This window comes from Nelumbo lutea, chromosome 2 (genome assembly GCF_056320005.1).
Source record: "Nelumbo lutea isolate HS-2025 chromosome 2, American lotus-T2T, whole genome shotgun sequence".
In the NCBI taxonomy this organism is placed as follows: Eukaryota; Viridiplantae; Streptophyta; class Magnoliopsida; order Proteales; family Nelumbonaceae; genus Nelumbo; species Nelumbo lutea.
This window is the reverse complement of record NC_142685.1, coordinates 36,240,361-36,311,939: the sequence shown is the minus strand read 5'-3', so window position 1 is coordinate 36,311,939 and position 71,579 is coordinate 36,240,361. Positions and strand designations below refer to the sequence as shown.

The following is a 71,579-nucleotide window of genomic DNA, read 5'->3' as shown; positions in this document are numbered from 1 at the left end:
TTTATCCCCATCCCTGTCCCCACAGGCATCCCCATTCCCTATGATTTTTTATAATGCTAACCATTTTTTTTATTTTTTATTTTATTTATAAGAATAAAAATAAAATATTAAAATTTACAATCCTATTACAGAAGATTCAAACATATTTAATCATATTTTTAAAAATATTAATACATAGATGTATGTATATATATTAGTGGGGATCCCATGGGGCAGGGATCGAGGTCCCTACGGGGAGGGGAGTGCTCTCCTTGTCCCCGCAAGGGTAAAATCATCCCCATTCCCACCCTATTTGGAATGGATCCCCATGGGGATTGAGGAAATAGGGAAAATTGCCATTCCTAATAAATTCTCAAATCAACTAGACCCAAGGTTGCCTCCCCTAATAGTAGCTAGAGAATTGGGATTAGCTGAACACTATGGCTATTCAGTTGGTTGTGAAATCAATGATAATGATCCACACCAGCAATAAATTCATGGGCCTCACTATGAAAGGTGTGGGTCCCAAGTATTTTATTACTGGCATGGAACATTATTATTGGTTCCATAGCCCACTAAACAGTCATTACGTTCAACTAGTCCTTGCTCAATAGTAGAGGCCTGTCAAATTTAAAATCTAAATTGATGGTCACTATCTGTTTTAACATCTCACGTAATTTTTCCTTTATTTATATTTATATTATTGATGTATGTTTTTTTCTTTATGTTATTAAGATTAAGACGATAAAGAATTGGTTTATTGCAAATTGAAGAGGCTAGAAGAATTAGGGCAGGCCATAAAGACATAGGTTGAAGTAGCTAGTGAATAATGATGTAAGGGCCCATAATTTAACAATAGATATGGTGTAAAAGATCACAAAGTTAACCAGTATAGTTTGCAGGATAATTTAGGACATTTAAACTATTTAAAGTAATGTACTTCAAACTTCAAGTATGGTGATTTATGAATTATACTTTTAATTATGATTTGATGTTGACTTTTTTCTTGTTAAAAGTTATGGCTACTATTCGTGGGTATATGAAGCTATTAATGGGAAAGACTAAAAAAAATTATAAAAGCTCTTCTAATTAATTACAAATCTAGTACTTAAAGCACCTTATTTGTGTTTAGGATGATTACATGATTTATATCGGTAGACAATTACAATCGAGAAGAACCTGAAGCTCACATTGTAACATCATTCATGACAATGCAGATTATAAGGAGTGAGTTGCTGCAATTGGGACATGTGCCTATTTCTATATTATGATGTGTTTGATCTTGTTTTCACTTGATTGATTATCATGGAAATGGGGTAGATACCACTAAAAACAAGGATACTATGCTACTAATATTAGTACTAGATGTGTATAAATCATGATTTCTTAGATTAGAAATACGGATGTTGTGTTTTACTATTATTAGTAATTGATCTGCATCTAACCATGGTATTAAACATGCTTTTGATATATTTTTTGTGGGGCTAATTCATTCAGTTCTTGATCTACTATTGTAAGGTGGATCCAGTTTTTCTATTTGCACATGTATATCTGTTAATAGACCCACATGTTACATTATTGTTTGTAGGAGTGTAAGTAGGTCTCACTTATGTAATGTTTGTAAACATACATGGGGAATATTGACGTACTTTATATTACTAATATTCTTGATGTACAATTAGATGAATATATATGACAAGCAATGTATTGTGATCAGTAGATTTGGACTCTGTGTTAGTAGGGCCATATTGTGATATTTATACAAGGTGCTATTGTATAAGTGTAGGTAGCACCCACAAGTGCTATTTATACAAGCCAAGGTATAGGTGGAGCCTACAAATGCTATTTTGTACAATTAATTTGTGGTCTTTTACCAAACGGTCTTTCAATATTTTTAGCTTTTGAAAGTATCTATGAAAGTTATTGCAATCAAATAACCTGTGGTCTTTTAAGATCTATCTATAAAAAAAGTTCATCACGTCTTTTGACTTGTAGATTATTTGGAAAATCCTCCTAAAAAAGACATAAAATGTCTTTATTGAAATGTCAATAATCAAATAATTTATAAAAGTGTTGAAATTTTTCCTTATTGAAATGTCCATTCTCTTGAATTTAGTTCATCTTCATTGAAATGACATAAAATGTAATTAAAAGAATACCATTAAGCACATTCAATTACCTCTCATTAAGTCTCACATTTAAGTCATTAAATAAATCACATTCTCTCTCACTGAATCCAACATTTATACTTTTATATATCATCATTATAATAATATAGTTCTACATACGTTTTTTGACTTGTAGATTATTTGGAAAATCCTCCTAAAAAAGACTTGTCAAACAATACTTAATTACAACAATATATTAAACATCACATGATACAATATCATCAACATCCATTGATCTCCTCCTGGTTGTTGGAAAGGTATGTAGAACTAGTGAGCACGGGAGCTATATCAAAGTCATACCTTACCACTTTTTGTTGCAAGGGGATATATCGAGTTAGAACTTGAAGCACTTGTTTCATAGAAGGCCTACTGGAGGGCAAGGAGCTTGTACAATGGATGCCCAACTGGAACACAACACTCGTCTCAGCCAAGTAACAAGGCTCCTTGATTTGCTCGTCCAAAGCATCTACTATGGGTTTTCCATCTTTCAAGTGTTGCCATGCCCACTCTGCCAGGCTTGTATTATCACCCCCATCGTTGGCTTCCCTTCCAGTTACCAGCTCTAGCAGCACTACCCCAAAGCTATAGATGTCAACCTTATCATTCACTTTGGTTGTGTAGCCATATTCTGTGCATTAAATCACATGAATGTAAATTCAATTGGCCATTGGGTGTGTGGAGACCTGTAAAGTGGCTGGTTCCATCCGTAGGCTGGTATAATAATAATAATAATAATATCTACATAGATATATTAATTTATTTTAACATTTCCATTATTATTATTTTTTTAAATATGCCTCATGACTCGACCCATGGCCTCGATGCTTGGGCTTGTGCCTTGGGCCATGCTGGGCCTAACATTTAAAGAGTTTCGAGCTAGGCAGGCACGGCCCACCCAAACTCACATGCCAGTACAACATGATCCACTAAAGCACGAACAACCCACAAAATCATGTCGTAGCGTCCATATTAATTTGAAGCGTCCATAAAACATAAGACTTTGTGCTTAAATTAATTAATTATAAGGATAAAATATAAAAATCTCCCCTAAGGTTTTTGACAATCATAAAAGTATCCCTTGAAGTTTGATTTTAACAAAAACTTTCTCTGTAATTTTGAAAAATCCTACGGTTACCTTCCTTCCATCATTGTCCCAACCAACATTGGTCTAATGCATTAGGATTTTTAAATACCCATTTTACCCTTATGCCTACAAATTTTGATGGATCCCAAAAAAACTTTTAATTTTTAATTAAAAAATTCTTTATGTCAAATTAATAAAGTAAAGTAATTTCATTTTGTAAACTCGTTATAATTGAGTAAAGTAAGAAAGGGCAGATCTAATAGTCTTTTGGCTATATTGAAAGATGCCCCAACATGTGGTAAGGGCAGTTTTGTAACTTCAAAGTCTCTGTTATTGAGATAACAACGTTTATATTTGTAACAAGACAACGATAGAAGAGAGGTAACAAAAGGTTTTTTCAAAACGACATGCGAGGTTTTTGTTAAAATAAAATCTCAGGGGTGGGTTTTATGATTGTCAAAAATCTAATGGGGAGGTCTTTATATTTTACCCTAATTTTAACACGGCCACAATTCAATTTGAAGAAAGATTGGGAGATCACATCAGGGCTTCACAGGGCTCCTTACAGCACATCCCAACCGTGTATTAGGAACATGTGGGGCGCTGATGTAATATCACCACTTAGTCAAATAGACTCTTATTTGTAACACTTGCCTGGAGCCAAGTAGCCGTAAGAGCCTGCTACAGCTGAGATGCTTTCAGCAACCCCTCGTTTGATCAACATCCTGGCCAGCCCAAAATCTGCAATCCTTGCATTGAAGTCTGAATCCAACAGGATGTTACTCGACTTCACGTCACGGTGAATGATGGCAGGACAACAGTCTTGGTGCATGTAGCACAGTCCCTGGGCTGCTCCAATTGCAATATGCAGCCTTCTAGGCCAATCCAATACGGCATCTTGGCCTGAGTCAGATGGTAGCAATAATCCTCTCTTCTTCCGGTGAAGCCACCGATCCAAGCTCTGGTTCTCCATGAACTCATAAACCAAGAGCCTTGATTTCTCACTGCAAAAATAGCACATCAGCTTCACAATGTTTGAGTGCCGAATTGTCCCCAATATCTGAACCTCTGCCAGGAATTCCTTCTCCAACTTCTCGTCTAATTTCTCGTTATCCCAAATCTTTTTAACGGCAACGACCCCACCCAATTGATTATAAGGGACTCGATAAACTTTCCCCGACCCACCATCTCCGATCAGGTTTCTATGGGTCAAATTAGACAAGATTCTCGACTCTGCGAAAGGCAAGCTCTGGAAAGCAGTGAGCTTCCACTTTGCACGGTCTTGTTCATGTCTTCTCCTTCGAAGGTTTCTGACAAACATAACCAGAAACGGAAGCCCAGAAAAGGTTAGGATTATAGCCAGAAGTCGGGGGGACAATTTGAGCGATTCTTGAGGTTCAGAAATGCAGACACATAGGTTTAATAAAGCATTATCCGCACACAGTCCTGGGTTAATCAAGAAGCTGTTTTTATAGGCCATGTTTTCAAACTCATCAGGGATCTTCCCCATGAATTGGTTTGAGGATAGGTTTAAAAAGGTTAGTCTAAGTCGGCCGATTTCAGAAGGAATATTGCCTGAAAGTTGGTTCTCTGACAGGTCCAGGTCAATTAGGTCCGGAAGTAATCCAATGGCACCAGGAATCTGACCTGATAGTTGATTTCTACTGAGGTTCAGAGAGGTTAGTGACTTCCATGAAACTATATTTGAAGGGATCTCACCCGAAAGACGATTCTGGGCTAGCGATAGAGTAGTAAGATAGGGGAGGGTCGTTAGCTTTGAGGGAATTTTGCCGGAAAATTGGTTATTACTTGCCTCGAGGACCACCAGGTTGGCTGAAAACGCGATATCTGAAGGAATTTCACCGGAAAACCTGTTGTTATCGATCTTCAATTGTGTTAAACTCCTGGACAATTTGCTGGGAAGCTTGCCAGAAAATGAATTGTCGCTTATCATCAAATACGTTAGGTTGACCGCTGACCAGAGATTGGTGGGAAACTTGCCAGAAAATCCATTATTGGAAAGCTGAACGATGGTCAGACTACTGCAATTTCCAAGGGTTGCTCGCACATCTCCACCGAGATTGTTCGAGAAAACCACCACTCCCGTTAGCACACCGCCGGCGCATAAGTGATCTGGCAACTTGCCGGTTAACCGATTGTTCGATATTTCGATATTTTCGAGCTTCATATTAAGGCCTAATTCGGGAGGTAGGACGCCGGTGAAGCTGTTGTTGAATAGCCGGATATTTTTTAGAGCCGGAAGGCGACCGATACTTGCTGGTATGTCTCCCGATAATTGGTTATCAATCATAAGTAAAACCGTTAAGTTATTCAACTTTCCAAAATCTTCCGGTATCGTACCCGTCAAGTTGTTTCTCGAAAGATCAATGGCTTTCAAACTCAAACTTTCAATCCTTCTAGGAATCTCACCCGAAAATTTGTTATCGTAAAGAAACAGATTTTCTAGCTTGTTCAAAAGAAATATACTGTTAGGGATCGATCCACATAAATTGTTGAATCCGAGGTTCAAGTGACGAAGTTCCAAGATGTTACCAATTGATTCGGGAAGTTCTCCAATCAAATTTGTCCTCGTCATCCACAAATATGTCAGTTTCTTCAACCGACCGAATTCGTCCGGAAACTTGGAAGGGATGAAATTATTATAAGCCATTTCTAGGGATTCAAGGTTCGATAAATTACCGATAGTCGGAGTGAAGGTCCCATTAAACAAATTCATAAAAAGACGGAGGGTCTTCAAATCCGATAAACGTCCGATTGCATCCGGGATATCACCAGTGAAGTTGTTTGCACCAAGATTTAGGTGGTTAAGGCGAGAAAGGTGGTGGATATCGCCAGGTATCCGGCCAACGAAGTAATTCTGAGAAAGGTCAAGATATGCGAGTTTGGAACAGTTGTAGAGAAAAGTGGGGAACCCTCCAGTAACGTAGTTGTATGCGAGGTCGAGGTGGTTGAGGTTGTTGAGATTGCAGATGATCGGAGGGATTTTTCCTGTGATGTTCCAGCTGTAAAATGAAATGGCAGTGATGGAACCACCATTGTTGCAGGTGATTCCTGTCCACTTGCAAAAAGGAAGGGATGAGTTCCATGAGTCCATAGGAGGTTGACTTTGCCAGTCTTGCTTTAGTTTGAGTAGGATGGACTGTTCATCATTTATGGTTTGGGAGTTAGCTTGCAACTGCCAGGAGAAGAAGAAGAGTAGGGTACAGAGAAAGAGTGAAATTCCAACAGAGGTCAAGGGTATTGCACTCATAATTAACGAAGGAAAGGGAGTGGTGAATGAATATGATGACGAAGAAGTTGAAAGAGCTTAGTTTTGCAAAAGCAGTTACCCACGCCGCCACGCGTATCGGCAAGTGAAGAAAACGCAACGGTTAGTATCAAAATAATAAAATTCAAAAGACTACCTGAAAACGAAGTCGAGTTGTTTATTACCTTGGGATGCGTGCACTGAACTGAACTCAACGGCAGTCAGGATTCAATTCGAGACAACTCAGTCAACACAAGATGATCCGCAGTCAACTAAGGTCAGGCGCTGCGCTTGGGTTGCTCGAGTTCCCATCCTTCATCATCAGTTTTATAACCAAATTATTTCCCTTTTTTTTTTTTTTTTAAGTGCTGACCTTGACTTGGAAACACCACGAACATCATCTCTCATAATAAGATTTTATTATGTGCCCCACAACGTCCCACAGCAATACACGGCGGGAACGTGCTGTGGTACATTGTGTGGCGCGCCACAAGATGTGAACGTGGGTAAATATAAGGTGATTTGGCCCAACCTAATAATAGAGGGACACATGGACACGATTTAACTGACAAAACGTAATTCATCCTGTCCTACTCAAGTTTGAGACAAATCCAGCTTGGATAACCAAACCATCTTGGGGCAAGCCCACCTCAGAGGCGCATCTACCTCGGGACAAGTTTACTTCGGGCCACGATTGCGTCAAGATCACTTCGGTTACCAGGCACCTCGGCATGAGTAACAGATCGGACCCAGGGGCATTAGTTCGGGTACTATTGACCGACCTCCACTTGATGACCCCGAAGATTTCGTCACCAGATTCCACATTTCACACGCCTCGTAACAGCTGGCCTTATCTCCTTCGACCGATTCTAATAGCAGTGATATGCCTTATCGGCTGGCGTCGTTATCTCCTATTTATTCGGTAATGGGCCTCATCACAACAAGAATCCCGGAACTACTCCGAAAAACCCATGAGGACTTCAGCATATAAAGACCCCAACCCTTCGTGCTTCATTAGATAGATCCCGAGATCCGAGAACGCTGAGGTCGATGCCTTGTCCCGGTTAGCCAGCACAAGCGACAACACCATGAGGACAGCGTACATTGAGAACCTGCCTCTGCCTAGCATTCTCGGGGGGGGGGGGTGGGTGCAGAAGAGGTCGCTCCTGTTGCATAAGCACAGCCGAGCTGGATTGATCTACTTGCGAGCTACTTGCTTAACGGGACCCTCCTTGTAGATCGTAACGCAGTTAAAAGGGTAGAGGCAGGCGGCCAAATACGTCATAATAGACAATCAACATTTATACTTTTATATATCATCATTATAATAATATAGTTCTACATACGTTTTTTGACTTGTAGATTATTTGGAAAATCCTCCTAAAAAATACTTGTCAAACAATACTTAATTACAACAATATATTAAACATCACATGATACAATATCATCAACATCCATTGATCTTTTCTTACTCCTCTGGTTGCTGGAAAGGTATGTAGAACTAGTGAGCACGGGAGCTATATCAAAGTCATACCTTACCACTTTTTGTTGCAAGGGGATATATCGAGTTAGAACTTGAAGCACTTGTTTCATAGAAGGCCTACTGGAGGGCAAGGAGCTTGTACAATGGATGCCCAACTGGAACACAACACTCGTCTCAGCCAAGTAACAAGGCTCCTTGATTTGCTCGTCCAAAGCATCTACTATGGGTTTTCCATCTTTCAAGTGTTGCCATGCCCACTCTGCCAGGCTTGTATTATCACCCCCATCGTTGGCTTCCCTTCCAGTTACCAGCTCTAGCAGCACTACCCCAAAGCTATAGATGTCAACCTTATCATTCACTTTGGTTGTGTAGCCATATTCTGTGCATTAAATCACATGAATGTAAATTCAATTGGCCATTGGGTGTGTGGAGACCTGTAAAGTGGCTGGTTCCATCCGTAGGCTGGTATAATAATAATAATAATAATATCTACATAGATATATTAATTTATTTTAACATTTCCATTATTATTATTTTTTTAAATATGCCTCATGACTCGACCCATGGCCTCGATGCTTGGGCTTGTGCCTTGGGCCATGCTGGGCCTAACATTTAAAGAGTTTCGAGCTAGGCAGGCACGGCCCACCCAAACTCACATGCCAGTACAACAGCACGAACAACCCACAAAATCATGTCGTAGCGTCCATATTAATTTGAAGCGTCCATAAAACATAAGACTTTGTGCTTAAATTAATTAATTATAAGGATAAAATATAAAAATCTCCCCTAAGGTTTTTGACAATCATAAAAGTATCCCTTGAAGTTTGATTTTAACAAAAACTTTCTCTGTAATTTTGAAAAATCCTACGGTTACCTTCCTTCCATCATTGTCCCAACCAACATTGGTCTAATGCATTAGGATTTTTAAATACCCATTTTACCCTTATGCCTACAAATTTTGATGGATCCCAAAAAAACTTTTAATTTTTAATTAAAAAATTCTTTATGTCAAATTAATAAAGTAAAGTAATTTCATTTTGTAAACTCGTTATAATTGAGTAAAGTAAGAAAGGGCAGATCTAATAGTCTTTTGGCTATATTGAAAGATGCCCCAACATGTGGTAAGGGCAGTTTTGTAACTTCAAAGTCTCTGTTATTGAGATAACAACGTTTATATTTGTAACAAGACAACGATAGAAGAGAGGTAACAAAAGGTTTTTTCAAAACGACATGCGAGGTTTTTGTTAAAATAAAATCTCAGGGGTGGGTTTTATGATTGTCAAAAATCTAATGGGGAGGTCTTTATATTTTACCCTAATTTTAACACGGCCACAATTCAATTTGAAGAAAGATTGGGAGATCACATCAGGGCTTCACAGGGCTCCTTACAGCACATCCCAACCGTGTATTAGGAACATGTGGGGCGCTGATGTAATATCACCACTTAGTCAAATAGACTCTTATTTGTAACACTTGCCTGGAGCCAAGTAGCCGTAAGAGCCTGCTACAGCTGAGATGCTTTCAGCAACCCCTCGTTTGATCAACATCCTGGCCAGCCCAAAATCTGCAATCCTTGCATTGAAGTCTGAATCCAACAGGATGTTACTCGACTTCACGTCACGGTGAATGATGGCAGGACAACAGTCTTGGTGCATGTAGCACAGTCCCTGGGCTGCTCCAATTGCAATATGCAGCCTTCTAGGCCAATCCAATACGGCATCTTGGCCTGAGTCAGATGGTAGCAATAATCCTCTCTTCTTCCGGTGAAGCCACCGATCCAAGCTCTGGTTCTCCATGAACTCATAAACCAAGAGCCTTGATTTCTCACTGCAAAAATAGCACATCAGCTTCACAATGTTTGAGTGCCGAATTGTCCCCAATATCTGAACCTCTGCCAGGAATTCCTTCTCCAACTTCTCGTCTAATTTCTCGTTATCCCAAATCTTTTTAACGGCAACGACCCCACCCAATTGATTATAAGGGACTCGATAAACTTTCCCCGACCCACCATCTCCGATCAGGTTTCTATGGGTCAAATTAGACAAGATTCTCGACTCTGCGAAAGGCAAGCTCTGGAAAGCAGTGAGCTTCCACTTTGCACGGTCTTGTTCATGTCTTCTCCTTCGAAGGTTTCTGACAAACATAACCAGAAACGGAAGCCCAGAAAAGGTTAGGATTATAGCCAGAAGTCGGGGGGACAATTTGAGCGATTCTTGAGGTTCAGAAATGCAGACACATAGGTTTAATAAAGCATTATCCGCACACAGTCCTGGGTTAATCAAGAAGCTGTTTTTATAGGCCATGTTTTCAAACTCATCAGGGATCTTCCCCATGAATTGGTTTGAGGATAGGTTTAAAAAGGTTAGTCTAAGTCGGCCGATTTCAGAAGGAATATTGCCTGAAAGTTGGTTCTCTGACAGGTCCAGGTCAATTAGGTCCGGAAGTAATCCAATGGCACCAGGAATCTGACCTGATAGTTGATTTCTACTGAGGTTCAGAGAGGTTAGTGACTTCCATGAAACTATATTTGAAGGGATCTCACCCGAAAGACGATTCTGGGCTAGCGATAGAGTAGTAAGATAGGGGAGGGTCGTTAGCTTTGAGGGAATTTTGCCGGAAAATTGGTTATTACTTGCCTCGAGGACCACCAGGTTGGCTGAAAACGCGATATCTGAAGGAATTTCACCGGAAAACCTGTTGTTATCGATCTTCAATTGTGTTAAACTCCTGGACAATTTGCTGGGAAGCTTGCCAGAAAATGAATTGTCGCTTATCATCAAATACGTTAGGTTGACCGCTGACCAGAGATTGGTGGGAAACTTGCCAGAAAATCCATTATTGGAAAGCTGAACGATGGTCAGACTACTGCAATTTCCAAGGGTTGCTCGCACATCTCCACCGAGATTGTTCGAGAAAACCACCACTCCCGTTAGCACACCGCCGGCGCATAAGTGATCTGGCAACTTGCCGGTTAACCGATTGTTCGATATTTCGATATTTTCGAGCTTCATATTAAGGCCTAATTCGGGAGGTAGGACGCCGGTGAAGCTGTTGTTGAATAGCCGGATATTTTTTAGAGCCGGAAGGCGACCGATACTTGCTGGTATGTCTCCCGATAATTGGTTATCAATCATAAGTAAAACCGTTAAGTTATTCAACTTTCCAAAATCTTCCGGTATCGTACCCGTCAAGTTGTTTCTCGAAAGATCAATGGCTTTCAAACTCAAACTTTCAATCCTTCTAGGAATCTCACCCGAAAATTTGTTATCGTAAAGAAACAGATTTTCTAGCTTGTTCAAAAGAAATATACTGTTAGGGATCGATCCACATAAATTGTTGAATCCGAGGTTCAAGTGACGAAGTTCCAAGATGTTACCAATTGATTCGGGAAGTTCTCCAATCAAATTTGTCCTCGTCATCCACAAATATGTCAGTTTCTTCAACCGACCGAATTCGTCCGGAAACTTGGAAGGGATGAAATTATTATAAGCCATTTCTAGGGATTCAAGGTTCGATAAATTACCGATAGTCGGAGTGAAGGTCCCATTAAACAAATTCATAAAAAGACGGAGGGTCTTCAAATCCGATAAACGTCCGATTGCATCCGGGATATCACCAGTGAAGTTGTTTGCACCAAGATTTAGGTGGTTAAGGCGAGAAAGGTGGTGGGTATCGCCAGGTATCCGGCCAACGAAGTAATTCTGAGAAAGGTCAAGATATGCGAGTTTGGAACAGTTGTAGAGAAAAGTGGGGAACCCTCCAGTAACGTAGTTGTATGCGAGGTCGAGGTGGTTGAGGTTGTTGAGATTGCAGATGATCGGAGGGATTTTTCCTGTGATGTTCCAGCTGTAAAATGAAATGGCAGTGATGGAACCACCATTGTTGCAGGTGATTCCTGTCCACTTGCAAAAAGGAAGGGATGAGTTCCATGAGTCCATAGGAGGTTGACTTTGCCAGTCTTGCTTTAGTTTGAGTAGGATGGACTGTTCATCATTTATGGTTTGGGAGTTAGCTTGCAACTGCCAGGAGAAGAAGAAGAGTAGGGTACAGAGAAAGAGTGAAATTCCAACAGAGGTCAAGGGTATTGCACTCATAATTAACGAAGGAAAGGGAGTGGTGAATGAATATGATGATGAAGAAGTTGAAAGAGCTTAGTTTTGCAAAAGCAGTTACCCACGCCGCCACGCGTATCGGCAAGTGAAGAAAACGCAACGGTTAGTATCAAAATAATAAAATTCAAAAGACTACCTGAAATCGAAGTCGAGTTGTTTGTTACCTTGGGATGCGTGCACTGAACTGAACTCAACGGCAGTCAGGATTCAATTCGAGACAACTCAGTCAACACAAGATGATCCGCAGTCAACTAAGGTCAGGCGCTGCGCTTGGGTTGCTCGAGTTCCCATCCTTCATCATCAGTTTTATAACCAAATTATTTCCCTTTTTTTTTTTTTTTTAAGTGCTGACCTTGACTTGGAAACACCACGAACATCGTTCTCCGCGACACTCATGAAAGTCTATGCGGTGGACACTTTGGGGACAGGACTCTCGCCAGAAAGCGCTACAATAGGGTTACTACTGGCCAACGATGAAGGCGGATGTGCTCGAGCTCGTTAAAAGATGCGACAAGTGTCAAAGGCATGCCAACGTCAACCACCAGCCTGCTGCTAACCTGAAGTATCTCACTAGCACATGGCCCTTTGCATAGTGGGGAATCGACATTCTTGGACCATTCCCACTAGTGACAGGACAGAGGAGATTCTTAGTGGTAGCAATGGACTACTTCACAAAGTGGGTGGAGCCCAAACCTCTTGCGACAATCATAGACGAAGCATCCAAAACTTCTTCTGGAAAAGCATAGTGTGCCGCTTCGGACTCTCCCGAGTACTTATTTTCGACAATGGTAAACAACTTGAAGACATTAAGTTTCAAAATTGGTGCAGTCAGATGGGGATACAGCAGAATTTCACCTCGGTGGCACATCTCCAAGCAAATGGTCAAGCTGAAGTCACGAACAAGGCCATCCTCCGTGGACTGAAAGCACGCCTAGCCCAAGCTAAAGGTCTATGGGTAGACGAGCTGCCCAGCGTACCATGGGCTTATTGAACCACTGTGAAGACTGCCACGGGTGAAACACCCTTAAACCTCACCTATGGCACGAAGGCAGTGATCCCAGTCGAGATCGAGGTGCCTAAATTACACCTGAAAGCATACGACGAAGAGGCAAATGATGATGAGCTACGCAGCAACCTCGACCTAGTTGAAGAGGTACGAGACCTCACATACATCCGGACTGCGGCCTACTAGTAGAGAGTGGCTCGGTACTATAATGCTAGAGTCAAGAAGCGGAACTTCCGCATTGGAGACCTGGTACTTCGTCAAGTCATGGTGCCTAAGCCTGGCGTTGGTAAGCTCGGACCAAATTGGGAAGGCCCCTACCGAGTAAAGCGGGTGCTCGGGGAAGGTACGTACGAGCTCGAAACCCTAGAAGGAAAACAGGTGCCTCGGGCATGGAACGTCAGTAACCTGAGGCAATACAATTTATAATCGCCTAACTGGAGAGCGAACTGTAAGTCACTCCTAGAAGTCTAAGGAATAAAAGTGTCGAGTTGGTTAAAGACCTCGGCATTGTATAAGCCCCAGTCGCCTCTTCGGCATGGGTAGAATCAAGAAGGGTGGACAACAAGTCACCCCAAGGCCTAAGAGCTAAGGTACCCAATATACGAACTCGTCATTATATAAGTCCCAGTCGCCTCCTCGGCATGGGCACCCAAGACCCAATAGCCTCTTTGGCATGGGCATATAAGTCCTAGTCGCCTCTTTGGCATAGGCAAAAAACCTCTAAATGCCTAAGGCATAGATAGCTCGGGTGTAAGCCGTACGATGTCTAGCCCACTTCAGCATATAACAATAGATTGGACCTGCTATGGGCAGTCGACATTCAAATGAGTAGCACGGGTGCGAGTTACTCCTACTAGTAGCCTGGGCAGATAGTCCGGGGTAATCTACCGTTAGAAAATTTTTATGGTAGGTTATCCTTACTTATTGTCCAGCTCGGTAGCTCAGCAATTCGGGTAACCTATACATTTGCTGCCCAGATCGGAAGTTACTCACACTTAGAATATTTTTATGCAGAGATTAAACAAAAAAGATGTATTTCATTGATAGAATGATTGTAAATACAAAAAACTTTCTAAGTGACCCGAGCTCGATAGCTTCGGGGCGTACATTCATGATTTGAAAAAACACAAAAAAGAAGAGAAGATTCTTATGTAGGAGGACTGCCAGCCACGTCTGAGGGGTCCAGTACTTCAACCTCGTCATCGCTTTCCTCCTCTGACGAGTCAGGATCCTCATTCGCCACATTTGCCACCTCTGGAGCAAAGCCCGCCATTGTGATGGCACAGAGGTCGAGACCAGGGAACTTCTGTCGGACTAGATATTTGTAGAGCTTGAACCCAGAGCGGTAGGAGCTTGAACCGTATTCGACTTGGAGAGCATGGAATTCCGAGGACTCCTTGAAGCTTTCAATGGCCTTAGCTCTTTCCTCTGACCGTGCCTCCTCAATGGCGGTCTCAAGGATCTGAGTTCTCTCTTGGACCAGGGCTTCAAGGTTCTCGATGTCTCGTTGAAACTGTGCCTTCTCCATGGTTGTCTTCGCAATCAACTCCTCTTCCTTCGCAGCCAACACGGAAATATGCTCCTTGAGCTTGGCATTCTCCTCGGTCAATGAGGAGATCTGCCCCTCCTGGTCCAGAATTAGCTGTTTCTATCCCTCAGCTCCCTTCTTTGCCCGAAGTACCTCACCTCGGACTAAGTCCAGCTTGCGATGGAGCCTCCGTGTCTCCACCTTGGCATCCCGAGCTTGCTTCTGCTGGATCGTAGATTGACAAGCCAATGCGTGAAGGGCGGAGTTGACCTATTAAAAGAAAATCAAGGCAAGTAAAAAAAAAAAGAAAGGAGAAGGAAGAGAAAGCAAAGCCGAAGGTAGAATACTTACCACCATGCAGTGACTAGAGGCCAGTCCCAGAAGCCTCCTCGGGAGCATCTCAACCCAGCGCGCGACCTCGTTTGGAAAGATAGCATCCCGACTCTTCTGCACCGCGAACACATGGTTTGCAGTACTCTCCTCCTCCTTAGCAAGAGTGAGCTCCGGCTCGGCAACGGGCTCTTCTGGCACAGATGCATCCTCCGGTTCCCGAGGATGGACTTCCTCCTCACAACCCTCCATTGCAACCACCTCGAGGTCCGCAGGTTGGGCCTCCTCCCTTGGGAGTCCGGTGGAGATCGACTCAGCAACCAGGGCCTCGGTTGCCCCAGACGTCGAAGTCTCCTCTTGATGGGGTCTCTTCGCCGCCTTTGGCTTTTTCCCCTTCTGGGAGCTCATTAGAAGGCTTCCTGCATCAACCTCTAGCATCGTAGCTACAAAAAACAGACAATTAGTTCGAAAGCTTGAAGGGAGCTTTAAGCAAGTATCTGAAAGGAAACCTACCAGGAGGGCTCAAACCAGCTCACACCAGTGCCTCCTCAGCCATGAAGCTCTTCATCTCGAGGTTGAGGTCTTTCCAGGAATTAATCACCGCCCTGGTCTTCGTGTTCAAGATCACCCTAGCGTCCTGAGTAGCCACCCTCCAGTGGGTTGGGAAAGACCACTCTTCCGGGTTACGGACGATGAGGTACCGTCTTTTCCAGGCCAGAACCTTGTTCGGGCAACCAAACATAATTTTGAATCCAGGCCTGGGGGAGATGTAATAGCTCTGTCGTACGTCCCCGTGCAGACATGCTGAGTTTCGCTTGATCGCGTAGATCGAGCTAAAGACATCAAGGGTCAAGGGTCGGTTATAGGCATGGAACAGAGAGATGATACCAACTATGTTCCGAATAGAGTTCGGATGAAGCTAGTCGTTGGTGATGTTGTAGAACTTAACGACCTCTATCAAAAAGGGGTGAAGAGGGAAGCGTAGGCTTGCTGCGAGCTGCTCCTCAAAAACAGCGAGCTCGCTGTGGTCGTGATCCCAAGGGTTCTGGCCTAGTGGAAGACTGAAGGTTAAGTTGTCAGGAAAGCGATACTGGGATGCCAGGTACAACAACCTATCCGAGGACAATTTGGAAGGCCTAAAGTCATCAGGATTCTAACCTCGAGAAGAAGTCGGGACCTCAGACATGGAGGACGGACCCTCTTCCTGGGCTTCGGTCTCCCCGAGCCAAGGTAACCCAGCTTCGGGATCAAAGGTTCCCTTTGTAGACTGATAAGGGAAGGCACCCTGCCACGGGCTGGTTTCCCTGGCAAGAACAACAACGCCCTCCTTGCTAACGCTATCTATAAGCCTATCTGTGCTAGAACTCGACATAACTAGAAAACAGGAAAAGGCTAGGGAAGGAAGACTCACCGAAAACAAGGAACGAAGTGGAAAGCAGAAAGGAAGCCAAGCTGGAAGACTCTGACGCGATCTCGGGAGAGCTCAATCGCAGAATTTGTGGCGAGGATTGAGTCGCAGACCCTTCTATTTATAGCCACTATGTTCGAAAACTAACGATCAAGATTAAAGCAATCCTACGACTCCTAGGAAAACCGGCTACGCGACCCCCGAGGGTAAATTCGGTTTATAATTCGTGTGACGTCCGCACGTAAACCAGACGCGACTTGCGTTTTCCTGGTTGAGCCAGGTGGCCGAACAGGTCTGACCCGTGAGTCATCTGACTAGCTGCCCGATCCTCAGGCCAAATCCACTTGGCTTGTCATGAACTCCCGCACCAGGTCAGGACCCCTGGCCCGGGGAGGTGGAGGCAATTGATGTAAAGTGATTTGGTCCGACCTAATAATAGAGGGACACGTGGACACGACCTAACTGATAGAACGAAAGCTCATCCCGATGTACCCAAGTCTAAGACGGATCCAGCTCGGATAACCAAACCACCTCGAGATAAGCCCACCTCGGAGGCGAATCCACCTCAGGACAAGTTCACTACGGGGCACAATTGCGTCAAGATCACTTTGGTTATCAAGCACCTCGGCGTGCGTAATAAATCGGACCCAAGGGGCATTAGTTCGGGTACTATTGACCGACCTCCACTTGATGATCCCGAAGATTTCGTCACCGGATTCCACGTTTCACGGGAACACGTCTCGTAACAGCTGGCCTTATCTCCTCCGATCGATTTTGACGGCAGTGATATGCCTTATCGGCTAGCGCTATTATCTCCTGTTAATTTGGTAATGGGCCTCATCATAGCAAGAATCCCGAAACCACTCTGAAAAATCCGCGAGGATTCCAGTATATAAAGACCCTAACCCTTCAGGGGCAAATGTACGCACAATTATAAATTATTAGCTCTCTTGTATTCTAATTACTCTCAGTTAAACATCGGAACGACCTCGCCGGATAAGCACCCTCAGGTTCTCTAATTCTCTCTGTAAAGATCTCCATGTCTGTCGTCATCTACCGGAAGCCAAATCACCTCCAAGTAGCAAGAGTCAAATTGCGCACCGTCAAATAGCAATCCTGAAGTAAAAGATTTGAGTGTTGGAATTTGGAAACGTCATCGTGCATTCGTGCATGACACGTTAGCATGTGAAAAACAACACTTAACCCATCATACACGTCTTGGTTTTGGACCGTTCTAATTATTCCCACTCTAAAGATGTTGCGAATTGCCCACTTTGAATTGTAAATGTAATGAATGGATTGGTGCTGTCATACAGATTATCAGTGGTGTTACATTAAAAATAAAAAATTGGGGCATCAATTCCTATATCAAACACAATACTTCTCTCTTTTTTTTTTTTTTTCCTGAACGCCAAACGTTATCTCAATGGAGGGACAGCCACCAAGGAATTTTATTAATTCAAATAAAACTCATGAGGACTTACTTTGCATGGAGGCAGGCTAATCCTAATTTAATGCAATGCCAAAACTATAGATGCGAGTAAACCAAGAGCTCGCATCTTATGGACATATTGGTCCACCATTTTCATTAGTAAGTAAATCTCTTCCCCCTCCCTCTCTTAGTCCTCTTGTTTTCTTTCTTTCTTTTTATTGAATCTATAAGGCTATGTTTGGTTTGAAGGGAAAGGTAGGAAAAGGAAGGATAAGTAGGAATGGCTACGGGGCGGGGCACCCCCTCTCCATCCCCGCCCCAAATTCGAGATACTTTGCCCCATACCAATTCTATCCCCGGTGGTGGGGTGGATTCGGGGCGGGGCACCCATTCCCTATTGGGGACGGGGAAACCCTGAATTTTCTATGCTCCAAGGCAACTACTTAAAAATTATCTATTTTATGGACAATTTATACATATGATATAGGAATTTGTGGGTATTTTAGAAATGAATTATAATACTTTAGGGGTGATTCAAAAATAAAATTATGGGATCTTAGAATTTTAAGAATTTAGGGAAAACTTAGAGATATTTTAAATATCAATATTAAACCTAGAGATATTTTATTAATTTACCTTCGAGTTTGGGGTGGATTCGGGGAATTATATATAAAACCTATCCCTGCCCTGCCCCTGATTCAAAGAAAAAATATTTTCCCTGACCCTATTTAGGGGCGAGAAAGGGTGGGGCCCCAGTTTTATGGGGGAAATTGTCTTCCTTAAGGATAAGACAGAAAAACCTATACAAGGTTTGTAAGAGTTTTCTTACATTTCCCTTCCTTTTCTTACCTTTTTCTACTTTTTCCTTCAAACCAAATATAGCTTAATTGAAAAGAGAAATAATTTGGTTATCCCCTCCCTTTTTTTCATCCAGTTTCTCCATTGTTTCCTGTAGTCTCATGATTGGAAAGAAAAATCAGGAAGTTGTCACTAAATGATAGATTAACAAAATTTTAATTATGATTTGGTAGATCCTATTTAAAAGGCAACTAGGATTTGATATGCGTTTAATTGATCGAATATGAAAGGAAATAAGGGTAGTTAATGGGCTGAATGATGTGTAGACCCAACCCCTTTGCCAAATGGCATTTGATTCCCGGTGTTGGGATTTTAGTCAAACCACTTTATCTTAATAAGGCATGTTAGTGATTGGTAAATTGATTATCGAATCATCAAATTTGTAGGTCCATGTCAATCAGTAATAAATGGTGATTAATTAAATTGCAATAATGATGGGCGGATTCAGATCAATTCAAATCCTTAGACCAACTCATCACCTAATGGTGAACCTTTATAAATTGACCAGAAAATAAGAGGAAAGCGCTAGCCCACTTTCGGTTTTCTCCCTTGGAGTTCCCCTTGGGCTATCGAGTTCCTCTCCTATATTTCCATTGCTTTGATAAAGAAGAAGAAGAGAAGCTACACCAAGATCAAGGGAAGAAGAATCAGAATTTTGGCTCCTCAACCATTGAAATTTTGAAATCGTTACAGCTCTGTACAATGTCGGTTGAAGGATTCCAGCCTTTGAGTTGTTGCAATCAAAAGTTTCATCAAATTATTACAAAAAAAAATTCTCCTACCTTGTGTGTATATAATTGATCGTTGCAAGATCTTTCTATAACTACAAATTATCAAGCTTTTCAGATCGTGTCTGTAACAAGCTATAAGTACAAGTTCGGATTGTATTTGTGACAAGAGAATTAAAGGTTTTTTATTTTTGCCAAAAGAAAAAAAAGTTTGTATCCCACTTACATTTAAAAAAAAATCAAATTTCTTTAAATTTATCCACATTTTTTTTTTTGCTCCAAACTTAACACGAAATTTATATTGACAAACTGAATTCATCCGCATTAATGAAGGTCTTGTAGTACCATTCAGATGTTTTGGATGTTGTAACGTCCTTTAACTTATATAATACTCATTGAAATAAGTTCTTTTCAAGGTCATGGATCCATGATACTATGATAGAGAATTGATATGAAAGGAGAACTAGCTACCATTGTTTCCACCATTTGGTAAGGCCATTATTTTTATGGACGAGAATAATCGCTAATTCAAATATACTATGAATGAACTACTCGAAACTCGATATATACTGGAGTTGTAACTTACACAACAATTATCTAAAACTATTTTCTTTCCGAGGGTGGTTCTTTGGACAAGTATTTGTAACCGATTTTTCTAGTGAGAAAGGGAAAGACCCAAAATAATGGTAGCACTTTGCCCATTTCCCAAACTTGAGTTTGACATCATAGCACACAAGTAGAGGGGACACCTTTGGTAGAAAATCAATTCCCGTCAAATGGAAGAAAGGACTAGTTTGGTGTGCATTCTAGGAGGAAGGCAATGAATAGTAACCTTCCAACTAGAAACCCATTGGTAATCGATGCTAATTCTTAATTGTATTCAACGATTTTAAATGATGAGGTAAAGTATGATTGATTAGTCGACATAAAAGTGGGCCAACGAGTCCATAGGATGCAAGTTCGTCAATCATTTGTATTATATATATATATATATATATATATATATACTAGCGGGGACCTGTGCAATGCACGCTATTTATCAAGGAAAGTGAAATAATCAAACCTTATAATTAAGGAAAGAATGCAATGTTGTTCAAAATAATTAAACCTTTATTTTAATAATTTATTACAATTTTTATTTTTTAATTTAGTAACTTGGATTCATTATATTAATATTTATTAACAAAAATTATAAATTATTGCTAATTACTTAATAAAATAATTATTTTTTCATATGATTTGTTTTCTATTTTATTTGTTTTACTTTATTAATGAATAAACGTTTCAATTATTTGTATATATCACTTGAATATTTAAAATACTTAAAGATCAATAAATATATAAAATTAGGCTATAGTCATAATTAAATTAATCTATAGTTAACTTTTTTTAGTCATAATTAAATTAACCTAAGCCTAAACTTAAGGTTTAAGGCTTGGGATTAGATTTGGATTGATCCTCATCCTAACCCGATCCACCCAAGTTGCATGCATCATAACATTCGTAATTGGATTGAACCAAATTGAGTGCAACATATGCATGCATTATTTTTGGGGCTTTTTAACCATATTAGATTGAAACAAAAGGAGATATGTAGGATGGTCTACCCTTATTGTGTAGCCCAATGAAAATTTTGATAGTGTATTAATAGTTTTTAAGGTAGTCTGGCATATTAGTGCACACCTTAAGTGTAATAATATTTGTTTGGGCCTACAGACTTGTTGTGTTAATTATAAAACAATGATTTTTTTATAAATTAAAATTTTATTTATTTCTAGTCTTGTATAAAAATACATATATAGCGCACATATATATATATATATATAATTTGTTATTTACCATACATGCATATAACTTCTAAGCTGAGCTTACTAGGGGTTGCTTAGCTTGGGCCCTATCTGCTAGAACCGTCATTGAAATCTGGGAGTTTGATACCCAATTAGATTTCGAATTAATCTAGATTTGGATGTTAGGATTTACATTTGCTTAATAATTCTATTGGATGCGTATTTAACCCCATCCAATTTAGCACATAGATAATGTGTAATTATACATATATGCATTTATATCTTAAAATTCAAGATCCAACATAATAATAATTAGATGTGTATGTTGATCTAAAAATTTTATAATCAGATATTGATGGGGATGTAGCTGATTTGATTTATTCACATCCCTACTACCTACATTATGTTGGTGTAAATCTGGTTGGGTAAGACTAAGTTATAAAAATTTGTTACTTTTTATTATTAATTTTAGTTATTCAATCAATATTAATTTTTATTAGTTTCTTAACTCTTAATAGTAACTAGATAAAAACTTGCAACTTTATTATATATAGATTATTATTATTATTGTTATTATAGTTGTTGTTGTTGTTGTTGTTGTATATCATGTGTCACACATTATGGGTTTCTAGATGAACTGGACTGTTTTCAAAAATGGATCCATACATGTGATAAAATGGGTTCTACATTTTAAACTTTCATTTTTATTGGGTTTTCTATTTTATATAAGCCTCTTGTGTAGTATGGACACTATGCACAATAAAGGTCTAAACTCATAAAAATTATTAATTTTAACAATATCATTAATTAATTAATTAAAAATGCATTAAGATAAAGTTATCTAATAAAAAAATAAACAAAATAAAATACAACATTATAACATGGGTTCTATTTGCAATTTATCAAACCCATGTTTAAATTATAATATTTCTTATATTTATTAGTGTTTATTAAGTTTGATTTTTAAGTAGAACTGAAATGTTTTTAATTTTTACTAAGTTTTGTTAATATTTATTAGTTTTAAGTGGAAGTTTAGTGGATTTTTAAATTAATAATTTTTAAAATAATATTTTTATTTTTGTTGTTTTGTGCTTGATTGTTAAACCCAATGTTTTCAAAATGTGCTTAACTAGTTCCATTTTACCCAAAAACCACTTTTTGGAAAAAAATTTGTTGATTTGGTCAGCGAACTGTTGACCCGGGTGGTTGAATCATCAAACCGTTCAACCTACAAACGTTTTTTTGCCAGTTTTTTGGGTTTTAATTCTTTTTTGTTAAAGCAGGCCATCCATTTGGATTGGACATTCTGGCCATTCGACCCAATGTTTTCAAAATGTGCTTAACTAGTTCCATTCAAGAAGACCAGTCTCTCTTAAATATATTTATTCTATTCTCATTGTTTTTAGTATTGCTCTTATAAAAATCTTTACCTTTTTTCTTGCCAAACCCTCTTTTGGTGGGGAAAATTTAATGATTTAAATTGATCCATGTATCTATAGAAGAGCTTAAGCAATCCAAGGTACTGTCAACATCTGATTTGTGCTTGGTCCTTGACTTGAACCCATCTCATCAAATTAATCTGATCTCTTGGAAACATCCAAAAAACAAATGGACCTGAATCTCAACCTCAAATCCTCAAAATTCATCACTAGATCTACCGATGCAAATTCGATGACCTCGACCAAACCTATTCACACCATGATCATCAAACTTAGAACCCTAAAAACATCTATTCAGGTCAAACATAAATCCAAATCCTAAATTTCTACCATCATCAACTGTAGATTCCATTTCTGTGACCGGTTTACTGAATTGATAGGGATGGCAACTTTCCCTTCCTCGTCAATTACCCAACATACCTGACCCGATCGGGTGGGGTATGGAGGTTGCTTAGGCGGGGGTGGGGATTGGGGAAAGTTTAAGTAATACCCGTCCCACCTGACCTCCATTAAACCATGGTGTTCAGTTGGTATGTTGGAAGCAGTACTAACCCCTCTTTGTCGCTGTTACAATTATATTCTTTTTTTTTTTTTTTTTGGAACATGGGATTAGGATTCGGATTCCTGGCAACCTCGAACCTTTTTTTTTATTAACTTTTTTTGCTTTTAGGAAGTGCGTAAGTCACCTTGTTGACTGGTCTTGACTTACCATTACCAATGAATTAACTGGTATTAAATTAGTAAGCACCTTCGAGAGGTGGACCCGTTACCAACCCCCAATCAGAGTCTTTGACCCGGGGAACATGGCATTGGAAGGGATGGATGATAGAAGTAAACCAAACCCCTTATACACGTATTGTTAGTAGCAGAGTCTCCGGCACACAATCAGAGTCTCCCACATGTTTCTTTGTCATTATTGGGAGATGTTTCAAATACAAGCTGGGGATGGGCTGTGGGACGTTGTGGGGTCACTTTTTCTAGAGTGGAGATATATACTCAGCATATATGAACCAAAAGTTTTGGATGTTGCAAATGGGTCCGGATATATTAGGCACGTTAGGTAAGCATAATGAGTGAGCATATAATAACTGTGTGATACATGCCCTAGTTAATGTGCATTTCATCCAAATGTTTTTATTCCGTTAGACATAAATTATCCATTATTTTATTATCTTGTCAAAATAATTAAAAATAAAAAATAATGAAAAACGAAAATGTAAATAAATCCCAATCCTCAACACGTTTAGGTTTTCATTTTTCATTGTTTTTATTTTTAATTATTTTGACAAAAATAATAAAATAATGAATAATTTCTGTCTAAGGAAAAGAAATCAGATTTGATCTTCGCAAGGTGCTCACATTGTCCTTACAGTTTCTTGCAGCTAGGAATATTTTCCAATAAAAAAAGTATATAAATATAAAAGGGTTGTGAAAATCGTATGAATATGGTTTTGTGAGTGAGACTGAATCAGCCCCCCACAACGTTAAGTTCGGGACCGTTCTCACTATACCGTGTGTAATGGTTTATTGTAAGCATTAGATCCCGACGCTAGACATGAGACCCACAAGTGTATGGAATGGTCGCGACTGGCGTGTTCACTGTCGTGATTGGGTACGCAACTTGTCAAACAGTATTCCAAGTAGAATGTACGAATTAGGGGTGTTTATGGATCGGGTTAGGTCGGTTTAAGTCATTTTTTTTAATTGATTCGATTTAGTCGGTTTATTTATTGATTAAATCGAAATCGATCGACCTTGAAATAAAACTAATCCAAACATGAAGGGCCGATTTATTGGTTAAGTCAGTTTTTATATATATTTTAAACTAAAATATTTATTTCTAAATATCTATTCATATTTAAATTTATTTCTTTTTAGTTTTTATACAAAATCAAAATATATTTAAGTTGATTAGTTTTTATGCAAAACTGATTCTTTTTATCAATATGTATTTAAATGTATACAAAACTGAATTAAATGTTGTACCATTGTATTATATTTGTATTGATTTTACGTTTTTTAGTTTTTATCATAAATAATCATTTTTTTTTTCAAAATTCAAACAAAACACAAATAAAATATATCAACATTTAACATATAGGGTAGGGACTACTTAATAATTACTTAAACATATATGATCGGTTTAGTTTCGATTGAAACCGAACGAAATTATTGATTTGTTTTTTCATATAAACCGAAACTGACTGATAGTTTTGAAAAATCGACTAACTCGAGTTGGGTCGAGCCAGTTTGATCGGTTTAACATTTAATGTGAACACCCGTAATCCCAACGCTCATTCCATGATCAAATTTATTCCCACTCTAAATATAATGCGAATGTCTCACTTTGAATTGTAGATGTACTAAATGGGTTGATGCTGCCACATCGTGGCACTGAGTCATTTTGATTTTAATAGCTAATTTTCTGTATGGTTGAAACTGTTATAACTTAAAAGAATGATAAAATATTTGATGTTGGATGATGAGCATTAGTATGTATTGTCACATTAAAAATAAACAATTTAGGTAGCAATGCCCATATCAAACACAATAATTCCCTTTTTTTTTTTCCTAAACCCCAAACATCATCTCAGTGGAGGAACAATAACCACCAAGGAAATTTATTATTTCAAATAAGAGAAAACGCCTCTTAGGGGGATGTAAATTACCCCACATAATAACTTTAATGGATGATCTTCCTCATAAACAACTATATAGGAAGTATGAAGAGCATTAACAAAAGACTCGCGAGGACTTAGCATGGAGGCAGGTTAATACTTATTGTAATGTAATGCCAAAACTATAGATGCGATCATGCGAGTAAACTAAGAGGTCGCCAAATTGGCTTTAGTGCGCACGAAGATAGTGCTCACACCATTGCTACAGTCCCTTGCAGTCTTGCACAGTGTAAAACGCAATGCGAACACTAAAGCCGATCCCAGAGCTTGAATCTTTTGGACCTGTTGGTCCACCATCTTGATTGACCAACCAGTCATATTTTGTTACATCATTTAAAATTATTGAGTGAAACTTAATGGATGTTCATTAGGCAATGAGTTTCTTCCCCTCCCTCTCTTTATCCTCTTGTTTTCTTTCTTCCTTTTTTGGTTTTTCCCTGAATCTATGACTGAACAAAGAAATAGTTACGTTATCCCCTCCCTTCTTTTCATTTAGTTTCCCCCTTGCTGCTTCCTGTAGTCTCATCCAACTATTGTAGAGAAACAGATTGTATGGTAGTGACAGGCATCATGAACTAGTTATCTGCAAATGGTCTCTGTTTATGTGTGTGTGTTTGTTTCCTTCTTCATCTCCCTTTGAATTTTGCAACCAAAGCAACACCATTGACTCTATCTCCTCCTTCCCTTCCCACTACTATTTCTCCTCCCTTTTCTTCCCCTTGACTCTTCTCTAATTATTTTCATCTTTTTGTTTCTTGTTGTTCTTCTTTCACCATTGTTGCCTAATATGTCAACTCTACTATCACCACTTTCCCTATCTTAGCAAATAGCAATCACTATCTTGTTAAATTTTCTTCCCATGGAACTGGCAGCCATCTAAGCTATTAGACAATCCAAATCTTTATTGTGTTATCAGAGTTCTCCGGCTGGTGCGCGGAGACCTGCCACTGCCCTCGAGCTATGGTGAATTATCGGCTCAAGAAGGAAGAACAAAAATCAAATAACAGGGGTACTTCTCATTGATGGATATCAAGCACGCGAGCCCGCTATGAAGAGCTGGTAGATGGTTATGCTATGGATGCATGTCTTCATGTGCATGGAACATGCATGGATTCACTTAACGCCTTGTCCATTATGAGGCCGGAATGTGGGGATGGGCTTGAGGGTCTATGGGGATATGTATCAGTACCCCACCCCCCTCAATCATAGCATTGTCCTCAAGGCTAACTCCAGGGAACTTCTGCTGCAGTTCTTTCGAATCTTCCCACATGGCATCCATTAGAGATGTGTCGGCCCATTGAGTTAACACCTGTACAAATGGATGAGGTTGAAGGGTACCATTGGGTTGAAGGAGAGGAAGTGTAGGGCTGGTTGTGCAGGAGACCCCCCACTTTCTTCTTGAGCTAGGACACATGGAATATTGGATGTATTTTGCATCCCTCCGAAAGGTCGAGCCTATATATATATATATATATATATATATGCTACGGCCCCAATTTTCTCTATCATCTTAAAGGGCCCATAAAATCTAGCTGCTAACTTCTAGGAACTGTGCATGGACATGCTGCTCTATCTATAGGGTTGAAAACTTATCTCTGAGCGGTACTTGTCTGCCATATTCTTCATACAACATTTGAGCATGGGTTAAGTTCAACTTCAGTTGGGCTAAGACCTTGTCCCTTTCTATCAATTCATCATTTACTGCTTGCATTCTCGCGTTCCTAGAACATAAGCAATTAGAGTGGGAGGTGGCATTCCATAGACCACCTAGAAGGGGATGAACTTAATGGCAGGGAGGTAGCCCAATTGACCTAGCTATGGGGTCGGAAGTAGGCAAAACAATGCAACTATCTATCTAATGTCTGATTTACTACTTCAGTTTGCCCATCAGTTTGTGGGTGATACGAGGAGCTTATGCACAACTTGGTGCCTTGAAGGTGCCATAGCTCCTTGTAGAAGCGACAGGTAAAAGTTGCATCTCGATCACTCACAATGGATATAGGCATTCCGTGGAGTTTGAAGATGCCATTAATGAAGGCCTGGGCTACATCCTTAGCCGTGTATGGGTGTGAAAGAGGTAAGAGAAATGTCCATATTTGGATAGTCTATCAACCACCACTAGAATTATAAACTTATTGTGAGAAGTCAGAAGCCCATCAATAAAGTCCATGGAAATATCTGTTCAATCTCTATTGGGTATTGGAAGAGGTTGCAATAGCCACTGGGGAATTCACATTTTTTTCTTCTCTAGTACACGCCACACTATTGCACCCCCCTCTTAGGCTCCTTACGGTAGCCCTTCCAATAATAGAATCGTTACACCCTATGGAGAGTGTTATGGAATCCAGAATGTCCTCCTGATGGTGAATAGTGTGATTCTTCAAATATCTTCTTCCTAGTTTTTGATACTGGGCTCAAAAACAATCCAACCCCTTTTCCACAACAGTCCCTTGTATCAGCTGATAGTGTGCTTGAGTGTTGTCTTGTTTCAGGCCCAGTATAATGGTTTGTAAATGTGGATTGGTGGAAGTTTCCTTCTAACTTTGTCTGTCCAGTTCTTAATGAATTTATGGTAATAGCTTGTCAAGCCAAAGAACCCACGTAATGCTTTGATGGACTTGGGAGTGGGCCAATCTGTCATGCTGCTTACCTTACTTAAGTCCATCTAAACTCCTTGGGATGAGATGATGTGGCCCAAGTATGCCACTTGATCCACTGCAAATTGGCATTTACTAAATTTGACATAAAGCCGGTGTTGCTTAAGAATACCTAGAGCAGTTTTCAAATGTTGAAGATGAGCTTCTAAATCTCTGCTATAAATCAGAATATCATATAAAACACTAAAACAAACCTCTGTAAGTGATTCTTAAAGATTTCATTAATTAAGGCCTAGAACATGGACGGGGCATTGGTAAGCCCGAAAGGCACCCCTCATGTGTCCAGAAAGCAGTTTTAGCAATGTCCTTTTCTTTTACCTTGATTTGGTGATGACTCGATCTGAGATTAATTCTATAGAAAACTTGGGATCCATACAAGCCCCTATAATCAATGCACATCCTCCATCCCCCATCCTTTTTGTCTGCAATAACACGGTAGATGAAAATGGGCTATTACTAGGCCTTATGATTCTCGAATCCAACATTTCTTTGGCAAATTTCTCAAATTCCTTCTTCTGGTAGTGAGGATATCTATATGGCCTCACATTAATGGGCTAGGTTCCTTCTGTCAAAATGATTGCAAGGTCCTGAGCTCTTTGAGGTGGTAGGCCCACAGGCTCTTGGAAGATTTCTGGATAAGGTTGTAACACCTCCTAAACTGGGGGATGGGTCCATTGGACTAGGCTCGAGTCCAAGGAAGATATCAGTTGTAACAAGAAGACTTCACGGGCCTTCTTTTAGAACTAGGCCCACCCTCCACCACCTTATGTTGTTGATGTTTGATACCCTTGAGTTCATGGGTTCCTTCTGTATCAGAGAAACAAAGCCATAACTCATTGAAATCCCATAGGATTGGTCCAGAGTCTTTAGCCATTGCATCCCTAGAATAGCATCATAACTAGATAAAGGTAGAAGGTAAAAGTCGGCAACAATGATTACTTCTTGAATTTTAATTGGGACTTGTAAACACTTGCGAGCTCCTCTTAATTTTCTCCATTGGCCACCATCACTTCAAATGAGTGTTCAAAGGATGGGGTAGGTTTAACTCTTTCAGCTAATTTTGGGTCCAAGAAATTCTGAGAAGATTCGCTATCAAACAAAATGATTAAAGGGTGTTTGGACAACATACCATATAATCTCATTACCTAAGCTGAATTTGTACTAGTGATAGCGTGTAGAGAGATATCTAGAACTATTTCTGCTTCTTCCCATTCATTCAAAAATATTTCCTCTATCTCTCCAGCATTACCTCCATCTTCCTTTGGCCCAAAAATCCACAACAACTTCTGTATTTTGCATTTGTGAAGTGGATTCCACACTTGTTGCAATTATAGCAAAGACCTTTAGCTCTCCTTTCCTTGGCTTCTGAGGGTGTTAGTTCCTGTACCTCCGGAATTCTCTAGGTGGTCACCAGAGCCGAGCCCAATGGTGGAGAAGGTTGGTTCCTAATGAATTCAATCCTAGATGTATCCTTCCTCCTTTCTGTCCACTCCTCTTCTTCTAGTTGTGCTAACCTCATTGCCTTGGTAAGTGTGACCGGTTTGAACTTTTCCACAACAGCCTGTAATTCAGGTTTAATCCTGGCCATGGAAACAACCTACCAGATGATCCGTCCTCCGACAACCCCTTGATCTTCGTTGATAATCTCTGAGACTCATCCATATAATTCTCTAGGACCATTGAACCGACAATCTAAAGCAGCCACATATTGTCTCCAGTTGCTGTGGGATTGGTAATCACAATACCAGCAATACCACTCCACAGCTTTATCTTTGAACCCCATACTGGAGACTGCTCTTCTAGAACTCCTTGTAGCTAGAAATACTATCAAACCAGAAGAAGCCACCCATCCAAATTCTCACCCGAAAATCCTAGTGTATCCATCCCAAGTTGTCTTGGAAGCCCAGTGTTTGGACTAGAGTTCTGGAGCTCTCTTCTATTGATGGCAGAGCCAGAGGAACCTGATGGCTTAGGCCTTCTTGCGATGAGTGATTGCAGTTGGTTGATAATCTCCTCCAACCTCCGGTCAATGCTCTCCAATTGTCTTTCAGTTCTGTTAACTCTTTGCTCCAATTGCTCCATACTGGCATCCAGGAACGGTTGCTCTGATATCAGATTGTTATCAGAGTTCTTTGGATGGTGCACGAAAACCTATCATCGCCTTCGAGCTATTAGTGAATTATCAGCTCAAGAAGGAAGAATAGAAATAAAATAACAGGGATAATTCTCATTGATTGATATCAAGCAAGCGATCCCACTTAAATACACTTGAGGAAGGTTTTTATAACCAATTGCTCTCTGTACACTAAGGAGATATTTATTACAATTAAAGACTACACTGAGCTGGTAGGTGGTTACGCTATAGATGCGTGTCTTCACTTATCACCTGGCCCATTATGAGGCTGGAACATGGGCTGGGCCTGAGGGCCTATGGGGATATGCACCATATTGCAACCCTTCCATTCAACCATCATCCTTATAGTTGTTCTTTTATTTTTATACTAAGGAGATCTTTATAGGCTACCCATCTTGCTCAACATAAAACACATGCATGAATTCAGGGCAATTGGAGAAGGGTTCAAGAGAAATTGCACATTGAATCCGAATTCACCTGCATCAATGAAGGTCTTCGAGTACCATTCAAATGTTGGATGTTGTGACGTCATCCTTTATACGGTACTCATTGAAGCAAGTTCTTTTCAAGGTGATGGTGATGGATCGATGTTATAGATTTGACATGAAAGGAGAACTGTCATTGTTTCCACTATTTGGTAACGCGAGAATAATCGCTAATTTAAATATACTATGAATTAGCTGAAACTCCATATATACTAGAGCTGTAACTTACACAACAATTATCCAAGCCTTGGTTCTTTGGACAAGTATTCGTACTCGATTTTTTCCAGTAACAAAGGGAAAGTCCCAAAATAATGGTAGCATTGCATTTTGCCCATTTCCCTAATTAGAGCTTCACATCGTAGCACCCGAGTAGAGAATCAATTCATGTCAAATGCCAATGGAAGGAAGGACTGGTCCGGTGTGCATTCTAGTGAGGAAGGCAATGGATAGTAACCTCCCAACTAGAAACCAGGTGGTAATGGATGTTTACTCTTAATTGTACTCAACCATTTTAAATGATGAGGCAAAGTATGATTTGATCAATCCACGTAAGAATGGACCAATGAGTCCATAGGATGCAAGTTCATAAACTAATTGTATTGGCATATTCAATGTTCAACAAAGGTGTCACAATTAAGGAGTTTGCAACACCATTCCCTTCGCAATAAATGTGATTAATGCTCCACATAACATATACCAATTCCTTATGAATTGCATATTGAATACACTAGATTTGCTACGGCCAATCGTTAGAACCATGCATGGTATCAATCATAACTTTGGAATTAGTTCTAGTGACTATATTATGTAACCTTTAAACACAACACAGTTTGTCTAGGAATTATCAAGATTAGTGCTCTTGGGGATAACCCGGGCGAACCTCCAAGTTATAGACCTTCCTTTGTTTTCATCTTGTCTTCTTCTTTCTCACCATTTCCTTTCAATTTGGATCCCCTTGTTATTAATATTCCTCTAAAAGCCCCCTCTCTGAAACAGGGATAACCTTTTTTTTTTTTTTTTTTATTCTCTAAGGCTTATTTGAAGAAATCTCTTGCACCTCTCAAGTTTGATCTAGTTGGGAAGTGTGTTCATGGCCACTCTCTTATGCCTAAGAGTAGGAAGTTTCTTGTTTGAGATTAATTTCAAGATCTCTGATGGTGTGGTGGTGACTACAACTGATTCTAGATATATTCTGATCAGGAAATATTTGAGGGTTTGAATGAAATAATCTTTTGGAATTAAAGATTTCCTATTCTATCTTCTCATCTTGGATCACTTTTTCTCTACTCCCAATCAATCTATACAGTGATAGATATCTGAGATTGATTGCATAGGTTGTTGGAAGAGCTCTGAAGGTGGATGTATTAACTTCTAGATTGATGAGAACCATTGTAGTCAAGGTTTCTATGAGATTAATTTATTTAAGGGTCTACCTTCCAGGGTTTGGATTGGGCTTGTGAAGGATGGCTATTGGTAGAAGACTGTTTATGAAGAGCTTCCTAAATATTGCACTTTTTGGTGCAAACATGGCCATGAAGAAGTTGAGTGCCATGTGAGGAAGAAGGAAGAAAATTCGGCTAAGCTGAGTTTGGACCTATATAGGATGTGCCCCTCGTACAACAAAATAAAGGTGCTACCTCTTCTATAAGTGATGCAAATCAAGAAAAGGTTCAAGACAAGTAGATTCCCAATGGTTCTAATAAGCCCAGTACTGACAAAGCCCTGGTGATTAGATTAGAGTTTAGCCCACTAGTAATTACATTATTACTATCATCATCATCTAAAACTGTCACATGCCAAGTGCATGCACATTTGGTAGTTCTTCTATCCTTTTCTATTTGCACCAAGTTTCTTCTTATTGGTATGGTCAATAGTTGTCTCTATACATGGTCAAATCATATCAATTAACTCTTTTTCATATTATATGATCATTTCTAATTCTGTCCATTTTAATCTTGCTACTTGTCCATCCCAATATCCTCATATCAGGTATGTTCATTTTTTTCTTAATTGTTTATTGCTTTGTTTTGTATGAAAATGTTGCACACTAAAGCTATAAATGTTACAGCTTTTGTTTATGAAAATCAAAATATAATTAGTCAGGACCCGTGTGATGCACAAACTTTATTAATAAAAAATAATAGTGTCCATCTAAGTTCAATTCAAGTATCATTTTTTGGGGTTATGTCTAGTTTATCCAATCGCAATCTAAGTTGCTCATTAGCGAGAGTGGCCAATTTCCTATTCTCTAGATAAATTTGTATTGTTTTTTATTTCTTGTTAACCTTTATTAACTTTTTTGGAAAATATTTCTTATTAGTTTTTATTGGTATATTATTATTTTTGTATTATTTTTAGGTAAATTTTAAAAAATTATCCTCTTCTAACAATTCTATAAACCACCTATGTGTTTTGACCCTAACAAAGGCCTCTCCCCTATAATTTTGGAAAAAAAAAAACTGCAAATACCTCCTTTCCCTTGACTCTTCAGTAACAAAGACATCAAAGTCACCGAAATACCCTTATCATTGTTAATGCATTATCATACATAATTTAAAGTTTCAACTTTACCCTCCACTAATCTATTTTGCTAGACAACTTTCAAAGAATAATTCACCTTACTCTCCTTAGACAAATGTAAAAAGGCTGAAGTGAAGTAAAATTAATGCATTACATGAACATTTTTTATTTGGAATGCTAACTAAAGGAAGGTATTTGCACCTTTTTTCAAAACAATAGGGGAGGTTTTTGTTATGGTCAAAACACTAGGGAGTTTTATTAGGGGTGCCCATGGTTTGATTAACTGAACTGTGGACCTATTTTTGAAACTGAACTGGGGTTACCAGTTTTTGGAAAACCGGTAAATAAAACTGAACCAAAGCCGATCGACTAACCGGATGATCAATTTGGTTAACTATCGGTTTGGTTTGTTGGATTTTTGGTTTTTTATATTTATAATATATATTATAAATATATATATAATATTTTAAATAATATATATATTTATATGTAATGAATTTTTATTAATTTATAATACATAGAAAATATAAAATATATATAATATACATAAATATACATAAAATATATAGAAATATATGTATACCGGTTGGTTTGATTTTGATTGTTTTTTTGGCTTGGTTTGTCGGCTTTTCTTCCTTACCCTAAGTTTCATAGGATTGTTAGAAAACCCAAGGAGGTTTTTATAATTTTCCTTATTTTTAAATGAATTTTAAATTTATTTTAAACATATTTTATATGATTTTTTAAAATTAGTAAAATTCGAATTTATTTAAGTATAATAATTTTTATTAAATTTAAATTCCTTATGAAATTTAATTAAATATATAATTTTTTTTACTTTTAGTGGAACTTAACTTGGTTTTAAATTAATAAAATTTAATTATAAAAATAATAATTGTTAGATAATTTTGTATTAGTTTTATATTAATTTTAAATTGACATTCATTTTTAATTTATCTTATTCCTTTCATTAATTAAATTATTTTTATTATATCAATAAAGATATTTTATCAATAACAATAATTAATAATTATTTTTATTTTATTTAAGTAACCTACGAATTTCTTTTTATTATGGTTAATTATTTTTTATTATTTTCTAATGGAATATAAATGGATTATACTTTTAAATGGAAATAGATTATTTAGTGCAATAATATATCCTTGAATATCTCAATTTGAATATTATTAATCTTTACTGATAATTAAAGTTTAATGCAAATATAGATAAAGTTAATGAATTTTATGCAATTTAATGGAGTAATGGAGATGAAAAAGAATTAGTGGCATGAGTTATTGAAGGGGAGAGTTAATGGCATAATTAACGAGGAGAGATTATTAAAAGAGTTAATGGGGGGAGGGAGAGAGAGAGAGTTAATGGCATTTTAATGAAGAGTGTTAAAACTCTTAAACATGATTGGTCACTTAAGTTATTTTGTTAAATTTTAAAATTAGAAAGTTCAAAAAATCAGAAAAAAAAATAGGTTCCTTTGAGAAGAAACCAGAAAAGAGATAAATGGCTTTTAGAATAAACCATAGAGCAGAAAAGTGCCAGCTTGGCACATTGCATTTTAATATATAGATATAGATGATGTACCTTATATTTATGGCTTCAATATTTTATGGTATTAGTCTTGCAGAATGAGTACAAGAATTGCAACATTATTGAAATACAATTCCATTTCCCTTGAATCATGATTTATTAATTAAGCTAGAAAATATGATTTAGGAAAAGTCCACTCCCGAATTTTCTTGAAACATGAATAACATTAGAAATGTAACATTCCATGCCCCATCATGGGTATGAAAGTTTCATTAACAACCTGGCATGAGATTCTACAATAGACAAGCTAAGCCAATGTAATATAACCTATGTATGGTGGTTTAAGTTGATGCTGTCTTTAACCCTCAAAGAAAATAAGGCTTTAATTTCCAACTTTACTTTAAATTACATTAGTGGCCAGATATCATGTGTTTTTTCTTTTATTTTTATTTTTGTAAATGCCACATATCATGTTCATGAGAATACACTACAAGAGTAATCTTCGAACCACAACTTCTAGCGAGGGTGTAACTCGGTAATTGATACATTATTTGTAGACAGTAGTGGCTTACTTGTGGATGACTCAGTTGTCAAAGAATAATTCTCTCTAGGAGGCAAGTCTCCCTCTCTTGTACTAGGGATGAAAAAGGCTGGTGCTGAAGGTATTGGTAAATTTTCAGAGTTGCAACTGAGCATGTGAACAACCGATGCCATAGTTGGCCTGTCAACTGTGTTTTCTTGAACACATAATAGTCCAATATGAATGCATCGCAACACTTCATGTCCAGAGTAATTATTGATCAGAGTCGTATCCATCAACTCTAATAATTAATCAAATCATACATTAATTTAGTTGTTAGTATTTAGTCATTATTTTCATTTGTTTTATATAATAATATCTATCTTTAACCTTAACATTATAGAAGATTTTCTGAACTTTCTGACTGATGGGAGTAGTTATTCTTCTTTCCACTAACAATTTCTAGTAGTAGCACACCGAAACTAAATACATCTGACTTAACTGAGAAGTGCCCATGCATTGCGTACTCTGGGGCCATGTATCCACTGCATTTCATCTTAGTATATAAATTAATGACCCCCCCCCCCAAAAAAAAAAAGAAAAAAACACAAAATTATTAAAAAAAAGGAGAAATGATCGACTTACTAAGTTCCAACAATTCGACTTGTATTTGCTTGAGTTTGATCAACAGCAAAAAGCCTTGCCATGCCAAAATCTGAAATTTTTGGGTTCATCTCATCATCTAAAAGAATGTTGCTAGCTTTAAGATCTCGATGGATAATTTTAATTCTAGAATCTTCATGAAGATAAAGAAGTCCTCGAGCAATGCCTCTTATGATCTTGTGCCGTGTGCTCCAATTTAATTGACTACATTTGGTTGGATCTAGAAAAGAAAATGAAAATATGGATCAATATAGATTTTAGGAAGTAACTATTAATGAGATTATTAATTATGCATTTAACACCAAGAAGGCCTTCAATAATGGGATATGATGAAAGACTGAATCTAGATCTTAAAAGCAGCCAAAATTCTATTCAAATGAATCCAAAATCATCAAGGAAACTATGCCAATATGGGATGTAAACTTGTTTGCAATCCTTTAGGCTGTGTTTGGAAACGATGTAAATAAATGTAAATGCAAATATGTAGAGTATAAAGCGATTCATATAAATTATAAAGTTGGGTTAGTTTTTCATCGGTAAATTTACCCTCTTACAAAACAAATCTTTAGTTTTAATGGATGCAAACACGAATTCCAATAAAGTATATGCCTTTTTTTTATCAAAAGTCTACTTAAATGCAAATTTACGTACTTTACATCTTATTATCAATGTACATATGCATTGGAAAATGTGTTTTCTGTCATTTGTCAATGCATAAATATAGTATTGTCAAACACATGTAAAAGTGAACCAGAGTGCAAATTTACCCTGAACCAGGATTTACACTCCATTTGCATCATTTCCAAACACATCCTTAAGTCCAAAAACATAATCGGAAGTGGGTTCTCTCCTCTATACTCTTTTCCCTCATGTAAAGATCAAAATGAGAAATTCTTTCTCTTCGTTGTGCGTGTAAGAGGAGCGACTAACATCTCTTATATAGAGCTTTCATATTAATAATACATTAATTAAAGTTGTGCATTTCTATATAGCACTTTGATTTCTTTATGCAATTTATTTTAGTTATTTTTTAAGATTAATACTATTTTTTTTATCAAAACAAATGTGATTTTTAAGACTACATGAAGAAATTCTTATTCTCTCACTTGGTCTGCAAAAGCTCACCCTTTTTGTTCAAAAAATATTTAGGATATTTTTATAAACTGGCTTATTGACTTAGAGGCAGAACAATTAATGGGAATTATTGTAGACAAGATTTGATCCAATGAAAATTTATATTAGTAATAAATCATAAAAATCATTACATCTTCTCAATAATGTAAGTTCATTTATAGTTGTAATAACAATATTGTCATTGATATAAATCTTAAACACGGTTTTTATATTATGGAAATAACAAGTGAAATAATTGCAATTGTATTTTTCAATTAGTCCACTTTATCAATTCAACACAAATCCCCCATGTTTTAAATAAAAGCATGTCTCAAAAGATACCTTTATGTTTTAATTTAAAAATCATTGTCCCAAGCTAGGGTATTTGATGTTTTAAATTAAAACGCTCAATCTACATTTTAACAAACCCATGTACACATAAAATTAGAATATATAATCAAACCTAAAATGTATAGAATCAGTATTATGTGAATTATAATATACCAACTGAGTGGTGGATTAGTGATACATAAATTGGGTTGTCCCAATAGAGATGTGGATTTGAGTTCCACTACCGGATACCACCAACTTTGAGAAGATTTATGCCTCCTATGGGGGGCACAAGGCGTAAGATTCATACAACAAAATAATAATAATATGATCACAACTAATGATTTATTTCTATTAGCAAGTGTAATGTCATTTACATAGAAAACCAAAACAATGAATTTGCTTTCACCAATTTTCAAATATATATACTAATTAACAATGTTTCCTTAACCTTCAATTATTACATCAAATCCCATTTTACCATAGATAGATTTCTTTAGCTTACATACTAGATTTTTTTATATCTTAAAACTCATTGATTGTTCTATAAAAATATTTTTATATTGATTTTAATTGAGAAAATATATTTTACATCTTTTTTATGTAGCTCTAGATTAAAATGAACCACAATAGTCATAATGATTAAAAAGAAATCTTTCTTTGAGTTTTTCATTTTCATAAATATATTTATAATCAATTGACTTGATTATGTTAGAAAGTTCAATAAATTTGTAAACATCATTTTTCATTCATGTATTTAATCTCCTCTTTCATGAAATTAAACCTTCTTTCCCATAAATATTAACTTTTACCTTAAGAAGCATTGCTTGTATTTCTTTCTTCATTAAAATCAATCTCTTGTTCTTTAGGTATACAATAAAATCATTTCAAATAGCCAATCTACCCTTTTTAAAGACATCCTTAAAGAATCATAAGCATTTGTATAAATAACTTTGTTGAATATTGGGATTGACACCTTTTTAACTGGTCAGTAATGTCCAACTATTCTACTTAATTGTAGGTTAAACTAATGATATTAATGAGCTATATGCCAATCCTCTACAAAGATGATGTTCAAAGTTTTAATCTTTTATAATTTTGAAATATTGCAATACAAGTTTCTTTAATCATAAGAGTGTCAGATACAAAATATAACCTAAAAATGGCCATCTAGGTTCATCAACAAAAAAATGTATAACTTTTGGTAAAAAACTTTTTAGTCATAGCATTTGTGCAAAAAAGCCTAATGAAGAACCTTATTGGTCAATGCAACTTACTGGTTATGTAGATAGGTTCTCAGTTCCAACAAATTGGAGGGACCCATCCCCCTTTTATTTACCATAAAAAATCTATATTACTATTATGAATGAGAGTGTGAAACTTTTGTTTGTTTAAGATACCCATTTTTTTTTTAATTTAACTGGTCCCTCTCTCATTACAATGATAGAAATATAATTTCGACAACCATTTTCTCCTTATTCAAATCCCTTTCATTTAAACCTTATACTTAAAGTATTAACTCTTATTAGCATTCATTGAATCCAATTCTTTACTAGTATACCCCTATTTCTGTATTCGATCACTCTCTAATTGTGGGGGAAAAAGTGTAATTTAAACTACTACATTTCTCCTCATTCAATTCCCTTTAAGTCTTATATTTAAGATATGAACTCCTATTCTTTCATTAAATTTTATATTAATTGATTATATTGATATTAACATAAAAAATAAGTGTCATAAAGAACAATCATTTTTATAGATAATAGAAATAAAATACAAATTTAAAACCAAATAAAAAATGGAATTTTCATGTTTGGTGGTGAGTCAACAATTCAGCCTTTTGTACCAAATGTGTAAATCCTTGATGTTATAATTACACGATAATAAAAATTAAAAAAAGACAGACACAAAAGCATAAAGAATACAAAAAAAAAAAATTGTAGAAAACATTTAAGCAAATGTTAATTGCCATCATCATCATAAAAAATTATCACTGCTTTGCATATGCACATTTACTATAAATCATAAATTAATGTATCCATAGGAATCATTAGATGTCAGTTCTTTCTCCCTTTAAACTATTAAATGGCTTTAAATTAGCTTTTGGAACTACAAACCAAAAGTACAATGTCCTAGCGCACCAATAGTTGATTTGAAACTTTGTTAGGCTCTACAATGATGTGTGCATATCAAATGATATGACGTGAAATGAATTTGAAATAGGAGAAACAGAGACAAAACAAATATGAAATACTATGTTTGGTTTGAAGTAGAAAGTAGGGAAACGTAGGGAAATCTATACAAAATTTGTAAAGGTTTTCCTAGCTTACCCTTCTTTTCCCTACTTTTTTCTTCAAACCAAGCATAACCAATTCTATAATGATGCAGGCATGTTAGATGATATGATAGTAAAATAAATTGAAAAAGTAGGAGAAAAAGAGACAAACCAAATATGAAATTATCCAAGCTTGTATTTTGCACGAATTCATAGATTAATAACCTTTCTTCCCCTTGTATGCAAAATCCTAATAATTGCACAAGATTTTTGTGCTGAAGTTTGGCTATTAATACAACCTCATTTTTGAATTCTACTTCACCCTGTCCAAAATTTTTGGAGAGCCTCTTTACTGCCACGTTTTGCCCAGTTGAGAATGTACCTTAAGGATATATAAGACAAAATTGAGAAAATTTTATAATCTAATTAAAATAAACTAAAGTTTGCTTAATCACCTTAACATGAGACTATTATGCTATAATCTCCTTACCTTGTAAACACAACCGAATCCACCTTGGCCAATCTTATTAGCAGTAGAAAAGTTATTCGTGGCAACCCTTATCAAATTAAACTCAAATTGCAAGTATTCCACGCTTAGAATCTCGTCCACATCTTTACAAAAAATAGCAAACAATAGAGACATAAATTTAATGAGTTTAAAGCTTGAAGAAGAAACATATGAGAGAGAGAGAAGTTGCTTTTATTTTGTTTTCTTTGAATTCTATTTTTCTTTAGTGTATTTCTACTAATCATGATACTCATGTAATTGCCTTTTAATTGTTGTGAGTTTAATGGGGTGACATTATTTCGGCCTTATGTCATCCTAGTTTCATGAGCTTATTAAAGAACCAACCTAAGTTCTCATAAGAGGTAGTCTAACCCCAAGCTCACATATATGAATCTATAAATAATGTGTGTACTGCCAAACCATACAAAATTAAAGTCGAATTCATTAAGAGTATATAACTCTACTTGAAAAAGCATTGAAGCATTTCAAAGTTAGATGGGGACAAAACAAATGTTTATAGTGCTCAATGGGCCATTTGCTGATTCTGTTTTTCCCATTTGTACCTAGCTTATGGGATCTACACTCGTATAAGTTGGGTTTTCATTACTAATAACCTCTAAAATAGGTATAAATCCCATACCTCTAGAAGAGTCAATAACAAGTTTCATAGAAAGAGCCTTGGGCAAAGGATTAATCAAGTTCTTTTTTGACTTTAGAAATCCATATGATATAGCCCCATCAGAAATTAGGTTTTTTTTTACTACGTACATTATCTATAAATCTAATATGTCTATTTTTACCATTAGAAAGTCATGGGATATATCTATTTTTACCATTATATATTTTTTGAAAAGTTAGATAAATAGAAATTTGACAAAAACCCTCAAAAAAAAAACAATTTCAATTTTCTTTATAAATGAAACACAAGTGGAGAGAAAGAGGGATTGAGTGAGAGTAGAGAAAAAGAGAGCCACGTTTAACCATCAACATTCTGGATCAAGTTTAAGCAAAGAGAGTCACTATTTTCTGAGAAACAGAAAGAAGACAAGGTCAACCCCTTTTCAAGAAGAAGAAGAAGATTGAGAGAGAGAGACAGAGAGAGAGAGAGAGCTCCTATTTGATTGTTGACCTTCTCCATTCAGCCCCTTTTTACGTCTATAATAGAAGAAGAAGCAGGAGAATAAGATGATGATGATGCCTACTATGTCTTCTCACTTCTCTACTTGCAGACAAATAGAAATCTTGGCATCATTTGTGTTTCATAGAGTGAAGGAGGAAGAAATTATGTTTTGTTTGTTGGAGCGGGCGAACCCTAAAACCTTTTTTTGTTTTTCCCAATTTCCTCTCAACTCTAAGACTATTTGATTTGTGGGATAGGAGGGGAAGAATATTCTATATCTTCCCTTCCCATGTTTGTTTTGTGGGATGCCATGAGACAACATGGGAAAAAGGTGGGATTATAGATCCCAATTCTCGGGATGCCAAATCCCACCATTTTAGTAGGAAATAAGTGGGAATGGAGAAGAAACTTGGTTGACAAGAAAAAACACCCTTCTTGTGGTATTTATAAGAGTTAAATGTTAGACCCATAACACATTAATAAATTATTAATTATTTAACAACATATTCATAAAAAATTTAATAAAAGTAATTAGTGAATAAACTAAAATAAATAATTAATAAAAATATTAATCAATTAAAATTAATTAATTAATATTTCAATATAAAATGTTAAAATTATTAAATAAGTCTTAAGTATTAAGAAAATAGAATATTAATAATACAATATAAACTAATAAAATTAAAATATTAAGTAATTTTAATAATTAATTAAGTCATTATTAATATTAATTAATAATTTTTAATAAAATACTAAATCATAAAAATATTATTAACTACTTAATAATTAACAACAAAATAATAAATAAGTAATTAATTAACTAATTAATGAATAATAAATAATTATTTCATTACTAAGAATTTAATTTTTATTATTATTCTTATTATTGAAAACAAATTAAAATAAATAGTTAATTGATGCAACTCTAATGGAGAGGGTATTTGTCACAAAGTAAAAGTTCAAGGGGTCTCCATTGCAGAAGAAAGTTCAAGGGGATATTTTTCACTAACCCCATATTATAGGGGGTCTTTGTAATTTACCCAAACTATTAATAATTAAAAATTATTAATTAATTAAGAGTAAAATATAAAACAATAAAATATTAATAATTACCTAATTAAATAATTAATAATTATTATTAATGTTGAATTTTCCATTATTTTCCCTTTTGCAACCAAATGGTACAATGAAAAATAAAAATTTCCACTCATTTTCCCTTTCTCGTCCCATTCCATCCCATCATTTCCCTTTTCACCAAAATCTTTTCTCAAAACAAATGCAACCTATGATCAAGTCAACCAATGGATAACCCTGAACCCAACCCACCCTCACCTTGAAGGGTCATTGAACCACCCATACTGACCCGCTATTCAAATCGGTGGGTTTTTAAGTGAATGGGTCAAATGGGTTGGGTCAAAATTGCCTGTTTAAACGCATTTGAAAACTTCAGTCATACGTGCCTCATCATTGAGTCAGAGAACATCAAGGAAAACAAAAGCTAGAATCAGAAAAAATTTATACAATAAAGTTAAAAAGCAAACTTGAAAAATGAATGGAGGAATTACAATGCAAAATCCGTGTGATCCAATGACCACTGAGACCTAATTTTAAATATTTAAGATGGGTAAGATCACAGACCCGAATCTTGAATCAACCCCGATCTGTAGGTTAGAGCTTACCACAAGTCAATAAAGCAGAGTTCCCATCTTTAAAAGATTGTAAGAAATTAAGAGTTGTTGGTATATGTCACTACCGAGTTGAGATTTTCTGCCCATAAAAAAACACGTTCCAAACCCTTGACCAATTTATTATATCTTACCGTGTATGAGATGTGTGGTATAAGATGACGTTGGTTTTGGGTTGGAACATGTTTTGTCGACAGATGACACTACCCTTGAAAATTTGTATTTGGGTGTTACTGCCTTTCACATCTCATCTACCAACAGCTGGTGGCCGGTCACTACCGAGTTGAGATTTTCTGCCCTAAAAAAACACGTTCCAACCCTCCACCAATTTATTATATCTTACCGTGTACGAGATGTGTGGTATAAGATGACGTTGGTTTTGGGTGGGAACATGTTTTGTTGACTCTTGTCACTACCCTTGAAAATTTCTATTTGGGTGTTCTGCCTTTCACATCTCATCTACCAACAGTTGGTGGCCGGTAAGAAATTGACTCAAGACATAACATCTATAGAAGAGAGTAGAGACATAGCATTAAATCTCGTTGTCGCTAACACTAGGGTTAAGTGGGGGAAGGGGTCGAGAAGAGATGTAATAGAATGTAGTATACCCGTTGGTAACTGATGAGGGCGGATGTGTCCCTCCAAATGTGATACATGACATCTTGGAACAATTGGGTGACATCTGGAATCACTTAGGCAACAACTTAGTCAAGATGATGGTGTCCCAACTTGGCGACTTGGCACACGCGCCAACTTGGCGACCTCTACCACAATTCGGGTCAGTTATAAGCACCTCGTCCAGGGCCGACCTGCAACACCTCATCACTAGCCGAAGTGACCTCGACGCAAGGAGCGATCTCCCTCGAGGGCATGCCGGCCTGATTGAGGTCCAGGTGGCGACCTGCAAGACGTGCTCGCCAACAAATTCGGCATGCATATCTCAACACTCCCACGATCCTTGGAAGTTAACCCATGTATTGAACATTCCGGAGGATGGTCAATGTGCATGGCGGTTGCCTCTGGGAATCTCAGACCACTTAGGTGAACTCTCGGAAATCTCGGATATGGTGCGTGAAGCCCACGGCAAACAATGCCTATATAAAGGCACCAACCCCAATGACATAGGGGGGCAAGTAAGCATATTCTAGCTCTCATACTTTGTGATTTTTATCTCGCAGTCTACTATGAGAGTACTGATTTAAGCATTGGAGCAATCTCGCCGGGTTAGCCACCCTGGGTCCTCTGACATTGATTCCTTATAGGTCTTTAAAGAACTACGAAGCTTAACAATCAACCTATCTCGGCCCAGTCAGTTCGGCACCTAACCTGCCTAGTCAGTTCATCATCTAACCTGCCCAACTCGGCTCAGTCAGCTCGGCACCTAATCTGCCCCCAGTTCGACCTGGTCAGCTCGGCATCCAGGTCCTCATCTAGCAAAAGTTCTCCACTTTGGCCTCTGAGTCATCGACCACTTGGAAATAGACCAAATGATGAGGTACTTAGCACCAAAATTTGATTCATCAATTGGTGTCATCTGTAGGAAACACTACAAAAAGCTAAGTTCTCACCTTTTAAAAACTAAAGTTCTCACTTTCTCGTTTCCATTTTTTATTAACTCAAAGACTACGCAGGAAGTTGATGGCCAATAGACTAAGTAGCTCTGCCGACTTTATTTCAACTCAGATAAAGCCTCATCAGTCCTCTTCACGAGTTACCCTCTACAAGATGAGCTCTTCGTGGCTTCTACGGGAGTTGGCGGCCAATGGACTGCACGGATGCCCCTGCCGGTTGAGCCTTCCAAGGCTCCACTGCGAGATGGTGACCTAAAGTCAGTAGTGCTGCTCCCATAGGTCGAGTTCCCAGTAGCTTGTTGTAGGAGTGAGTGATCGGCATCACTAACAAGGATGAGGGCTAAGGTGCCAAACTGATAAAAGACCTCAGCACCACATAAAACCCAATAGCTTCTTCGACATGGGAAAGATCGAGGATAAGGAGAGTGGACCACGAATCGCTCTCAGAGCCTAAGGGCTAAGGTGCCAAGCTGATAAAAGATCTCAGCACCACTTAAGACAGATGGTAAAGTCCTGCATAAAGTTGCAAACACTTGGACTCTTCTGACCTGAGAAGCAAATTGGATTGACGCTTACGAGCTCATCGAATTAGTCATTCTAGGCCAAAAGGAACAATCTACTCCCTTCGCCGAGTTATTTTCAGCTCGGGAGTGGGGGGCAAATGATGAGGGTGGATTTGGCCTTCCAATGACAATGTGACACGTGGCATCTCGAAACAACTGGGTGACACCTAGAACCACTTAGGCAACAACTTAGTCAAGATGATGGTGTCCCGACCTGGCGACCTGGCACAGGCGTCAACCTAGCGACCTCGACCACAACTCAGGTCGGCTAGAAGCACCTCGTCCAAGGCCGACTTGCAGCACCTCATCACTAGCCGAAGTGACCTCGATGCAAGGAGTGACCTCCCTCGAGGGCATGTCGGCTTGATTGAGGTCCAAGTGGTGACTTGCGAGGTGTGCTCGCCGACAAATTTGGCATGCTTATCCCAACACTCCCACGATCCTTGGAAGTTAGCCCACGTATCGAACGTTCCAGAGGATGGTCAACTTGCATGGCGGTTGCCTCCAGGAATCTCGGACCACTTAGGCGACCTCTCAAAAATCTCGGATACGATGCATGAAACCCACGCCAAACAATGCCTATATAAAAGCACCAATCCCAATGGCATAGGGGGCAAGTAAGCATATTCTAACTCTCATACTTTGTGATTTTTAGCTCGCAGTCTACTATGAGAGTACTATGAGAGTATTGATTTAAGCATCGGAGCGACCTCGCTGAGTTAGCCATCCCGGTTCCTCTGACATTGATTCCTTGCAGGTCTCTAAAGAACTACGAAGCTCAACAATCAATCCAGCTCGACCCAGTTAGTTCGACACTTAACCTACCCAGCCCGACCTAATCAGTTCGACACCTAACCTGCCCAACTCAGCTTAGTCAGTTCAGCGCCTAAGCTGTCCCCAGCTCGGCACCTAATATGCCCCCAATTCAACCTGATCAGCTCGGCATCTAGGTCCTCATCAGTAACATCTTTGAAGGTTCTCCACTTTGGCCTCTGAGTCATCGGCCACTTGAAAGCAGACCAAATGACGAGATACTTAGCACCAAAAATTGATTCATCAGTAACATATTTGAAGGTTGTTAGTGAGAGATATTCCCAATATACGGTTGAGATATGCAGTGGGGCATGAAATTCTTTCCGCTGAAAAATTCCAGCATTATAGGTTTTTCCTTATAAGTTAATAAGAGGTAAGCAAGTATATGACATGTAGTTACCATTGACGTTAGGGTTTGATCTTCTCATCCTCCTGCCGTTTCTCCTCCTACTTCTTAAGTAGAACACAATGGATAGGAGTAAAAATACCATGACAGTTGAAGTGGCGATAATGATGGGAAGGTGAGATGAATTTGGTTCATTGATCACTGCAAATACGGAAGCAATATTTACAGTTAATCTTTTTTTTTTTTTTTTTTTTTTTCTGGCTTTGCAATGGAATCTTGAACCTTGAAGCTAGAATTGAAATTCTAATATATTATCATTATTTTCAACAGCGTAGGCTGATGAATAATAATATTAATTCCACGAATTGCGTTTCCCTAGGCAATATGTAAACATACCTTGTATCACGGTTGCGGTTGCGTTTGTTGACAGAGATGGCGGAGGAGCTTTGGGTTGATAGAATGGGTATATGCTGTATCTCAGAACACAATTCGGCCAGAGTTGCGCTGCCCTTTCATTTCGATCACAACACTTACCTAAATATGCCTTAGCAGTATTCAAACATAAATAACAATCACTCCCAGATATATATGGGGTGCACTGTGCAAGACAATATACAGTCCGCAGTGTATCAAAAGCAGCTTCTCCAGTTGCGAATTTAATTGAAGTACTAAAGGCAGCACGGGCAATAATATCAGTGAATGTTTTATTTAACGCTCGATCAAGTTGATCGACATGACCGGAATCATTACTAGACTGATTTTGATACCCAGATCTAGATGGGTCTAAGTCGAGAGTCGAGAAGATGGGTTGATTCGAATATCTGAGCATACACTGATCATACCATATGTTTGCCGCCTTCTGGTAGGGGCAGACTTTGACGAGGTCTTGACTTGCAGCTTGGACGCATGTCTGGCAGATATCTAAGTTAACATCTCCTCTGCACAGGAGCAGACTGTAGACTTTGTCCGGAATCTGGCCGGCGGTGTCGTTATAAAATCCAGTATTTGCTGCTGCAGCTGAAAGCTTAGAGAGGATGAGATCTAGATTGTCTTGAAATGCACTGCTGTTGGTGAAATTGGCCTTATTTGTGCAGGTGTAGAGCAAGTAACCATCGCCTGCACTCTGATCCACAAGTAGGAAAAAGAGTAGAGAAGAAAGCAAGATGGTAGGAAATGTTCCTGAGACATGGAGACGTGGAACCTCACCTTGGCTCATTCTATTTCTATGGGAAGAATTACAGACTTCGGAGTTTGGAGTGATTTGAGTCCTCAAGATGCAACGTATTTCATGAATTTATATGCATGACGACTTTTACTTGGTCAATTTCCCGGGTTATAGCAATTAATGCTGTGACTTCTGACACTTGGACCGAATATAAACCGGAAAGATCATTAATTGAACCAATATTAATTTTACTGGTTGATTGACCGGTTGGATAAGAGTTGTCAAGTGTTCTGTATGTGTGGATCCTAAAAAAGAGAAAAAATAAAATAAAAGAAACGGGCTATATAACCATCACGAGCTATGTAACCAGTCACTCTCCTATCAGGACAATCTGTACAGTTTTCGGTTAGTTAATGAATAATGAATAGCTTGAATGCTGCTTTTTTTTAAAAAAAAAAAAGGGATTATAACGGCAACTTTGAGCCTTAATATGCAAAATTACTGTTCATCTTCTTCCTCCTCATAACCACTTCCGCTCCATCTCTGCGAACCTTAATAACCACCATCTATCGTGCCACCTCCGCCTCCGCCCACCAACGCCAACGCCGCCCGTCTCCATTCAACAACAGCAGCCCCGCACTGTTTACATAAGCGTTTTCTCAGAAAAAAAAAAAGAAAAAACAATATTTTACATGAACAGCATCGTTTGATACAGCAGCAGCCTCGCGATTCTTCTCTAGATTGAGAGAAAACAATATTTTACATGAGCGTTGCCCACCGGCGCTGGAACGGAAGTGGTTTGGAGGAGTAAGAAGATAAACAGTGATTTTGTTTAAAATATTAACCTATTTTAGAAATTATATTAAATTCTCCCCGCCCACCCCAAAAGAGAGAAAAAAAAAAGAAAAGAAAGGTAAAGAAAAAGAAAAGAAAAGCTTCTAAATTTTGCCATACCAATAGTTACAACCACCGGTCACACTGCATAATAAATGAAAGAGACAAAGCAGTTCAAGTTTGCTTCAAGGTAGATGGAACCTGCCATGCTCTTAAAGAGCATTTCTACCTTTTTCTTTCCTAAAATTTGCTACCCAAATCCGGTTATAAGCATATTGAGCAGTCTTCCTACAGCCTTTCCTTATCTAACTCCTTTCCTAGAGATACGTTAATCCTTATAGTGCACTGATGTAACCGTTTTTGGTCACGTACTAATGTTTTGTGATGTAAAAATTTTTTGGCTAAGTACCTCGTTATTTGACCCGGTGGTGGCATGCCTTAGTGATGAGTTACTTGGTAGTGAACTGCCTACTGGTGAACTGCTCAGTGGAGAACTGCCTGGGAGCAAACTGCCTGGTGGCGAACTGTCCGGTGGTGAACTGCCTCGTGGCAAGTTCCCTGGTGGCGAGCTGCCTGGTGGCGAATTGCTTGGTGACGAACTGCCTGCTAGGTGGCCGATGACTTAGAGAATGTCGGAGCTCCCTAGTGCGGCGCAATCCGACTGCCCTCAGCATGAGGTGGTCTTCTTTCCTTTGTAGGCTGCGGGAGCTGAGGGACCTGCAAGAATTTCATCTTTTTCTCCTCTTTGTAGGCGGCGAGAGCTGAAGGACCTGCGAGAACTGAATCAGAGGTCCCGGGGGTATTTTCCCGATGGGGGCTCTTCGATGCTTAAGTTAGCACTCTTATTGTAGAGAGCCTTGAAGATAATATGAGAGAGCTAGAGAGCAAGGGTTACTTCCCTTTTTTCCTTCCCCTCCCCTTTGGGGGGTGAGGTCTTTATATACCGGAGTCCTCGCGGGTTAGGTGGGTGAAAAGCCTCCAAACGGTAAGACTCGTCGCATCCTGTCAGAACCGGGGTATGATGGTGAACTCCTCGAGGTCATCAGGCTGGCGCTTGTGTCAGGCGGCCAGGTCGGCGCCTGGGCCGGGTTGTCAGAGGGGCGCCTACGTCAGTCGGCGGGTCAGTGTCTAGGCCAGGTTGTCAGGTCGGCGCCTGTGTCAGTCGACGGGTCAGTGTCTAGACCAGGTCGTTAAGCTGGCGCCTGTGTCAGCCGGCGGGTCAGTGTCTAGCCAGGTTTGTCGGTGGGCGCCTTATGGGAGGCTTGGCCGGATCATGCGCTAGACTGGTCCAGGTCGGCCAGGTCGCGCAAGCCGCACGCCACACGCAGCTCGCACAGGTCGTGTGCAGTTCGCGCAAGCCGCGTACGTCGCGTACGTCGCGCGTGCTGCGCGTAGTTTGCACAGGTCACGTGTGCCGCGCACGTCGCGCACGTCGCACCAGGCCGGATAGACTGAGTGCCCAGGTGGGTCACCAACTTCGTAAGTTTGTTGACTGGGTGTTTTCCTACTTGTGGCAAGGTGCCACTTGTCACAATTTCACTCGAAGGCCAAATCTGCCGTCATCATGCACCATCCATTTACATGGACCAGACTGAATCCATTACTGAATCCATTACAATATCATATTTGATCTTAATGTACGAGTTCTAGAACAAGAAGGTAACCATTTGTAGGCCATAGCTGCAAGCACCAATTACCTACTCAAAGGTCCAAAACAATTCATGATCAATATTATTTCCAAACAAGAATCAAAACTATTGTTCAGTAAAACAAAAAGTCAGAGCTTCCATTATCTTCTGCAAATTAAAATCCTCATTTACTAATTCCCTCCATTTAAAATCCTGATAATGGTGAACGTTAACTACATTTTCTACATTATACAAGAAGGCATGCCAATTAATCCACAGTTCTATCTTATCACGAGTGTTTCATACAATTAATCTACAGTTCTATCTTATCACCAACGTTTCATACTGATCCAGAACACCCAGGAAAAAAAGTGAAACACAAAATGATGAAGTGAATCCAAATCATATTTCCTCAAAAGCAAAAGGTACGTGAGGAAAAACCCCCAAATGGGGAAAAAACTTATAGGTTTTTGTCAACCCTTAGTTAGGGTTTATCATTTCTTCACAGATTGGACTGTAGACTCACCTCAAACCCTGAAATCCCCTGAACCGAGACTCGACCTCAGTTCAATCCCAGAACGACAAATTGGACAAGAAGGCACTTTTACCAGCCAAGCATCGACACAGTTCACATGGAAGGCATGCTTACAGCCCGGAAGAACCCGAAACTGCTCTTCTTCCCGGAGCCTCTCCAAGCAGACGGCACAATCTCTATTCGACCCAGATGCCAAAGCCACAACCCCTCCATAATTGCAACAGGGAAGCTTCTGTAGATCCTCCGGAGACAACCCAACACCAAATTCCACCTCACCTTCGCCTGAATCGCGGGAATACGCCTGACGCCTCCTCCTGCGGTGGAACGCTCCACCTACAACGCATAAATGGATGAGGAAGATGGTGGCAATGCCAACAAAAAGGAAGAAAAGTGAGATAACAATCGCCATGACTACGACTCGGAGTAAAAAGGAGAGAAGCATGGGGTTCGGTTTCGTCGATGCGTGCCGTGACCGCATTGAAAATGGGGGCGGTTGTGGTGACGAGACCAGAAGCTCAGGAGCCCCTGCAGGTGGTGACGATGGCAGGGATGTGTATCGTGCGCCACCGATTGAACGGCCCCGATTCAGGCCTATGTTAGCGTCGTCTTCGCGCTCACTAGACATTTCCTCTCTCTCTCTCTCTCTCTCTCACTCCCTGTCGCTGGCTGCAAAAACACTCTGAGGGATGAGTTGCAAAAGCTCTGTGAGGGGGATGAGATGGCGAATTCTCGATCAGAGAGCGATATCAAAGAACAACTAAAAAAGAAGGATGATGTCATTGAGTTAATCTGCACCGCTTGCACCCGTTTAAGCAGTACGAATTTGGGGATGTGGAGACACTTTCTGACTGAAATTGATGGTTTCAGCACATGATTCTTTGTGGAGACTGACAATTTGACAAACAAGCATTAATATCTGCTACTTTTAATACACGTTGCATAGTTGCATGCATGATATTAAATGAGTTTCAGGTCAGGATTACGAAAAGAAATAGAATCTCTTGATCTTAGCCATCTGTTTTGGTTATCGTAGCCTTGGAGAATAAATAAAAAAATAGAATTGTCAGAGGAGGATTGGGATACGTCTAGGAAGATTAACTTTTTCCTAATTTCAGTTGAAGGATTTTACCATCGAGTGGTAAGTTGACAAAAATCCTTGTTTTTAGCTCCAGCAGAGAGGTAAAAGGATCCACTTCTCCATACGCCGGAGCATAATTTGGAATTTGGCAAAAGTTCTAGCAGAAGGAAATTTATCAGAATCTCAATGGAATCTTCTACCTTTCACAGTTGTCTATCTCCCTTGGACCAGCTCGGTTGGCTTGTTAATTGGCAGAACTCCAGATGACCTTGCAAATTCTAAGGGCACTCAACCATTCATACCGCTGGGAGATCCAAATCTGCTCTCTTTAACCAGTAAAACTTTAAGTTGCAAATATCTGATTTCAATAGGAAAACTTCATCCCATCACATGAAGGTTTTTCAACCATAGAAGTAATTAAATTTAAGTCTTGTTTGTAGTAGTTGAGCAGGCATTATATAAAGTCTTAGATCAAACCTCTTTTCTATTAATCTATTGACCAGTGTAAACAGAAGATCAATGATCACTTTCAATTGAACAAAGATGATGAAAACAACAAAGATGAAGGCATAGAAAGAGAAGGGTATCAAGGGGCACATGACATCATGGCCACTTGAGAGGTCCTCCCCTCGATACCTATTTATAATTTTCCTAAAAATGGAAAATTACCGATACATATACATTATATTTATATAAAAATACATCTTTTTAATTATATATACATGCATATATGTATAATCATGTATTATAAACTTGTCAATGATACTTGAAACTCCACGACTCAATCCAACATCTTTATCTTAGATATGGATTTAGATGTCGTGTTTATGCAATTAGATAGGATTTGAATTTTGCAATTTGTATCTGATTAATAATTAATTAGATCGGATTCAGATTTGACTCAATCTGAATCTAATTATATTATAATATTTATTGATTTTAATGTATATTTTTATATTTATTATATTATACATAAACTTATATATATTAAATTCAGTATGTTATATTTATATTAATTTATTATATATAAAAGTCAAAAAATAATTAACTTTTTAATAATTTTGTATTTTAAAAAAATTATAATAGAGTAGGATTAAATCCAAATCCGCTAAAATTCGAATTTGAACCCAAGGTCACCAAATCCAATCAGATTTGCATGCAAACTTTCAATAATCGAATCTGATTTGGATTTGAATTTTGCTGATGCGATCCATTTACAACCCTAAATTCTTTCAAATCCAACCAACCTGCAGCCCAAGCCTGACTATCCCAAGCCTAAGCCTAAGCCGAACCCGAGTTATGTTGGATTAAGCTCAGGTTGGCCTGGGTTGATAAACCTAACCTCAGGTTGGGTCAGGCCCAAGCCCAAGGTTTGCACCTTTAGGTTTAGGCGTGGGTTGACCAACCCGCCCAAATTGCACCCCTACGGCCCTACCAATAAAACAAGAAAACTCTTGTGTGGAGTAGAAAATCCAGAATAGTATGCCTTTATGCCAGCAAGGCGGGCTAAGAAACTACCACAAAATAACCCATTGGGGGACCCTATGAAGCTCAATTCCAAAAAGAACCTGCGACTTGTGAAAGAGTTAGCACTAAGCAGCTCTATATGGTCAACCTATCTCTTTGCTTAATCAATATCAATAGAGTATTAAATTGCAATTCAGGGATACTGAGCACTGAAAAGTGGAAATTGCTCCTCGTAGCACGATGGATTCCATGTTTTACACAGCTTTTGCTAAGTTTTGTACTATTAAGGAAATTTCCACATTAATCCGAGCAAGAATTTTCTAGTTTTCAATTTAAATGATTCGAGGGTGCCAGGTATCCGAATCCCATGTGCGTGATGTTTGAATTGTTCCAATTAAAGAAACAAAAAAATAAAGAATATAATTGTAACAGCAATAAAGAAGGGCTAGTACTGCTTCCAACATACCGACTGAACACCATGGTTTACACCCACATGGGGTTTCCAACATTTCAAATGAATTCTCAGGAAAACAAGATTCTGAATCACTTGGTGCAAAGTCTAGACTAGAGATGCAATACATAGACTTGTACTTCTGAAAGATTAAAGTAACTTTAATAGCAAATACTAGTTGGTGATAGGTCAAATTTTTGGATATTTGTCTTGATCATTCAGTCTCTTTATCATGGTCTTTCTGATTCTAATTTTTCCAGTCTCCCCAAATTTTGAAATTATTAGCATAATATAAGAAATTATGTCATATAAGTACAATTAAATGTTATTTACTCAATTTTCTGGAAACCACCAGTTTATGTTAGGCTGCCAAAGAAAAACTGACATCAGATCAGTGCTTCTGAAGGTCACTCACCATCTACAGCTTTCAGTCACCCTGCAACACAATCTCATCTGTTTCAATTTCTTCTGAATAAACTGCTTTGTAGTTAAAGGTTTTGGACAAACATTACAAGGAATATAATTAGCATACAGAAATAAATGGCCACTTTATATGAATGTCAGCCCCCAAAGAAACAACAGAGAACCAAAGAAGCTCAGAACGGAACATGGAAATTGAAAGCTAAAATTAATTGCAAGGATCATCTCTCCTTTTTTTTTTTTGGTATTGACTCTATTTTCCATGTATGTCCCCTTAAATATTTACTGAATCTGGCAATGATACTAAAAGAAGTGGAAAATTCCATAATTTGTGGGAAACTGAAAATTAACTTGTCCACAAATAAGCTTAGCTGAGACCGAGATATTAAGTTGAATGAGTGATGCAAGATCCCAAGAGTCGAAACTGGAGTTTTATAGAATTTTTATGTATTTTTGTATCATTAGGGTTGTTTGGTCCTTTCACATGTTTATGGGGATCCTGGCTAGGAGTTTGATTTGTCTAATCATGTTCATTTTGCATGTAAAGTTCAGTCTGTATTTGCGTGCGTATGTTCAACTAAGACTTGTCCCAACTATATGAGATCAGTTGCACGAATCCTGTTCTACATTCCTCTGTTCAGTGCCATCTCCATTGTAGAGCTGTAAACTGGACCTGGTCAGGTTGACCTGACAGAACCTAACCAATTATATAGAGTCTGGTTCTAGATTACATGTCCCACTTATTGATTCAGCTCAGGGTTTTAATCTGAACCGATTAAGACCCGAACCAACTACATAATTACATATATAATATAAATAAATTAAAATGATACACCCAGAGTAATACTAGAATAACAATTCAGTCACCCTTTTTTCTATTCTCAATGGACAGAAGCTTGAAACAATGGAATCTCAGAGCTCAAGCAACGTCAGCATGACTGGTGTTGGAGCTCAAGCGGCAGCAACTTGATCAGCATCAAAGCTCAAGCAGCAGGAAGAAACAGTGATCTCATCTAAATGAAACTACGTGTGCTTAATTCACCAAATGGAATGACTGAGCATCCCCTGGAAAAAGAGAAGTATTTATTTGGGGGGATTGAAACAGAAAGAAGTACAGAGGTCTGGTTTCTAGAGCACCCTCCTTTAACCCAAAAGCCATATAAGATAGGACCTAGTTAACCAAATACATGGATGGAGAACACGGTCCAAGGCATAACTTCCCTTACCATTGTTGAAATATTCCTTGGATTTAAGAGTTGAAAAGAACAAGAAAGATAAAATGCATAATCTTTTTGTGATCTAATAACAAGTATGATAAAACTTATATGTAGCTTGGAGCATCAAGTTTAACTATAACTTTGGTCATTATGGTTTTTCAATCCAATATGTATTCTATCTGGGTTTTGCCTCCATTTTCTCTAGCTGATTAAAAGGGCTTGTTTTTTAGCAAATTATTAATGCGCACAACTATTCTTAAACAAAATAAACTTGTATTGTGTCATTCTTCTCATGGAGTTTATATACTGGATCATCAAAAGAAAAAAAATAATGCTGTGTATTGGTCTATAACTGAAGTAAATAAGAAGTCCACAATTTATATCATTTTCTTCTTGTGAGACAATGGACTAATACAAGTACATAAACCCTGTTGACCAGACACAAACCCGAGTCAAACTAGATCAATTTGAACCAAGTAAGCACTCAAACTTGAAGCAAATAAGATCAAATTAGTTTCTAGACTAATAATAGAAGGGCAAAATAGCAAAAGACAAGATATTACTTTCCAGAACTCAAGTCAACCCAAAGAACCATATCCAGATTGGGGGGGGGGGGGGTCACACATTCTGGAGACCCTCTCTCTCTTCTTTTCAAACGCTCTCTCCACCCGAGTCACTAGCACACTTTCACCAACTCACTTTTGTACCTCTCCCTGGAGTTCAGTAACCAGAAAACTATAGCAGCTTAATCCCTCACCAGAGGGCATGTAGACAGCCCGTTCGGGGGTCCAGCTGGTTCTATCCCCTTCTTCCCATTTTCTCCTGTTCTTCTAGAGTCAGACTGTTAATGCCCTATCCATCAGCTTACATAGAATCACTAACTTTGATCTTTGATCCCTAGATGGGATGACACTTCAGAGGTTGATTTCTGCACCGATATTAAGGATCCAACAATGACATCATCACCAACATCAAAGATTCACTAATGGCATCATTACCGGCATCATGCAGATCCGCCAATAGAACCGGCATCACTAAGCAGTTTTTTCCATGGATCGCTCTAAAGCTCCCGGGCCCGATGGATTCACTATGGCTTTCTACCAGGATTGTTGGGAATGGCTAAAGGATGATCTGATGTGAGTCTTTGTGGAGTTTTATGATAGGGGGATTGTCCGTAAAGGGGTAAATGCCACTTTCATTGCGTTGGTTCCCAAGAAACTGGTGCCTTCCACCCCAAGGATTTTAGGCCAATCAGCCTAGTGACAAGTCAGTACAAAATCCTTGCAAAAGTCCTCTCTATTCGGTTAAAAAAGGCCCTCCCGTCAATCATATCTCATTTTCAAGGGGCCTTCATCCAAGATATAAAAATTTCAGATCAAATACTCATAGCCAATGAGTGTGTGGAGGATTTCAAGGTAGCAAGATGGAAGGGCATTGTGTGTAAGCTGGATCTAGAGAAAGCCTATGACTTGGTGGATTGGGAGTTCTTAGTTGAAACTTTGAGGAAGTGTGATTTTGGGGCAAGATGGTGTAAATGGATTAAAGGATGTCTTCAATCTTCCATTTTTCGATGTTGGTGAATGTGCAGTTAAGGACTTCTTTGGTGCACTAAGAGGTGTGAGACAAGGGGACCCTTTGTCCCCTTTCCTCTTCACCATTTTAGCTGAGGTCTTTAGCAGATTGATCTCGAAGGCAGCGGAGGTAGGATTGTTAAGGGGTTGGAAAGTAGGAAGGGAGAGGGTGGTGCTAACTCATCTACAATTTGTGGATGACATCATTATCTTCTGTGAGGCTGGTGATGAGTTAGGGGCAAGAAATCTAAGAATGTTGGTAAAACTCTTTGAAAAAATGACAAATCTAAGAGTGAATATCCACAAGAGCTAGGTGGCAGGGATCAATTTAGCACCAAAAGAGATTAATGTTTGGGCTGAGGAACTAGGATGCTTAAGCGGTGAGTGGCCACTCAAGTATTTAGGGCTCCCCCTTGGTGCAAATCTCAGAAGCATAGATTTTTGGAATCCAGTTGTGGAGAGGTTTGAAAAGAAACTTGTGGTGTGGAAGAGGAATTATATCTCTCTGGGGGGAAGGATTACTCTTATCAAGCATACCCTAGCGAACCTTCCAATTTACTACCTCTCGGTGTTTAGTTTGCCTCAAGCTGTGAGAAAGAAATTAGAGAGAATAATTAGGGATTTCTTGTGGGAACCGGGCGAGAAGAAAGATCATTTAGTAAGATGGGATCTTGTAACTAGGAGGAAAGAATTTGGAGGATTGGGGTTAGGAAGGTTGAAGGAAAAGAATGAGGCTCTACTAGGGAAGTGGTTATGGGTTCCCATAAGAAACAGATAGGTTGTGGCACAAAATTGTGACTAGTATTCATGGGCTCTCTGAAAATGGTTGGGATGTTGTAGTGTCTTATAGGGTTTCCAATGCTTCATTGTGGAAAACGATTCACAAACTCCTCCCATTGTTCCTCAATCATGTCAGGTTTGATCTAAACTCAAGTAACAAAGTAAAATTTTGGGAAGATGTTTGGGTGGGTGACTCTTCTTTAAAGACTTTATTCCCTTCAGTTTTTGCTCTATCCCACTTTAAAGGAAAACCGGTTGCTGATTTCCTGTCCCCCTCTCCCTCGCAATCTGGGTATGCTTTGAACCTGGGTCTCCACAGAAACTCCAAGTTGGATTTGGTGTCTACTATTATTCAGTTGCTTGATGGGATTTGTATAGATTCTACCAAGCAAGACACTAGAATTTGGATTCCTAACCCCCTTGGTGAGTTCAGTTGTGCGTCCTTCTTCAAAGCTTTGACTTCTTTTCAACCTGGGGTCCATTTTCCATTCCGTGAAGTCTGGTGTCGCCCTATTCCCCCTGAAGTGGGTGCCTTTTGTTGGGAAGTTTACCATGGTGCAATTAACACCTGTGATCTGATGCAGAGGAGGAGGCCTGGCTGGTGCCTTTCACCTAATTGGTGTTGTTTGTGTGAACCCAATGGTGAAACTGCTCTTCACATTTTTGTTTCCTGTCCTGTAGCTAGCAGCATATGGGAGTGGTTCTTTTCTCTCTTTGGTTGCAGGTGGGATACCCTGGTGAGCCTGGGGAGTTTGTTTGAAGCCTCCACTTTCAGGTGGCCAAAGAGAAGGGGGAAAACCTTATGGAGATGCACACGGGCAGCAGTACTTTGGATGTTATGGGAGGAAAGAAATCTGAGGATTTTTGAAGGGAAGAAAAGGTGTAAGGAATTACTGATAGAGGGGATTATGTTAAAAGTGATTTCATGGGTAAAATCAATGGAGTCATTCTCAGACTTTACTGTGAATGATATAATCAGGAACTGGAGGACTGTATCTTCCTCGTCATCAGCTAAAAAGAAGGTAGTACGAAGCTGGAATCCTCCTAAAGCGGGATTCATCAAATTAAACTTTGATGGGAGCAGTTTTGGCAACCCGGGCATGGCTGGTATTGGTGGGGTCATTAGAGATGACAGGGGGAATGTAGTGGGGCTGTTTTCCGGCCCTATTGGGTGGGGAGACTCCATTACAGCTGAACTAAAAGCTCTGGTTTTCGGTATACAAAAGGCCCCGGAAATAGGTGTAAGGAAGTTAGAAGGCAACTCCAAAGTGGTGATAAGCTGGCTGAAGCAGGATGGAAAGGCTCCATGGGTATTCAGAAATGAGATTAAGAAAATTAATCACTCCACAAAGGAAATACAGGTTTTATTTCAGTGGACTCCAAGAGCAGCAAATGGGTTTGCGGATCAGCTAGCAAAGCAAGGGGCTAACAGGGAGCATTGTTTTTGGGCTCTGTTGTAAGTCTACAAAGCAAATTTTAGGTGGAATGTCTTTGGACATTGGGGTAGCCGAGGCTACCCATTCTCTGTACTAATATTCTCTTTTTTAATAAAACCATTTTCACTGATAAAAAAAAACAATTGTTTACAGTCACCAATAATTCTCAAATCCACTGACAATGATCCTGTTTACAGTCAAATCACTGGGAATCAATCTTTATCTAGCTCCACCACCAAATCATTGAGATCAGATCCATTGGCAGCAGATTACAGCCAAATGCGAATTACAAGCTAAGCCAGAGATTCTTTAGGGGAGCCGCAATTCAACACCATAAGCCCTGTGCTCTCTGGTCCTCTGTTCAGATTTAGTTTTTATCCTTTCTTTCCTTGCAATTTTAATCCACAACCGTCACTGACCTTGGAGAGGAGCATCATGTGAATTCCCCTGGGTCAAACTGTCACTGTCATTACCAATGGGTGAACAGAGACAACAGATCTCCACTACCACAATCACTAGCTACGATCACTCGACCTCAATCTCTCAGCCTCGTTGAAAATGCCTTTCTTTGCATCTTTCTCTGTTGATCTTGTTTTTCCATGATTTCTCTACTTTCTACCATCTTTATTAGCATAATTTCCACCTGAGAAGCAATGTTTTATTTTCTTCTACTAATCCTGTATCAAGATTCCATTAGGGTATTTTGATAAGGAATTCTGATTGGATTGACTGATTATTATTCTATCAACAGCAAACAGTAAGACCTTGCCATCTTTGCAGCCCCTACTGGCTGCAATCATTTTGACAAGTGTTGATTCCTAGAACTCTAGAACAGGTGCCCAGAATGCATCCACCTTGTTGCTAAATCAAGGGGCATGTGCGCACTGGGCTCTGTAGTCCTATTGATCTATACTTGAATCCTGATATAAATTTTATATTTACTTCTAATAGATCCTGAGTTTAGATTAATAATTCTCAATGAATTCATCAGTTACAAAAGGTTGCCTGATGTTTTTCTTCTACTAATCCTCTAGTAAACTTGTCACCATCAATCTAGCATCCACCATCCTAGATACATTCTTGTGTTCCACCGCCCAGAGATTCACCCAAAGTATTTTTGACTTTGCATCCTCCCCCTATCTTACTAAAAAAATTGCTGCCTGAAAGTTTTCGATCTCGCCACTTTTGTTGTTTAAATTGTACAAGCCCAACTCACGGGATCTGCCTCAACTGTATATATCTATATATCTATCTATCTATCTATCTATCTATATATATAGATATATATATATATATATATATATATATACCTATTGTAAGGGGTTGCGCTTACATGTGTTTGGGCAGTCATTTGCACCCTCATTTAGCATGCTCTGTCATCCCCTTTTAATTTTATTTTTCTTTTAGACATTAAGTAACGCCTAGGCGCCTGCCTAGGCCACCAGGTGACTAAGCGCTCCCCTGTCGCCTGGGTTCGCCTTGGCGCCTTGAAAACTATGATTTTTAAAGCAATTCACAAATAAACGCATAGTGTTTCCAAAGCTACATGATTATCTTATACGAACCACTTTTTTCAATCACTGTTTTCACAGAGTTTCCAACAAAAATGACATTTCTTTACAACTTTCACATGCATGTGCTATTAACATTGCAACTTATTCATCAACCCCATCCAAAAAGACCTGGCATTGCACAAAAGGCTCTGTGCCTCAAAGAGCTCTACGCTCCAATCTACAAAGGCTCAATGCCTAAGGCCCAGCGCCTCAATGAGCTTCGTGCTCCATATACAAAGGCTTTGTAACTAATACTCATTGTAAACTTTGTTGATGTGGCTTAAACACTTCTACACACAAAGGACCATCACGATCCCAACACTCATCAGTAATTCCAAGGGGCTTCGGATCGACGGTAATCCTAGCTGGTAATTCCAAATCAACAGTAACCCCAGATGCAAAAGGCCCCACGCCTCTACAATACAAAAGGCTCAATGCCTAAGGTGCAACACCTCAAAGAGCACCGACTCCAGTTACATACAAAGGCTCAACGCCTAAGGCCCCATGCCTCTATGATCTCTGACTCCCATTATGATCAAAGGCTCAATGCCAAGAGCTCCTTGCCTCAAAAAGCTTCAACTCCTCCATTCACATACAAAGGCTCTATCACTAAGGCCTAGCACTTCCAATATATTAAAAGCTCAATGCTCAGCAAAACCCTAGTCTCCCCAAGCACCTTTTATAAAGCCTTGGTCTCCACAGGCACCTCTTAAAGCCTTGGTCTCCCCAAGCATCTTTCTCAAACCCTAGTCTCCCTAGGCTCCAACAAGTTCATATTTCATGCATTTAGATACTTAAATTTCATAATCGTACATGATATGCTTAATATTTAGACTCATGATTTATATCTCATACTCACAGGTCCATATATCTCATACATAAAATGCTCATGATTGTTGACCTATGTGTTCTTATAATCTACATTCTTATGTTCATACTGATGAATGATACTTGTAGGAGCCTCATGCACTGAGCTGCACTTTTTGATTATAAGTTTATATAATCACAACTAATACTTTATATGCTGACAGATACACATGATTATACACTGATAGATTCACACCTAGAGTTATATGCCAAGATACTTAGACCTAATAAACTCACATGTCCATGTGTACTTTCATGATAATGTACTCTGACTACTTGATTAGATTCACAATTTATATGACTGCTTTATATGCCAATATCCCACGCATACCTTTTATAGTATCACATGTCTATGATCACTGCTCTTAACACTTCACGTCTCATAAGTACATGATTCACAGACTTGTACACTCACATACACAATTCTGACCCACAGCTATGAGTTCATTTACAGTGGCAGTTTCGAACCCACAACTACGATTTATGCTTACTCTTACACTTATATGAACACAATCATTTCACATAACTAGAAAAGATGGAATCACACAACTAGCAAATGTACAACCACTTGTGTAATTAACCTTCAATTGGGGACTGTTTTCTTTCAAAATCACAAAGGTAATATTCATCTTGCAGACTCACACCTCGCCTCCCTATGGTCTCACTTTGAGCCTCTTTTTGGCCTCACACTCTTCCAACCTAGCAACTTGCAAATTGGCCCCACAGCCCTAAATTGACTGCACCTCGCCCAATAAACTTACCTTGCTTAAAAATCTTGCCTCATGCAACAATTTTCTCACTCAAGAAATCTTTCCTCATGTCCCATGCTCTCGCCTCGTTTTACGATCTAGCTCGAAATGATCGCATTGCACAAACTCGTGTTAACTCCTCAATCTTGCCTCATAAAACTTGATTTCACAAAATTCTGCCCCACAGAACTAAATCTCACCCCAATATTTTTGTGGGCCAATTTTTCTTAAAAATTTTCAGACATTTGAGGGCTAATCTTTCTAAAAGCTGTTCAAAATATTGGGGTCAAATTTTTCTAAAAATTCTTCAGGTATTTGGGGGTTGTTTCTAAAATCTCTTCAGACTTTTGGGGGCTAATCTTTCTAAAAAAAATTCTTCCAATATTTATGAACTGATCTTTCACTAAATTGTTTCAGAACTTTGGGGAATAATCCTATAACAAAATTTCTTCAACAATTTAATTTTGTTAGCATCATTCTTCGATCTCACTCCCAAAATGGGGGGATAATGGCTGAGTACAATGATTAAAACGTATAACCCAACTTCTGCTTAACAAATGGCTACGATCGTTCTTAAGCAGGGGGCTAAGGCCATGTTTGGTTCACTTTTCTTGGCCTCATTCTCTTAATTCTTGCTCATTCTAAGCAATAATGGTAAAAAATGAATAACATTACAGTGTTTGGTTACAAAATTCTTGCCAACGGCCACATTTTTTTTAGAATGAAAAATCAGCCCCATAGCACAAAAATTGACTAGCATGCAGCATGAAAAATAATCATGTCCCATCTTGCTCATTTCATTCTTTTAGGAAACTCTACCTACAAAATTGTTGTCGTAGATGTTTACTTTTGCGAAATCACTTTTATAGAAAGCACTTTTATGGAAGTACTTTTACGAAAGCACTTTTACGGAAGCACTTTTATAAAAGTACTTTACTAAAGCACTTTTACGAAAGTACTTTTATGAAAACACTTATGAAATTACTTTTACAAAAGCACTTTTACGAAAGTACTTTTATGGAAGTACTTTTATAGTACTTTTATAAAAGCACTTTTACAAAAGCACTTTTATAAAAGTACTTTTACAAAGTACTTTTACTAAAGCACTTTTACAAAAGTACTTTTACGAAAGCACTTTTATAAAAGTACATTTATGAAAGCAATTTTATAAAATCACTTTTATGAAAGTAATTTTATAAAAGCACTTTTACGAAAGTACTTCTACAAAAGAATTTTTATGAAAGTACTTTTATAAAATCACTTTTACGAAAGTACTTTTACAAAACATCTATGCCAATTGGTAAACATTGACTATTGGAGACCTAGGCTAGCGGTTTGTGAATACGGCACTTTTTTTTTATGAAGAATGAAAATGAGCAACATAAGACACTTGTCAGTTCAAAAAGAATTTATTTTTAGGGAAAAACTGTTTAGTTCATAGCAATATTTTCTCATTCTGCCTATTTTTACCCATTCTTTTCCATTTTAGAATTTCATCTTGGGTAAGAATGAGAAAGAATGAGAATTGAACCAAACAGGGCCTAATGTGAGACAATGGACTTATATAAAAACATAAACCTAGTTGACTCAATGTAAACCCGAGTCAAACCAGATCAGTTTGAACCAGGTAAGCACTCGCACTTGAAGAAAATCAGATCAACTTGAAATTACAAAAATTTCTAAACTAATAATAAAACGACAAAATCAGCAAAAGACAAAATAGGAGAACTTTCTAGAATTCGGGAGACCCATTTCTTTCTTGTCATCCCGCCACTCTTGCTCTCCCCACCTGAATCACTGCCATTCTTTAACTGACTTACCTCTGCTCTTCTCTGCCAAAATTTAGTAACCAGAGAACTACAATGGCTTGAAAAATGTATTGTATTAAAAGATGAATGAACAATATTAGAAAAAATGGGGGTTCTCGAAGCACTGGCTGTAGAATGAAAAATGTGATAGTATTAAAACATGTACTTGTTTGGGGTTGCCTCAAGTGGCTTGATACAAAGGCAGCTTGTAGAATTGACCCAAACGGTTGAACCATTTGACCCAAAAAAAATCATTTTCATAGAAATGGTTAAAGAACTACTGACTTGAACAGTTGAACTGTTCAACCTGAACAGCTTCGCAAGTTGCAGTTAAAATTAATTTAAAACAAAAAAGAAAAGAAATAAAAAAGATATCTTTGCCCAAAAGCCCTATTCAATGATTTTTCTTTAACTTAGGGTTTACTAATTCTTCTATCTCAAGAGAGAAGACTCAATGACTCAAAAGCAACTCAGGCAATTGTGGAGCCCAATTGGTTAAAGGACAAGGGAGCAGATTGATAGTGGCACTAACTTACAGACAAGTGCATTTGTTAATCTTGTACTGAGTAATTGAAATTTTACAGAGAGCAGAGCCTCCTGGAGAGATCAACCACCTTTTCTCCAAGTTATCGTTAGCACGAAGTTAAGTTTCTCCCTGTAATAGAAACTTTCAATCAGATGTGTCTCACCCATGACACCTCATCCAATTGATCATCCCCCACCTCAGACTCAACCATCTCTTCTCCATCATCAAGGGCTTAGTTCTATATTTTTCCTTTTATAAATTTTATGTTGCCAATATTTCCACTACCATCAACTACACCTCTCCCAACCACCATTTCCCCGTCAAGTTGACAGCCTCACTGCAATCTTCTACTCCTAATATCAATAAAACAACATTCCCCTACATTCTTCTCCAAGGCAGTCTCATTCGATCACTGCTGAACCAAATCTCTCTCACCATTAACCCCAACCCCTTGCTGCCTACAACATCTTGCACAATTGCACCCCATCAGTAGCACCCAAAAAATTCTCAAACAAAACAGCCCACCCACCCCGTGAAAAGCAACCTCCATCCCACAACCATCTCTATTCCCCACCCTCACCATATCAACCATCACTTTTGAGCCTCCAATACCGAAACCATCCATCCTCTAATCCTTTACTTGAATCACTACCTACCTTCATCGTCAACCCCTGGGGCTCATTTGCGGTAGCCATAACCCCCTCTAAAATCTGCACCTCACCTTTATCCTGATTGAGTAAGGCTTGCTCTTCAGCCACCTGCCGACCATCAGCAGAACCATGTGCCTCTGCCTCACCTCCAACCTCTGTCAAGACACTGGACATGACCTGTAGCACCTCATTCAAAGTTCCCTCATCAATGTCTTGGACTTCCTCTACCCTAATCAACTGGTTCTGCTTTCCTGCCACACCAATCTTACCGCAGCAAGGGTGGCGATGTACCTTAGCCTTGTGACCAACAACTTTTCTCTCTTGAGCTTTCTTCTCTTTCTCTCTAACAAGCGTTTAGCTTTAGGGACTTCAGGTTCAGGAACCTCATAGGGCATGGCGACCCACACATTATTGAGCAGAGTTTGCTCTTCAGCCACAGTAAGGGTGGATGGTGCCAATTATTTGGAGTAGGAACAATCTGTAAAGCTACATATTGGTGGACAAGGAAAGCTTAAATACATTATGGGTGGAACCCAAGGAGCTAATATTATAGAGCCTCAAATATGCCCAGTGGTAGCAAGAAAAGTATACAGTAATGTCATGATTGGTCAATTAGATGCTTACCCATATTAGTAGGAAATTTTGGTGGATGAAGACAGTAAAGGAGATGTGAGATGGTGTGGTTGAAACTAGTTATCAAACATTGAATGTGGCTAGGATGTATCAACTGTAGGATGAGATTAACGTTTAACAATTTGGAGCAAGGAGAGATCAACTCTCTACTTTGAGATCTCTGCGGAAGAAGATCAACCATCCAGAGACTATTGAGTGAGAAAGTCCAAAAGATGCCATGACATGTAGGAGACTTGTTGAAAAGAACAGAGTTTTTTTAGGTGCTGTTTGGCAAGTTTTTTTTAGAAAGATCTTCCAGCAGCCCAGATGGCCAAGAGACACATTGAGCTTTTGGAGTATTGTCTTTAAAGACAAAGACCATTTGCTAAGCAGCTTGGTCTACTGGGCTTTTAAAAACACATTTGGAAGCTATCTATCATGCAGAAAGACCAGAAAGCTTCATTTGAAGCTTCCTGAAATTTGCAATTTTCGGTCTTTTCGGGCCTTTCCGTGCATGTGTCTTCTCACCTTTCCAGATTTTCATTACCAAAAGGAAAAAGACTGATTTTCAGTCTGTTGATCTTGCCGAAACCCAGAAGACCACGTGGAAAGACTTGCCAAACACTGCCTTAATTTCTCACACAGATGAATTATAAATATGATATCACTAGACAACATATTCTCACTAGGGATGATATGACTCTATCCTAAGCTTATTCCCTAGTACATAGCAAGGAGAGTTGGAGAAAGGTTATGTTACAGTCTCTTGGGGAGTTTTCAGCCCATGCAAGCCTAAGTCTTCAGCATGTACATATAAATGTACAGGCCTTTTTTTTTATAACTAAAGGTACAGGCCATATGCATAAATACAAATAAAGTTTTGAACTGTCAACTTTGTTGTGAAGTAACATTTTATAGGAAAAGTGGCATTAATCATGTATAGTAGTTGTTCATTAATGTCAGATAAGCTAAGAGAAAAAAAGAACATTTTACATCTAAGCATCCCTCAAGAGGCCATTGAGTGTCAGAATCTGACGTGTGTCTGTTTAACTTCATCCATTTGGGAGAGAATCCACATAACACCGTTTCTACAACAACCACAAACTAGATTCAGGGCATGACATAAAGTACAGATATTTGGTATCTATCAAAACCAATGGTACAACAGAAATTCATAAGAAACGTTAGCAAATAAAGTACAACAGAAATTTGGTATCTATCAAAACCAATGGTACAACAGAAATTCATAAGAAACGTTAGCAAATAAAGTACAACAGAAATTTGGTATCTATCAAAACCAATGGTACAACAGAAATTCATAAGAAACGTTAGCACAATTTAAATTTCCTAACCAGTTAAAGAAAACATAATGTGCTTGAGTTACTAAAAAGAAGTGAAATGCAAAAAGATAAAAAATTATTACTGACCATTTCTTCCCTCTTGTTTGTGGGAACAGTTGGTTTGGGCCTCAATAATGAACTGCCACTACTGTTGACTTTTTTACATGGTCTTCTAGCTAAAAGTTTTGCAATCTGCAACTGAGTTTTAGCTATTATTTCTGTTCTCTTAAGTTCCATTTCGCTTCTCTTGATCTCTGCCTCTGCCCTCAAGCGCTCCGTGTCCTTATACATTTCCATCCTTGCCTGTTCAATCTTCAAAATTGAATGGGCTAGTAACCTTATACTCTCAGCCACATCAGTTATTAAGCTCTTCCTTCGCTTTAAGGAATTGACTTTGGCAGTCCCATCTGCAATCTTGCTCCTGGGCGTACTTAAATCACTATCTGTACCTCTACTCTCCTTCCTGTTGTCAGGAACTGTGTTAGACCCATCATCTTGATTGCTATCTTGCATGTGCCCATCGGCTTCCACATCGACGATCTCACAATTTTGAGTCTTCCCAATGACCTGAGGATGGGCAGCTCCAGCTTCATTAACCCGTTTCAGAACATGCTGTGAATCATCCATTTCTACCTTTGGCAAAGCATGCGGACCCAACTCGGCTGCCCCATTTGCACAACCATCCAGACCCTTAGACTGAGAAGAGTAGTTTCCTTTTAACAAACCATCCATCCGAGCATAGAATTGCCAAGAAGAACCTGAAGCAGAGTTGTTAAGAGCTGATTCTGCCCGATACCTTTTCTTCATGGATTCTATCTTGTTCTTACATTGGTTGGGTGTTTTGACAGATTTTGTCCCACAACCACGGCCAGAAACCTGCCGAGCTATCTCTTCCCAATCACTCCCCTTCAGCTTAGCACGGTTCCTTAACAACCATTTCGACTCATACACATCGAGCAAGCTCAAGACTCCACCTTCGCTCCATTCATCCCTCTTACTCTTATCTGGAGTTCTCCCAGTTACAATGTCTCCCACGCCCGCTTCATTTTGCACCAACTGCATACACTTAGTGGGCTTAAACTCAGATTGCGAAACCCTTACCTGCGAATCCTCTTCCATGAGATGATTCCCGCCTTGAAAACCCTCCATAAAATCCACAACTTACAGCAATAACCCACTACATAAATCCCTAAAAACTATGAATTAAACCAGAAAAGGCATCAATTCTTCCAAACCCAGACTATAAAACCCAAATTTCTAAGCTTTTGGTGGTTCAGCTGGAAAAAAGCCATATAGACACAAGTTTAATCAAAATTTGGATCCTGAGGCAAACTATATTCCCAGGTTGATCAAATGGGTATTACCCAAATTGATCAAAATGCACTCTATTCCCAGATTGATCAAACGGGTATCCCCCAATTGATCACAATTCCAAGACGACATAAACATTAAAAGAATAGCAGGAGCAAGTAGTTCACCTGCTCCCTGGTTTTTGTCTTTCTCTACCTTATGCTTGCTCTTTTTACCTTCTCTCGGTGGCGGGACGGAGGACGCAGGACGCTGAAGTCTGAAGCAGAGAGAAGGTGAACGAAAAGCTTGAACTCCGGTTTGGTATTACTTGTCGGTCGACTGATTTATGCCACGTGGAAAGATCTTCTGCGCGAAAGATATCGTTGGCATCTGTCAAAGAAAAGCAATGTCTGGGACCTCTGAGTGGAGCGTCCCGCGTGGGTAGTCACACCACTCACTCTTGTTGTCCGAATTTAATGCCACGTGGCAAAAATCTTATCTCCACCCTAAGGGTGGACTGAACTACTGAACTATAAAAACCCCAAGATTTTTTCCTTTTCATTTTGTGTTAATTCTGTTCCATATATTTTATTTTCACAAGCAAATTACCCTAAACATCAAATCCTGTCTTGCCAAGTGGCATATCAGATACATATTTCGATCACCTATTCTAATTTTCCATGTGGCAACACATTGACCATTCCAGACCGCTATTACTCACTCGTGGCTGACCCAACTCGGAACAGAAATGCAACAGAATGATACTAGTGGGCTCCAAACAAGAGGCGCACTGCAAATGGTGTCAAAACCTTTAAAGGCATTTTGATTTAAAGTGGGCTCCAGACAAGAAAAGCATTTTTTGTGACATCAGATTGGAATCCACTCAATGCCACAACATTCCATTGACCTTTTATCTTTACCAATTCAATTGGCTGGATGCTTCACTTCATACGCTTTAAATTTTCCCCACTATCCCACTTGTATGATGGACATTGAGCATCAATAACTTCTCTTCCACCAGCATCTCCTTTTTCTTTTTCTGTCTTTCTAGCTTTGGTAGTTTTGATGAATATGAAGCAACAAAGTTCTAAAAACAATTTTAAGTTTGAAATGTCCAAACCATTTTTCTTTTTTTTTTTTTTCAATTCTTAATAAGTGAAGTTCTTTGATATTCTAAATGTTGGAACTATTTTGTATTTTTATAAATTTATAAACGGAAGAAGAAACATAAATTATATAGGAATTATACTTTTATGGGCCTAACTATGATGTTGGAAAGGCATCTACTGAAAAACTTTCAACCCATCGACTGGAATAATAAAAAAAAAGAAAAAAAAAAGTTGTAGGAAATCAGCTGATATTCATGAGAAATAGTCACGGTGATTTGATTGGTCAAAGTTCTCTTCTCCCATAATTTGTAATAAACAGACTAACAGTCGCTTGTGGCCGGTTGTGGGAGTGGGAGAGCAATCTTATTAATCTTAAGGATGTCTTTGGTTGCATTGCAATTTTATTTTCACTAATATAAAAACATAGGAGTGCAAATAAAAGAAAATACAAATTCTCATTAATTTTATTCTATTCATTTCATGTCTTAATTTATTTTATTTTTACTGCAATCAAACAAGATAAGTTAAAATTTGAAACAAAAGTAAGTTAGAATTTACACTCAAATCATTTGCACTGCCATAGTTTTGTACCAGTTGCAGATTTATTTGCATTGCAACCAAATACAGCCGAAAGGCTCGTTTGGGAAAAGTGAAAATACAAATGTGTTCTTTTTTTTTTTTTTGAAAATAATGCAAATACAAATATGTTTGATACAAATACAAAATGCATGATTCATAATATATGGTATTTGGATTTAATTTTTATGACATGCACCAAAATCAAGGTAAGTATCGACTTCAAATGTGCACGTGCGTTGTTGCACGTGACAATTTTAGATAACAATAGTAATTTTAGTATTCTTATCAAAATTCGTTATAAGTCATCAAAACATGGTGTTCTAGTGGATTTATAATTTTTGTATTTCATTTTCATTGTTAATAAAAATGCTTCTTATTTATCATATTTACTTTTTATTTAATATGATAAATATTAGAGATGTGCACAAATTTTTTTGACAAAATTTTCTGTTTTCTATAATTCTTTATTTATCTCTATTTTATTTGTGTTTTTATCATATAGTTACAACATCATGGATCAACATATTTAACCTGAAAGAAAAAACAATCTCATTTTTTTTGGAAAGTTTAAATTTACTATTTCATTTCCATAATTGATTAAAAAAATAATTCCTATTTATCATGCTTATCTTTGTTCAATATGATAAATTCATAAAATATATGTGAAATTTTCTATAACTTTTATGCATTTTGTAATTTTTTGTATTTCTATTTCTTTTAAAACTTTTATTATTTAATTATGGCATCATCAATTGACCTATTTTACCTTAACGATTGGACCGTTATAGTGCAAGTCAGGTAAGTTGGGCTGAGTTTAAGCTGAACCCAGTCCTAACCCCTTTCCATTAGGCATTAGGCTCATGCCTAAAATCTAGCCTAGTTTATCCACCCTAGGCCCAATAACCTTGAAGTGGTGCACTCAAATTGAATTTGGACTTGGCTATGCATCTGTGTATGCAACCATGTATCTATATATGTGTGCATGTATATAGTCAAGCTTGACTTGGTTTATCCAAGGGTTTGGCTTGGGCCAAACCCAAAAAACAGAAAAGCCCAAACTTTTGGGCCTAGGCCTAGGCCCAACTCAAGGATCGAAAATCCAAATCAACTTATCCAAAATTGCAAGCTTTGACAATTTGGGTTCAAGTTAAGCTTTCCCAAGCTGCACCATATGGATCATTAACCATCAATTAGATGCAAAAGCAATTTTCCTTTCAAGTGAGTACGATTTTTTTATCCATCAAACTTATTCTACAAAATTTCTATAACTTTTATTTTTTTATTTTTATTATTTAATTATGACATCATGGGTTTACCCATTTGGATTAAAAGCTTGATCCATTGACCCATCACTTGAATAGGAAAATAGTTTCATTTCTAGGTTATTTTTAAATTTTCTAATTCATTTTCATCATTAATAAAAATACTTATTATTTATCAAACTTATTTTTGTTTAATATGATAAATATATAATATTAGATATGTGCCTAATTTTTTACAAAATTGTTGTAACTAGGGACCCACTTTTTATGGGTTATATCTTTCCTTCCAAAGTTTAATACAAACAACATTTTAATTTTCATCATTTTTAATTTTTTATACAATAAAATACAATGTAGCAAATAATGGATGAGAAACTAAAGATCAATTTCTATTTATAGTTATATGAAACTAAAGACCAGGAGACGTTAGATATGACTCGTGTAGCTATGAAACGACGTTTTCCGAATTTTTCTATGAATGGACTTACTTTTTGCTTCTATTTGTACTGTAACTTTGCT

General features: G+C 38.2%; 5 protein-coding genes across 11 annotated transcripts; all 5 read right to left on the bottom strand.

The window, feature by feature from the left end:
* Positions 1-2,312: 2,312 nt before the first annotated feature.
* On the bottom strand, positions 2,313-6,819 carry LOC148869872 (uncharacterized). Of its 2 annotated transcripts, XM_088968565.1 has the most exons (4): positions 6,685-6,819; positions 5,785-6,558; positions 3,886-5,694; positions 2,313-2,775 (listed from the first exon to the last, which is right to left on the bottom strand). In XM_088968565.1, the coding sequence occupies exons 2-4, from the start codon at positions 6,500-6,502 to the stop codon at positions 2,369-2,371; spliced, it is 2,934 nt and encodes a 977-aa protein (XP_088824691.1). In that variant the 5' UTR covers positions 6,503-6,558; positions 6,685-6,819; the 3' UTR covers positions 2,313-2,368. The 2 variants fall into 2 exon arrangements, with proteins under 2 accessions (XP_088824691.1, XP_088824690.1); XM_088968564.1 differs by having other exon boundaries at positions 3,886-6,558.
* A 961-nt stretch (positions 6,820-7,780) lies between these two features.
* Positions 7,781-12,407, bottom strand: LOC148869871 (uncharacterized). Of its 2 annotated transcripts, XM_088968529.1 has the most exons (4): positions 12,259-12,407; positions 11,359-12,132; positions 9,460-11,268; positions 7,781-8,361 (listed from the first exon to the last, which is right to left on the bottom strand). In XM_088968529.1, the coding sequence occupies exons 2-4, from the start codon at positions 12,074-12,076 to the stop codon at positions 7,922-7,924; spliced, it is 2,967 nt and encodes a 988-aa protein (XP_088824655.1). In that variant the 5' UTR covers positions 12,077-12,132; positions 12,259-12,407; the 3' UTR covers positions 7,781-7,921. The 2 variants fall into 2 exon arrangements, with proteins under 2 accessions (XP_088824655.1, XP_088824654.1); XM_088968528.1 differs by having other exon boundaries at positions 9,460-12,132.
* Positions 12,408-35,751: 23,344 nt separating this feature from the next.
* LOC148869870 (cysteine-rich receptor-like protein kinase 25) lies at positions 35,752-47,577 on the bottom strand. Of its 3 annotated transcripts, XM_088967154.1 has the most exons (4): positions 46,530-47,577; positions 46,188-46,334; positions 40,018-40,139; positions 39,728-39,909 (listed from the first exon to the last, which is right to left on the bottom strand). In XM_088967154.1, the coding sequence occupies exons 1-4, from the start codon at positions 47,347-47,349 to the stop codon at positions 39,877-39,879; spliced, it is 1,122 nt and encodes a 373-aa protein (XP_088823280.1). In that variant the 5' UTR covers positions 47,350-47,577; the 3' UTR covers positions 39,728-39,876. The 3 variants fall into 3 exon arrangements, with proteins under 3 accessions (XP_088823279.1, XP_088823280.1, XP_088823281.1); XM_088967153.1 differs by lacking the exons at positions 39,728-39,909; positions 40,018-40,139 and adding an exon at positions 35,752-36,029; XM_088967155.1 differs by lacking the exon at positions 46,188-46,334.
* Positions 47,578-49,838: 2,261 nt separating this feature from the next.
* Positions 49,839-51,199, bottom strand: LOC148869869 (RING-H2 finger protein ATL56-like). The gene has a single exon (XM_088967156.1). The coding sequence runs from the start codon at positions 50,918-50,920 to the stop codon at positions 50,288-50,290; it is 633 nt and encodes a 210-aa protein (XP_088823282.1). The 5' UTR covers positions 50,921-51,199; the 3' UTR covers positions 49,839-50,287.
* Positions 51,200-53,428: 2,229 nt separating this feature from the next.
* On the bottom strand, positions 53,429-68,637 carry LOC148869868 (uncharacterized). 3 transcript variants are annotated; one of them, XM_088973941.1, is made up of 3 exons: positions 66,908-68,456; positions 66,474-66,568; positions 53,429-53,727 (listed from the first exon to the last, which is right to left on the bottom strand). In XM_088973941.1, exons 1-2 carry the CDS (start codon positions 67,967-67,969, stop codon positions 66,533-66,535), a joined length of 1,098 nt encoding a protein of 365 aa, XP_088830067.1. In that variant the 5' UTR covers positions 67,970-68,456; the 3' UTR covers positions 53,429-53,727; positions 66,474-66,532. The 3 variants fall into 3 exon arrangements, with proteins under 3 accessions (XP_088830067.1, XP_088830069.1, XP_088830068.1); XM_088973943.1 differs by lacking the exon at positions 66,474-66,568 and having other exon boundaries at positions 66,908-68,637; XM_088973942.1 differs by lacking the exons at positions 53,429-53,727; positions 66,474-66,568 and adding an exon at positions 54,386-54,776.
* Positions 68,638-71,579: the final 2,942 nt, after the last annotated feature.

What these genes read in the sequence shown, in the direction of transcription:
- LOC148869869 (XM_088967156.1), bottom strand. Translation starts at nt 50,920, where the DNA reads ATGTCTAGTGAGCGCGAAGACGACGCTAACATAGGCCTGAATCGGGGC.
- LOC148869868 (XM_088973941.1), bottom strand. Translation starts at nt 67,969, where the DNA reads ATGGAGGGTTTTCAAGGCGGGAATCATCTCATGGAAGAGGATTCGCAG. An exon ending in CAAACAAGAGGGAAGAAATG is followed by an intron (nt 66,569 to 66,907) that starts GTCAGTAATAAT and finishes TGGTTGTTGTAG; the next exon opens with AAACGGTGTTATGTGGATTC.
- LOC148869871 (XM_088968528.1), bottom strand. Translation starts at nt 12,076, where the DNA reads ATGAGTGCAATACCCTTGACCTCTGTTGGAATTTCACTCTTTCTCTGT. An exon ending in TTACGGCTACTTGGCTCCAG is followed by an intron (nt 8,362 to 9,459) that starts GCAAGTGTTACA and finishes TTTAATGCACAG; the next exon opens with AATATGGCTACACAACCAAA.
- LOC148869870 (XM_088967153.1), bottom strand. Translation starts at nt 47,349, where the DNA reads ATGAGCCAAGGTGAGGTTCCACGTCTCCATGTCTCAGGAACATTTCCT. An exon ending in AACCGCAACCGTGATACAAG is followed by an intron (nt 46,335 to 46,529) that starts GTATGTTTACAT and finishes CCGTATTTGCAG; the next exon opens with TGATCAATGAACCAAATTCA. An exon ending in ATCAAACCCTAACGTCAATG is followed by an intron (nt 36,030 to 46,187) that starts GTAACTACATGT and finishes TTTCTTTTCTAG; the next exon opens with ATCCAACCAAATGTAGTCAA.
- LOC148869872 (XM_088968564.1), bottom strand. Translation starts at nt 6,502, where the DNA reads ATGAGTGCAATACCCTTGACCTCTGTTGGAATTTCACTCTTTCTCTGT. An exon ending in TTACGGCTACTTGGCTCCAG is followed by an intron (nt 2,776 to 3,885) that starts GCAAGTGTTACA and finishes TTTAATGCACAG; the next exon opens with AATATGGCTACACAACCAAA.